Source organism: Zea mays, chromosome 6 (assembly GCF_902167145.1).
Source record: "Zea mays cultivar B73 chromosome 6, Zm-B73-REFERENCE-NAM-5.0, whole genome shotgun sequence".
NCBI classification, from domain to species: domain Eukaryota; kingdom Viridiplantae; phylum Streptophyta; class Magnoliopsida; order Poales; family Poaceae; genus Zea; species Zea mays.
The window spans coordinates 177128013-177200101 of NC_050101.1; the positions used below are offsets into that span (position 1 = coordinate 177128013).

Here is a 72089-nt window from a genome sequence, read left to right on the forward strand (position 1 = left end):
GCGTCTCCCACTATAGAGCATGCTTCTAGCAAATTTAAATTTTTCATTTTCTAAGTCATGCTCATTAATCTTTGCATTAAGTTGGGCTATGTGATCATTTTGTTTCTTAATTAATGCTAGGTGATCATGAATAGCATCAACATTAATATCTCTACATCTAGTACAAATGGAAACATGCTCAATGGTAGATGTAGAGGGTTTGTAAGATTTTAGTTCAATAATCTTAGCATGTAATATGTCATTCTCACTTCTAAGATTGGATATGGTAATATTGCAAACATCTAAATCCTTAGCCTTAGCAATCAAGTTTTCATTTTCATTTCTAAGGCTAGCAAGAGAAACATTTAATTCTTCAATCTTAGCAAGTAATTTAACATTATCATCTCTGAAAGTCGCCTAGAGGGGGGGTGAATAGGGCGAAACTGAAATTCTCAAAAATAATCACAACTACAAGCCGGGTTAGCGTTAGAAATATAATCGAGTCCGCGAGAGAGGGCGCAAAACAAATCGCAAGAGAATAAGGAGTGTGACACGCGGATTTGTTTTACCGAGGTTCGGTTCTCGCAAACCTACTCCCCGTTGAGGAGGCCACAAAGGCCGGGTCTCTTTCAACTCATCCCTCTCTCAAATGGTCCCTCGGACCGAGTGAGCTTCTCTTTCTCAAATCACTTGGGAATCAAACTTCCCGCAAGGACCACCACACGATTGGTGTCTCTTGCCTTAATAACAAGTGAGTGTTTGATCACAAGAAAGAATGCCAAAGAAAAAGAAGCGATCCAAGCGCAAGAGCTCAAATGAACACTACAAATCACTCTCTCTAGTCACTAAGGCTTTGTGTGGAGTTGGGAGAGGATTTGATCTCTTTTGGTGTGCTTTGCAATGAATGCTAGCTCTTGTATAGTGGTTGGAAGCTGGAAAACTTGGATGACTTGAATGTGGGGTGGTTGGGGGTATTTATAGCCCCAACCACCAAACTAGCCGTTGGTGGAGGCTGTCTGTTGTATGGTGCACCGGACAGTCCGGTGCACACCGGACATGTCCGGTGCGCCAGCCACGTCACCAAAGCCGTTGCAATTTGACCGTTGGAGTTCTGACTTCTGGGCCTGCCTGGATGTCCGGTGGCGCACCAGACATGTACTGTAGAGTGTCCGGTGCGCCAGCATGGGCGTGCCTGACGCCTGCGCGCTCTGACGCGCATTAATTGCTGTTGCAGGCGACCGTTGGCGCGAAGTAGCCGTTGCTCCGCAGTTGCACCGGACAGTCCGGTGTACACCGGACATGTCCGGTGAATTATAGCGGAGCAGCCGCTACAGATTCCCGAGGCTGCCAAGTTCCAGAGCCGCGTCCTTTTGGTGCACCGGACACTGTCCGGTGTACACCGGACAGTCCGGTGAATTATAGCGCGCCGGCTTCTGGAAATTCCCGAGGTTGAGGAGTTCAGTGCGCGGTCCCCTGGTGCACCGGACACTGTCCGGTGCGCCACCGGACAGTCCGGTGCGTCAGACCAGGGAGCCTTTCGGGATGCCTTTAGCTCACTAATTTGAACCCAACTTTGGTCTTTTTAATTGGCTTGTTGTGAACCTTTGACACCTGTATAACTTATACACTAGAGCAAACTAGTTAGTCCACTTGTTTGTGTTGGACAATTCAACCACCAAAATTATTTAGGAACTAGGTGTAAGCCTAATTCCCTTTCAATCTCCCCCTTTTTGGTGATTGATGCCAACTCAAACCAAAGCAAATGTAGAAGTGCATAATTGAACTAGTTTGCATAATGTAAGTGCAAAGGTTGCTTGGAATTGAGCCAATGTAAATTCTTACAAGATATGCATGGATTGTTTCTTTGTCTTTATCATTTTGGACCACGCTTGCACCACAAGTTTTGTTTTTGCAAACTCTTTTGTAAATCCTTTACAAGGTTCTTTTGCAAATAGTCAAAGATGAATGAAGAATAAGATTTTGCAAAACATTTTTCAAGATTTGAAATTTTCTCCCCCTGTTTCAAATGCTTTTCCTTTGATTAAACAAAACTCCCCCTAAATGAGATCCTCCTCTTAGTGTTCAAGAGGGTTTTGATATATCATTTTTGAAATACTACTTTCTCCCCCTTTTTAACATAATAAGATATCAATTTGAAATTTACCAATTGAAAATCTCTCCAATTTTAAAATAGGTGGTGGTGCGGTCCTTTAAAATAGGTGGTGGTGCGGTCCTTTTGCTTTAGGCTCATACTTTCTCCCCCTTTGGCATGAATCGCCAAAAACGGATACTTTGAGTGAGATATAAGCCCTTGAATTACTTTCTCCCCCTTTGGTCATAAATAAAACATGTGAGTAAAGATTATACCAAAGATGGAGAGTGATGCAGAGAGACGGCGAAGGATGAGTGGTAGAGTGGAGTGGAAGCCTTTGTCTTCGCCGAAGACTCCAATTCCCTTTTAATATACCTATGACTTGTTTTGAAATACACTTGAAAACACATCAGTCATAGCATATATAAAAGAGACATGATCAAAGGTATATTTATGAGTTATGTGTGCAAATTAGCAAAAGAAGTTCCTAGAATCAAGAATATTGAGCTCATGCCTAAGTTTGGTAAAGGTTTGTTCATCAAGTGGCTTGGTAAAGATATCGGCTAATTGATCTTTAGTGTTAATGTATGAAATCTCGATATCCCCCTTTTGTTGGTGATCCCGAAGAAAATGATACCGAATGGCTATGTGTTTAGTGCGGCTATGCTCAACGGGATTATCCGCCATGCGGATTGCACTCTCATTATCACATAGAAGAGGAACTTTGGTTAGTTTGTAACAGTAGTCCCGCAGGGTTTGCCTCATCCAAAGCAATTGTGCGCAACAGTGGCCTGCGGCAATATACTCGGCTTCGGCGGTGGAAAGAGCGACCGAATTTTGCTTCTTTGAAGCCCAAGACACCAAGGATCTTCCCAAGAACTGGCAAGTCCCCGATGTGCTCTTCCTATTGATTTTGCACCCCGCCCAATCGGCATCCGAATAACCAATCAAATCAAATGTGGATCCCCGAGGGTACCAAAGCCCAAACTTAGGTGTGTAAGCCAAATATCTCAAGATTCGTTTTACGGCCGTAAGATGTGATTCCTTAGGGTCGGCTTGGAATCTTGCACACATGCAAACGGAAAGCATAATGTCCGGTCGAGATGCACATAAATAGAGCAATGAACCAATCATCGACCGGTATACCTTTTGATCAACGGACTTACCACCCGTGTCGAGGTCGAGATGCCCATTGGTTCCCATGGGTGTCTTGATGGGCTTGGCATCCTTCATTCCAAACTTGCTTAGAATGTCTTGAGTATACTTCGTTTGGCTAATGAAGGTGCCCTCTTGGAGTTGCTTGACTTGGAATCCTAGAAAATACTTCAACTCCCCCATCATCGACATCTCAAATTTCTTTGTCATGATCCTACTAAATTCTTCACATGTAGATTCGTTAGTAGACCCAAATATGATATCATCAACATAAATTTGGCATACAAACAAATCATTGTCAAGAGTTTTAGTGAATAAAGTAGGATCGGCCTTGCCGACTTTGAAGCCATTAGCAATAAGGAAATCTCTAAGGCATTCATACCATGCTCTTGGGGCTTGCTTGAGCCCATAAAGCGCCTTAGAGAGCCTATAAACATGGTTAGGGTACTCACTATCTTCAAAGCCGGGAGGTTGCTCAACATAGACCTCCTCCTTGATTGGTCCGTTGAGGAAGGCACTCTTCACGTCCATTTGGTAAAGCTTGAAGCCATGGTAAGTAGCATAGGCCAATAATATACGAATTGACTCAAGCCTAGCTACGGGTGCATAGGTTTCACCAAAATCCAAACCTTCGACTTGTGAATACCCCTTGGCCACGAGTCGAGCTTTGTTCCTTGTCACCACACCATGCTCGTCTTGCTTGTTGCGGAAGACCCACTTGGTTCCTACAACATTTTGATTAGGACGTGGAACCAAATGCCATACCTCGTTCCTCGTGAAGTTGTTGAGCTCCTCTTGCATCGCCATCACCCAATCCGAATCTTGGAGTGCTTCCTCTACCCTGTGTGGCTCAATAGAGGAAACAAAAGAGTAATGCTCACAAAAATGTGCAACACGAGATCGAGTGGTTACCCCCTTATGAATGTCGCCGAGGATGGTGTCGACGGGATGATCTCGTTGTATTGCTTGGTGGACTCTTGGGTGTGGCGGCCTTGGTTGTTTATCATCCTCCTTGTCTTCATTATTTGCATTTCCCCCTTGATCATTGCCATCATCTTGAGGTGGCTCATCATGTTGTTCTTCCTCTTTATCAACTTGAGCCTCATCCTCAATTTGGGTTGGTGGAGATGCTTGCGTGGAGGAAGATGGTTGATCTTGTGCTCTTGGAGGCTCTTTGGATTCCTTAGGACACACATCCCCAATGGACATGTTCCTTAGCGCGATGCACGGAGCCTGTTCTTCACCTATCTCATCAAGATCAACATGCTCTACTTGAGAGCCGTTAGTCTCATCAAACACAACGTCACAAGAAACTTCAACAAGTCCTGAGGACTTGTTAAAGACTCTATATGACCTTGTGTTTGAGTCATATCCTAGTAAAAAGCCTTCTACAGTTTTAGGAGCAAATTTAGATTTTCTACCTCTTTTAACAAGAATAAAGCATTTGCTACCAAAAAACTCTAAAATATGAAATATTGAGCTTTTTACCGGTTAGGAGTTCATAGGATGTCTTCTTGAGGATTCGGTGTAGATATAACCAGTTGATGGCGTAACAAGCGGTGTTGACCGCCTCGGCCCAAAACCGATCCGGTGTCTTGTACTCATCAAGCATGGTTCTTGCCATGTCCAATAGAGTTTGATTCTTCCTCTCCACTACACCATTTTGTTGTGGGGTGTAGGGAGAAGAGAACTCATGCTTGATGCCCTCCTCCTCGAGGAAGCCTTCAATTTGAGAGTTCTTGAACTCCGTCCCGTTGTCGCTTCGAATTTTCTTGATCCTTAAGTCGAACTCATTTTGAGCCCGTCTCAAGAATCCCTTTAAGGTCTCTTGGGTATGAGATTTTTCCTGCAAAAAGAATACCCAAGTGAAGCGAGAATAATCATCCACAATAACTAGACAGTACTTACTCCCGCCGATGCTTATGTAAGCGATCGGGCCGAATAGGTCCATGTGTAGGAGCTCCAGTGGCCTGTCACTAGTCATGATGTTCTTGTGTGGATGATGAGTGCCAACTTGCTTTCCTGCTTGGCATGCGCTACAAATCCTGTCTTTCTCAAAATGAACATTTGTTAGTCCCAAAATGTGCTCTCCCTTTAGAAGCTTATGAAGATTCTTCATTCCAACGTGGGCTAGTCGGCGATGCCAGAGCCAACCCATGTTAGTCTTAGCAATTAAGCATGTGTCGAGTTCAGCTCTATCAAAATCTACCAAGTATAGCTGACCCTCTAACACACCCTTAAATGCTATTGAATCATCACTTCTTCTAAAGACAGTGACACCTACATCAGTAAAGAGACAGTTGTAGCCCATTTGACATAATTGAGATACAGAAAGCAAATTGTAATCTAAAGAATCTACAAGAAAAACATTGGAAATAGTATAGTCAGGTGATATAGCAATTTTACCCAATCCTTTGACCAAACCTTGATTTCCATCCCCGAATGTGATAGCTCGTTGGGGATCTTGGTTTTTCTCATATGAGGAGAACATCTTCTTCTCCCCTGTCATGTGGTTTGTGCACCCACTATCGAGTATCCAACTTGAGCCCCCGGATGCATAAACCTACAAAACAATTTTAGTTCTTGATTTTAGGTACCCAAACGGTTTTGGGTCCTTTGGCATTAGAAACAAGAACTTTGGGTACTCAAACACAAGTCTTGGAACCCTTGTGTTTGCCCCCAACAAACTTGGCAACTACCTTGCCGGATTTGTTAGTAAGCACATAAGATGCATCAAAAGTTTTAAATGAAATACTATGATCATTTGATGCAATAGGAGTTTTCTTCTTAGGCAACTTGGCACGGGTTGGTTGCCTAGATCTAGATGTCTCACCCTTATACATAAAAGCATGGTTAGGGCCAGAGTGAGACTTCCTAGAATGAATTTTCTTAATTTTGCTCTCGGGATAACCGGCAGGGTACAAAATGTAACCCTCGTTATCCTGAGGCATGGGAGCATTGCCCTTAACAAAGTTAGACAAGTTTTTAGGAGGGACATTAAGTTTGACATTGTCTCCCCTTTGGAAGCCAATGCCATCCTTGATGCCAGGGCGTCTCCCATTATAGAGCATACTTCTAGCAAATTTAAACTTTTCATTTTCTAAGTTATGCTCGGCAATTTTAGCATCTAATATTGTTATATGATCATTTTGTTGTTTAATTAAAGCCATGTGATCATGAATAGCATTGATATCAATATCTCTACTTCTAGTACAAATAGAAGTGTGCTCAACGGTAGATGTAGAGGGTTTGCAAGATTTTAATTCTACAACCTTAGCATGCAACATATCATTCTTGGTTCTAAGGTCGGAAATGGTAGTATTGCAAACATCAAAATCTTTAGCCTTAGCAATTAACTTTTCATTTTCAATTCTAAGGCTATCAAGAGAAATATTCAATTCATCAATCTTAGCAAGCAAATCAACATTATCATCTCTAGGATTGGAAATTGAATCAATACAAACATGGGAATCAACCTTAGCAATTAATTTAGCATTTTCATTTCTAAGGTTGTTAATGGTCTCATGGCAAGTGCTTATCTCACTAGATAATTTTTCACATTTTTCAACTTGTAGAGCATAAGCATTTTTAACCTTAACATGCTTTTTATTTTCCTTGATTAGGAAGTCCTCTTGGGAGTCCAAGAGATCATCCTTCTCATGGATGGCACTAATCAATTCATTTAATTTTTCTTTTTGTTGCATGTTTAGGTCGGCAAAAAGGGTACGCAAATTATTTTCCTCATCACTAGCATTATCATCACTAGAGGATTCATATTTAGTGGAGGATTTAGATTTAACCTTCTTCCTTTTGCCGTCCTTTGCCATGAGGCACTTGTGGCCGACGTTGGGGAAGAGGAGTCCCTTGGTGACGGCGATGTTGGCGGCGTCTTCGTCGGATGAGGACTCGGTGGAGCTCTCGTCGGAGTCCCACTCCCGGCAAACATGGCCATCGCCGCCCTTCTTCTTGTAGTACTTCTTCTTTTCTCTCCTCTTTCCCTTCTTGTCGTCGCCCCTGTCACTGTCACTAGATATAGGACATTTTGCAATAAAATGACCGGGCTTACCACACTTGTAGCACACTTTCTTGGAGCGGGGTTTGTAGTCCTTCCCCCTCCGTTGCTTGAGGATTTGGCGAAAGCTTTTGATGATTAAAGCCATCTCCTCATTGTCGAGCTTGGAGGTGTCAATTGGTTGTCTACTCGGTGTAGACTCCTCCTTCTTCTCCTCCGTCGCCTTGAACGCCACTGGTTGAGCTTCGGACGTGGAGGGTTCGTCAAGCTCGTTGATCTTCTTTGAGCCTTTAATCATACATTCAAAGCTCACAAAATTCCCGATAACTTCCTCGGGAGTCATTAGTGTGTATCTAGGATTACCACGAATTAATTGAACTTGAGTGGGGTTAAGGAAAATAAGAGATCTTAGAATAACCTTAACCACCTCGTGGTCGTCCCACTTCTTACTCCCGAGGTTGCGCACTTGGTTCACCAAGGTCTTGAGCCGGTTGTACATATCTTGTGGCTCCTCCCCTTAGCGAAGACGAAAGCGACCAAGCTCCCCCTCGATCGTTTCCCGCTTGGTGATCTTGGTGAGTTCATCACCCTCGTGCGCGGTCTTGAGAAGGTCCCAAATTTCCTTTGCATTCTTCAACCCTTGCACCTTGTTGTATTCCTCCTTGCTTAGAGAGGCGAGGAGTATGGTTGTAGCTTGGGAGTTGAAGTGCTCGATTTGGGCCACTTCGTCTGTATCATAATCCTCATCCCCTATGGATGGTACCTGTGCTCCAAACTCAACAACATTCCATATACTTTTGTGGAGTGAGGTTAGATGAAATTTCATTAAATCACTCTACCTAGCATAATCTTCGCCATCAAAAGTTGGCGGTTTGCCTAATGGAACAGAAAGTAATGGAGTATGTCTAGATGTACGAGGATAGTGTAAGGGGATCTTACTAAACTTCTTGCACTCTTGGCGCTTAGAAGTTACGGACGGCGCATCGGAGTCGGAGGTCGATGTTGATGAAGTGTCGGTCTCGTAGTAGACCACCTTCCTCATCCTCTTGTGCTTGTCGTCTTTCCGATGCGACTTGTGGGAAGAAGATTTTTCCTTCTTCTCTTTGTGGTGAGAAGAAGAAGACCTTTTCTCCTTCCGTTTGGAGGAGTCCTTCTTCTTCTCCTTCCTCTTGGTGCGGGACTCTTCCGATGAAGTGCTCCCTTGGCTCGTAGTGGGCTTGTCGCCGGTCTCCATCTCCCTCTTGGTGTGATCTCCCGACATCACTTCGAGCGGTTAGGCTGTAATGAAGCACCGGACTCTGATACCAATTGAAAGTCGCCTAGAGGGGGGTGAATAGGGCGAAACTGAAATTCTCAAAAATAATCACAACTACAAGCCGGGTTAGCGTTAGAAATATAATCGAGTCCGCGAGAGAGGGCGCAAAACAAATCGCAAGAGAATAAGGAGTGCGACACGCTGATTTGTTTTACCGAGGTTCGGTTCTCGCAAACCTACTCCCCGTTGAGGAGGCCACAAAGGCCGGGTCTCTTTCAACCCTTCCCTCTCTCAAACGGTCCCTCGGACCGAGTGAGCTTCTCTTTCTCAAATCACTTGGGAATCAAACTTCCCGCAAGGACCACCACACGATTGGTGTCTCTTGCCTTAATTACAAGTGAGTGTTTGATCACAAGAAAGAATGCCAAAGAAAAGAAGCGATCCAAGCGCAAGAGCTCAAATGAACACTACAAATCACTCTCTCTAGTCACTAAGGCTTTGTGTGGAGTTGGGAGAGGATTTGATCTCTTTTGGTGTGCTTTGCAATGAATGCTAGCTCTTGTATAGTGGTTGGAAGCTGGAAAACTTGGATGACTTGAATGTGGGGTGGTTGGGGGTATTTATAGCCCCAACCACCAAACTAGCCGTTGGTGGAGGCTGTCTGTCGTATGGTGCACCGGACAGTCCGGTGCACACCGAACATGTCCGGTGCGCCAGCCACGTCACCAAAGCCGTTGCAATTTGACCGTTGGAGTTCTGACTTCTGGGCCTGCCTGGATGTCCGGTGGCGCACCGGACATGTACTGTAGAGTGTCCGGTGCGCCAGCATGGGCGTGCCTGACGCCTGCGCGCTCTGGCGCGCATTAATTGCTGTTGCAGGCGACCGTTGGCGCGAAGTAGCCGTTGCTCCGCAGTTGCACCGGACAGTCCGGTGTACACCGGACATGTCCGGTGAATTATAGCGGAGCAGCCGCTACAGATTCCCGAGGCTGCCAAGTTCCAGAGCCGCGTCCTTTTGGTGCACCGGACACTGTCCGGTGTACACCGGACAGTCCGGTGAATTATAGCGCGCCGGCTTCTGGAAATTCCCGAGGTTGAGGAGTTCAGTGTGCGGTCCCCTGGTGCACCGGACACTGTCCGGTGCGCCACCGGACAGTCCGGTGCGCCAGACCAGGGAGCCTTTCGGGATGCCTTTAGCTCACTAATTTGAACCCAACTTTGGTCTTTTTAATTGGCTTGTTGTGAACCTTTGACACCTGTATAACTTATACACTAGAGCAAACTAGTTAGTCCACTTGTTTGTGTTGGACAATTCAACCACCAAAATTATTTAGGAACTAGGTGTAAGCTTAATTCCCTTTCAATCTCTAAGATTAGGAATTGAAGCATCACAAACATTTGAATCAACCTTAGCAATTAAACTAGCATTCTCATTTCTAAGGTTGGTAATGACATCATGGCAAGTGCTTAGCTCACTAGATAATTTTTCACATTTTTCTACTTCTAGAGCATAAGCATTCTTAACCTTAACATGCTTCTTATTTTCCTTAATTAGGAAGTCCTCTTGGGAGTCCAAGAGTTCATCCCTTTCATGAATAGCACTAATTAATTCATTTAATTTTTCTTTTTGTTGCATGTTTAGGTTGGCAAAAAGGGTACGCAAATTATCCTCCTCATCACTACAATTATCCTCATCACTAGAGGTTTCATATTTAGTGGAGGATCTTGATTTTACCTTCTTCCTTTTGCCGTCCATTGCCATGAGGCACTTGTGGCCGATGTTTGGGAAGAGGAGGCCCTTGGTGACGGCGATGTTGGCGGCGTCCTCATCGGAGGAGGAGTCGGTGGAGCTCTCGTCGGAGTCCCACTCGCAGCACACATGGGCATCGCCACCCCTCTTCTTGTGATACCTCTTCTTTTCTCTCCTCTTGCCCTTCTTGTCGTCGCCCCTGTCACTGTCACTAGATAGTGGATATTTTGCAATAAAATGATTGGGCTTACCACAATTGTAGCAAACTTTCTTGGAGCGGGGCTTGAAATCTTTCCCCCTCCTTTGCTTGAGGATTTGGCGGAAGCTCTTGATGATGAGCGCCATTTCCTCATTGTCGAGCTTAGAGGCGTCGATGGGTTGTCTACTTGATGTAGACTCCTCCTTCTTCTCCTCCGTTGCCTTGAATGCGACCGGTTGTGCTTCGGTCGTGGAGGGGCCATCTAGCTCGATGATTTTCTTTGAGCCTTTGATCATCAACTCAAAGCTCACAAAGTTTCTTATTACTTCCTCGGGAGACATTAGTGTATATCTAGGATTACCACGAATTAATTTGAACTTGCGTAGGGTTAAGAAAAACAAGTGATCTAAGGATAACCTTAACCATTTCATGGTCATCCTATTTTGTGCTCCCGAGGTTGCGCACTTGGTTAACCAAGGTCTTCAAGCGGTTGTACATGGCTTGAGGGTCCTCGCCTTGGTTGAGTCGGAATCGACCGAGCTCCCCCTCGATCGTCTCCCGCTTGGTGATTTTGGTCACCTCATCTCCTTCGTGCGCGGTTTTGAGTACGTCCCAAATCTCCTTAGCACTCTTCAATCCTTGCACCTTGTTATACTCCTCTCGACTTAGAGAGGTGAGGAGTATAGTGGTGGCTTGGGAGTTGAAGTGCACGATTTGGGCCACCTCGTCCTCATCATAATCTTCATCCCCTACGGATGGTACCTGTACACCAAACTCAACAACATCTCATATGCTTTTGTGGAGTGAGGTTAGGTGATATCTCATCATTTCACTCCACCTAGAATAATCTTCACCGTCAAATGTCGGTGGTTTGCCTAATGGGACGGAAAGTAATGGAGTATGCTTAGGAATGCGAGGATAGCGTAGGGGGATATTACTATACTTCTTGCGCTCTTGGCGCTTAGAAGTGACGGACTCGGTGTCGGATCCGGATGTAGAGGGTGAGGAAGAATCAGTCTCGTAGTAGACCACTTTCTTCATTTTCTTCTTCTTCTCGCCACTCTTGTGCGATCGAATGCGTGAAGGGGGTCCATCCTTCTTTTTGTTGGCGGACTCCCTTGATGGAGCCTTCCCGTGGCTTGTAGCGGACTTCTCACCGCCGATCACCATCTTCTTGGCGTAATCTCCCGACATCACTTCGAGCGGTTAAGCTCTAATGAAGCACCGGGCTCTGATACCAATTGAAAGTCGCCTAGAGGGGGGGTGAATAGGGAGAATCTGAAATTTATAAACTTAAGCACAACTACAAGCCGGGGTTAGCGTTAGAAATATAAACGAGTCCGTGAGAGAGGGCGGAAAAACAAATCGCGGGCAAATAAAGAGTGAGACACGATGATTTGTTTTACCGAGGTTCGGTTCTTGCAAACCTACTCCCCGTTGAGGTGGTCACAAAGACCGGGTCTCTTTCAACCCTTTTCCCTCTCTCAAACGGTCACTTAGACCGAGTGAGCTTCTCTTCTCAATCAAACGGGACACAAAGTCCCCGCAAGGACCAACACACAATTGGTGTCTCTTGCCTTGGTTACAATTGAGTTTGATCACAAGAATGAAGAAAGAAAAGAAGCAATCCAAGCGCAAGAGCTCAAATGAACACAAATGTCACTCTCTCTAGTCACTATTTGATTTGGAGTGATTCCGGACTTGGGAGATGATTTGATCTCTTTGGTTGTGTCTAGAATTGAATGTTATAGCTCTTGTAAGGTGTTGAAGGTGGAAAACTTGGATGCAATGAATGGTGCGTGGTTGGGGGTATTTATAGCCCCAACCACCAAACTAGTCGTTTGGTGGAGGCTGCTGTCGCATGGCGCACCGGACAGTCCGGTGCGCCTGCCACGTCACCAAACCGTTGGATTCCGACCGTTGGAGCTTCTGTCTTCTGGGCCACCGGACAGTCTGGTGGTACACCAGACAGTCTGGTGGTACACCGGACAGGCACTGTTCAGTGTCCGGTGCGCCATCTGGCTCTGCTCTGACTCTGGCGCGCACTGTAGCGCATTTAATGCCTTCTGTAGACGACCATTGGCGCGAAGTAGCCATTGCTCCGCTGGCACACCGGACAGTCCGGTGCTACACCGGACAGTCCAGTGCTACACCGGACAGTCCGGTGAATTATAGCGGAGCGGCCTCCAGAATTCCCGAAGGTGAGCAGTTCGGAGTTGGAGTCCCTGGTGCACCGGACACTATCCGGTGGCACACCGGACAGTCCGATGCGCCAAACCAGGGCACACTTCGGTTGACTTTAGCTCTCAATATTTGAATCCTTTCTCGGTCTTTTTATTGGTTTGTTGTGAACCTTTGGCACCTTTAGAACTCATAATCTAGAGCAAACTAGTTAGTCCAATTATTTGTGTTGGGCATTTCAACCACCAAAATCAATTTAGGAAAAGGTGTAAGCCTATTTCCCTTTCAATTATTACACATAAATATAGTATATATATATATATTGTCTACAACTGTGCAAAAACGTCGTTGTCTCGTTGTACGCTGAGAGCCTAAGTGGTTGGGCCTGAAACTATGAAGTACTACTACTAGAATATAGAAATCAAGATTGATAGGGTATGCCTAATTACCCTTGCTTGTTGTTGTCGTGTTGTTGACTTATAATTAGGTCTTTAAAATTTTTATAGAGCTAGTAGACAAGCCTATATATATATATATATATATATATATATATATATATATATATATATATATATATATATATATATATATATATATATATATATATCGAGGTAATGGAAGCCCTGGGCTTCGATTAGTAGGGGAAGCCTCAGTCAGGACACGGATAGGCCACCACCTCGCGTGATTGCGTCAGCATTTATGCTGGTATAACCGAATTATAGAATTTGCATATACCATACAACGAATCTGGAAAGGCAGTTCACCTATGCATGTGTCAGTATTTATACCGGGATAAATAGATTGAATAATGTGCATAAACCATGCAAAAAGAATCTGCTGACGCGCAAATCACATGTGACGACTTTACAAGTTTGTTCAGTGTTTACGACTGCATAAGAACATGAAACGTAACAGCATAAACCATGCAATATCGCTACGTCAAACTATTCATGCTATTGTATATATGTGACCAGTGTGTGCGTAGATCTGGGTTGGTTTGAGATTAGGAAAGTAGTGCTGCAGATTCGCGATAAATGTGGAATGATTACCGCGTAAATCGTCGATCTGTTTCGTAACGACGAATGGGGCGCAAATTACGGCGCGAAAATCACACGCTCCGATCGTGCTAGGGTTCTAGCTCGGGTGGATTTAAGCATAAAACGTGAACCCAAATAGCATAAATGAATACGAAATTTACGTTAATTATCGATCTGTTTTGTAATGGCGAATGTGGCACTTGCTTTTTAGTGGAAGCGTAAAACACAACGAGAAGTATCGTAAATTTTTGTTTGAAAATGTATGAATCACGATGATCATAGAAGGCATTTGTTTTTGTGCATAGTATGCCAAAATATAAAGTACAACATACACAACCACATCAAATTCTAGATATTAATTAATCCTTCCAGTTGAGAAACGTTTAGGAGTTCCTGAAGAGCTAAGCTAAACAGATTGACTCCATTCCAGTTAAAACTTCAAGCTCCTGACCAACAACCTATCACAAGGAAACACATATATACGATAGTACAAAAGGCGGTTTCAGACAGTATGACGAAATAAGCGTAAACTTGTGTACAACAAAGCATAAAAGTCTGTTGACGTCATATTGAATGGATCAGATGGTGCGTCTGAGACATCTTGTGGGCTGGTCGGGTGAGGGTCAGGGCTTTCCCTAGTTTGCTTTATAGTTTGTTACTAGAATTGTTATAGTCTGTTTGATTTATACTTGATACAATTTCTTTTGGAGGTAAGAAGATCAAGGCCATGAAGGAAGATAGGTGTACATAAATTATTTTAGCACAACATCAAACTGTTCCACGACAGGAAAACAAATTAGCAGAAAAATTGGATTGGTAGCAGATGGACACTGTTCCAACTGCCACCTAAATGGTATAATTGATTAGTCTTATAGGCTTGTAGCAGAGAGGGAGCAGGCAAGGTACTCCCTTCTTAGCTTTAGTTATTCAACGATGCTACACAAATTTTCATTCAGAATTACAGGTAATTGAATGATGCCCCCGGAATACCAAATAGATGCAGAAAATCTAGTTTCTGCAATCAGGCAAGAAAAAAACAGTGAACACAATATGAATTACCCGTATTGTTTGTTATGCAACCAACAATGCCATAATCCAATGACATGTGTCCATTAGTTCGTCATACTCATTAATCATTGCCCTATTGGAAAATGAGGCTATGTTCTTCCAGAAACTGCCTTGAAGAGTTCTAGCGCAACAACATACCAGCCTCCAGGCGATGCGCAGCCATCCGATTGTCCCTGGAATAGACCTACTCGCGGGGGGTTGCAAAGCGACGCGAATCCGGGCGCCGCCTGGCCACAGGCGGGGTGCAGTCGCGTGCTCACCAGATCCGGCTACCGCCGTCCTTCTCCTTACCTTCCACTGCAGGCGTCGGAGGAGGGGGCAATAGAGGCCTGGCGGAGAGGCAGGGCAGAGGGATACGACCAAAGGCGGTGGGGAAAGGGTGGTCGACTTCACTAGGGCACTCACGCGTGGCAGCCATAGGGGCAGCAGATGATGTGCGGGTTGCAGAGCGGTATGAGGCGACGGGGGGGGGGGGGGGGGGGGGGGGGGCACGACTGGTAGCGGAGGCCGAGCGGTGCAGGGAGACGACAGCAAGAGGCGTGGGGCGATGGTGATGATGGATTCTGATGGACAAGCACGGTTTAGGTTTTTGCGTGGGGGTGGGTGGTGGATTTGGGGTCCATGCGGTGGTTCGATTGTATAAGATTGGTGCGGCTGGATCGAAGGTTAGACTAGGACTTTCTGTAGTAATTGAGAGCCCAAGGCTCTTAATACATAAACTATATATAGGGTTATATATATTGTTATTTAATACATGTGGTGAGGCCCCACTAATCTAGGGGCACTACTCGACCCCCGCCAGGGCCGGCGCTGTCGAGGATGTGATGCTTGGGGCAGCTCCCCTTCCTGTTTTAGATATGACCAAAAACCGTTCCCACAGTTCATCAATAAGGATTGTTAAAAGAGATTATCATTTTGTCAAACTGGTAAGGTTTTCTGCTCTTTGAAAGTCGCATAGAGGGGGGGTGAATAGTCAAGTCTGAAATTTATAAAGTTTAAACACAACTACAAGCCGAGGTTAGCGTTAGAAATATAAACGAGTCCGAAAGAGATGGCGAAAACAAATCACAAGCGAATGAGAGCGGATGACACGGTGATTTGTTTTACCGAGGTTCAGTTCTTGCAAACCTACTCCCCGTTGAGGTGGTCACAAAGACCGGGTCTCTTTCAACCCTTTCCCTCTCTCAAACGGTCACTTAGACCGAGTGAGCCTTTCTCTTCAATCAAATGGGACACTAAGTCCACTACAAGGACCACCACAACTTGGTGTCTCTTGTTTTGATTACAAGTGAGTTGAACACAAGAAAGAAGGAAGAAGAAAAACAATCCAAGCGCAAGAGCTCAAATGAACACAAATGTCTCTCTCTCTCTAGTCACTAATTTGATTGGAGTGATTCCGGACTTGGGAGAGGATTTGATCTCTTTGATTGTGTCTTTGAATGAAGTCTAGAGCTCTTGTATGTGGTTTGATGGCTGAAAACTTGGATGCCATGAATGGTGGGTGGTTGGGGGTATTTATTGCCCCAACCACCAAAGTGTCCGTTGGTGAGGGCTTGTGTTGCATGGCGCACCGGACAGTCCGGTGCGCCAGGCACGTCACCCGGCCGTTGGGTTCTGACCGTTGGAGCTTCTGACAGGTGGGCCACCGGACAGTCCGGTGGTGCACCGGACAGTCACTATTCACTGTCCGGTGCGCCTTCTGGCGCTGCTCTGACTTCTGCGCGCGCAGGCGCGCACTGTTCACTTTTACTGTTCCATTGCAAACGATCGTTGGCGCTGTGTAGCCGTTACTCCGCTGGCACACCGGACAGTCCGATGCTACACCGGACAGTCCGGTGAATTATAGAGGAGCGGCTCCCAGAATTCCCGAAGGTGGCAAGTTCGGAGTTGGGTTCCCTGGTGCACCGGACACTGTCCGGTGGCACACCGGACAGTCCGGTGCGCCAGACCAGGGCAGCCTTCGGGTGTCTTTTGCTCTCTTTATTTGAACCCTTTTCTTGGTCTTTTTATTGGTTTGTTGTGAACCTTTGACACCTGTAAAACTTATAATCTAGAGCAAACTAGTTAGTACAATTATTTGTGTTGGGTAATTCAACCACCAAAATCCATATAGGAAAAGGTGTAAGCCTATTTCCCTTTCAATCTCCCCATTTTTGGTGATTGATGCCAACACAAACCAAAGCAAATATAAAAGTGCAGAACTGAACTAGTTTGCATAAGGTAAGTGCAAAGGTTGCTTGGAATGAAACCAATAATCATTTCTACTAGATATGCATGGATGGCTTTCTTCTAATTTAAAATTTTGGACCACGCTTGCACCACTTGTTTTGTTTTTGCAAATTCTTTTGTAGATTCTTTTCAAAGTCTTTTTGCAAATAGTCAAAGGTAAATAAATAAGATTTTAAGAAGCATTTTCAAGATTTGAAATTTTCTCCCCCTGTTTCAAATGCTTTTCATTTGACTAAACAAAACTCCCCCTTAATGAAATCCTCCTCTTAGTGTTCAAGATGATTTTATATATTAATTTTGAAGAGGGTATACCAATTTGAAACTATATCAAAAATAAGATACCAATTTGAAATTCTTTAAAAACACTTCTTTAATACAAATTTAAAAACTACAATTTTTTGAAATTGGTGGTGGTGCGGTCCTTTTGCTTTGGGCTAATACTTTCTCCCCCTTTGGCATGAATCGCCAAAAACGGATACTTGTGAGTGAAATATAAGCCCTATGGTTTCTCTCCCTTTGGCAAATAATATATGAGTGAAGATTATACCGAATTGGAGATTGTTGTGGAGCGACGGCGAAGGATGAATAATTCGATGGAGTGGAGTGGAAGCCTTGTCTTCGCCGAAGACTCCATTTCCCCTTTCAATCTATGACTTAGCATAACATGCACTTGAAGAACAGATTAGTAATAGTACATGAAAGAGATGATCAAAGGTATATAAATGAGCTATGTGTGCAAAACATCAATCAAAATTCCTAGAATCAAGAATATTTAGCTCATGCCTAAGTTTGGTAAAAGTTTTCTCATCTAGTGGTTTGGTAAAGATATCGGCTAATTGTTCTTTAGTGTTAATATAAGCAATCTCGATATCCCCCCTTTGTTGGTGATCCCTCAAAAAGTGATACCGAATGGCTATGTGTTTAGTGCGACTGTGCTCAACGGGATTATCCGCCATGTGGATTGCACTCTCATTATCACATAGAAGAGGAACTTTGGTCAATTTGTAACCATAGTCCCTAAGGGTTTGCCTCATCCAAAGCAATTGCACGCAACAGTGACCTGCGGCAATGTACTCGACTTCGGCGGTCGAAAGAGCGACAGAATTTTGCTTCTTTGAAGCCCTAGACACCAGAGATCTTCCCAAGAACTGGCAAGTCCCTGATGTGCTCTTTCTATCAATTTTATACCTTGCCCAATCAGCATCTGAATATCCAATTAAATCAAAAGTGGATCCCCTGGGTTACCAAAGGCCAAACTTAGGAGTATAAACTAAATATCTCAAGATTCGTTTTACGGCCCTAAGGTGAACTTCCTTAGGATCGGCTTGGAATCTTGCACACATGCATACAGAAAGCATAATATCCGGTCGAGATGCACATAAATAAAGTAAAGGACCTATCATCGACCGGTATACCTTTTGATCTACGGATTTACCTCCCATGTCGAGGTCGAGATGCCCATTAGTTCCCAAGGGTGTCTTGATGGGCTTGGCATCCTTCATCCCAAACTTGGTGAGTATGTCTTGAATGTACTTTGTTTGGCTAATGAAGGTGCCCTCTTGGAGTTGCTTTACTTGAAATCCTAAGAAATACTTCAGCTCCCCCATCATAGACATCTCGAATTTTTGAATCATGATCCTACTAAATTCTTCATAAGTAGATTTGTTAGTAGACCCAAATATGATATCATCAACATAAATTTGGCATACAAACAAATCATTTGCAATAGTTTTAGTGAATAGAGTAGGATCGGCTTTTCTGACTTTGAAGTCATTAGAAATGAGAAAATCTCTTAGGCATTCATACCATGCTCTTGGGGCTTGCTTGAGCCCATAAAGCGCCTTAGAGAGTTTGTAGACGTGATTAGGGTACTCACTATCTTCAAAGCCGGGAGGTTGCTCAACATAGGCCTCCTCCTTGATTGGTCCATTGAGGAAGGCACTTTTCACGTCCATTTGATAAAGCTTAAAGCCATGGTAAGTAGCATAGGCAAGTAAAATGCGAATTGACTCAAGCTAGCTACGGGTGCATAGGTTTCACCGAAATCCAAACCTTCGACTTGTGAATATCCTTTGGCCACAAGTCGGGCTTTGTTCCTTGTCACCACACCATGCTCATCTTGCTTGTTGCGGAAGACCCACTTGGTTCCTACAACATTTTGATTAGGACGTGGAACTAAATGCCATACCTCATTCATCGTGAAGTTGTTGAGTTCCTCTTGCATTGCCAACACCTAATCCGAATCCCTTAATGCGTCTTATACCCTGTATGGCTCAATAGAAGACACAAAGGAGTAATGTTCACAAAAATGAGCAACACGAGATCAAGTGGTTACCCCCTTATGAATATCGCCGAGGATGGAGTTCACGGGGTGATCTCGTTGTATTTGCTTGGTGGACTCTTGGGTGTGGCGGTCTTGGACCCTCATCATCTTCTTTGTCTTGATCATTAGCATCTCCCCCTTCATTATTGCCCTCCTCTTGAGGTGGCTCATCTTCTTGATCTTCATTTTCATCCTCTTGAGCTTGATCCTCATCTTGGGTTGGTGGAGATGCTTGTATGGAGGAAGATGGTTGATCTTGTGCTTGTGGAGGCTCTTCGAATTCCTTAGGACACACATCTCCAATGGACATGTTCCTTAGCGCGACGCACGGAGCCTCTTCATCATCTAGCTCATCAAGATCAACTTGCTCTAATTGAGAGCCGTTAGTCTCATCAAACACAATGTCACAAGAAACTTCAACTAGTCCAGTGGACTTGTTAAAGACTCTATATGCCCTTGTGTTTGAATCATATCCTAGTAAAAAGCCTTCTACAGCCTTAGGAGCAAATTTAGATTTTCTACCTCTTTTAACAAGAATAAAGCATTTGCTACCAAAGACTCTAAAATATGAAACATTGGGCTTTTTACCGGTTAGGAGTTCATAAGATGTCTTCTTGAGGATTCTGTGAAGATAGAGGTGGTTGATGGCGTAGCAAGCGGTGTTGATTGCTTCCGCCCAAAACCGGTCCGAAGTCTTGTACTCATCAAGCATGGTCCTCGCCATGTCAAGTAGAGTTCTATTCTTCCTCTCCACTACACCATTTTGTTGTGGCGTGTAGGGAGAAGAGAACTCATGCTTGATGCCCTCATCCTCAAGAAAGCCTTCAATTTGAGAGTTCTTGAACTCCGTCCCGTTGTCGCTTCTAATCTTTTTGATCCTTAAGCCGAACTCATTTTGAGACCATCTCAAGAACCCCTTCAATGTCTCTTGGGTTTGTGATTTTTCCTGCAAAAAGAACATCAAAGTGAAGCGAGAATAATCATCCACAATCACAAGACAATACTTACTCCCGCCGATGCTTATGTAAGCGATCGGGCCGGATAGATCCATGTGGAGTAACTCAAGCGGCCTGTCGGTCGTCATGATGTTCTTGTGTGGATGATGAACACCAACTTGCTTCCCTGCCTGACATGCGCTACAAACCCTATCTTTCTCAAAATGAACATTGGTTAGTCCCAAAATGTGCTCTCTCTTTAGAAACTTATGAAGATTCTTCATCCCAACATGGGCTAGTCGGCGGTGCCAGAGCCAACCCATGTTAGTCTTAGCAATTAAGCAAGTGTTGAGTTCAGCTCTATTAAAATCAACTAAGTATAGCTGACCCTCTAACACTCCCTTAAATGCTACTGAATCATCACTTCTTTTAAAGACAGTAACACCTAAATCTGTAAAAAGACAGTTGTAGCCCATTTTACACAATTGAGAAATAGAAAGCAAATTGTAATCTAAAAAATATACAAGAAAAACATTGGAAATAGAATGGTCAGGTGATATTGCAATTTTACCAAGTCCTTTGACCAAACCTTGATTTCCATCCCCGAATGTGATAGCTCGTTGGGGATCTTGGTTTTTCTCATAGGAGGAGAACATCCTTTTCTCCCCTGTCATGTGGTTTGTGCATCCGCTATCGATGATCCAACTTGAGCCCCCGGATGCATAAACCTACAAAACAAATTTAGGCCTTGTTCTTAGGTACCCAAACGGTCTTGGGTACTTTGACATTAGTGAGAGCACCTAGAGGGGGGGGGGGGGTGAATAGGTGATCCTCTAAAACTTGAAAACTTAAGCCACAAAAACTTGGTTAAGCGTTAGCACAGTAAATGCCAAGTGGCTAGAGAGGAGTCTCAATAAAACACAATAACCACAAGAAATCAATCACAGAGATGGCACGATGGTTATCCCGTGGTTCGGCCAAGACCAACGCTTGCCTACTCCACGTTGTGGCGTCCCAACGGACGAGGGTTACAATCAACCCCTCTCAAGCGGTCCAAAGACCCACTTGAATACCACGGTGTTTTGCTTGCTTTTCTCAATCCCGTTTGCGAGGAATCTCCACAACTTGGAGCCTCTCGCCCTTACCTTGAAGTTCACAAAGAAGCACAGAGCAAGGGAGGATTAGCAACGCACACAAGACACAAGAATCAGAGTGTCAACATGCACACAAGTCACAACAAGAGCTCGCAACACAACTCAATGAGTTCACAACTCCACTAGAGCTCTATATGCTATCACAATGAAACAAATGCGCGGAATCGAGGTCTTGGTGCTTAGGAATGTTGCAGGAATGCTTGGTGTACTCCTCCATGCGCCTAGGGGTCCCTTTTATAGCCCCAAGGCAGCTAGGAGCCGTTGAGAGCATTCTAGGAAGGCTGATCTTGCCTTCTGTCGACTGGCGCACCGGACAGTCTGGTGCACACCGGACACTGTCCGGTGCCCGATTTCCTTCCAAAAATGGCACAGTCGACCGTTGGTAGCCTGAGAGCCGTTGGCGCACCGGACATGTCCGGTGCACACCGGACAGTCCGGTGCCTCCTTCTAGCCGTTGGCTCGGCCACGTGTCCCGCGCAGATTGCGCGGCCGACCGTTGGCCCGGCCGACCGTTGGCTCACCGGACAGTCCGGTGCACACCGGACAGTCCGGTGAATTATAGTCGTACGTCGCCGGTGAATTCCCGAGAGCGGCCACTTCGCTCGAGCCAGCCTGGCGCACCGGACACTGTCCGGTGCACCACCGGACAGTCCGGTGCACCCAGACTCAGCAGAGTCTTGGCTGCTCAAGCCAAGACATTTTCAATTGGTTTTTTCATGTTTCCAGCACTTAGACACAATACATTAGTCCATAAAACAATGTACTAAGTCTGAGAAACATACCTTTATCCTTGATTTGTACTTTGTCCACCTTTTTACACTTAGGCACTTGTTGGGCACTAAATCACCAAAATACTTAGAAATGGCCCAAGGGCACATTTCCCTTTCAATCTCCCCCTTTTTGGTGATTTATGCCAACACAACATAAAGCAAGTAGAACAAGTACAAAATCAATTTAAATAAGAACCCAAAATTGTTTTGATTCAATTTTGACATATATGGATCATCCTTTGCCACCACTTGGTTTGTTTTTGCAAATCAAACTCAAATTCCTATCTCTAAGTCAAATCCACTTGTAGAGACATAAAGAGAGGTGATAGTCGCCTAGAGGGGGGGTGAATAGGGCGAAACTGAAATTTACAAATATAAACACAACTACAAGCCGGGTTAGCGTTAGAAATATAAACGAGTCCGAGAGAGAGGGCGCAAAACAAATCCCAAGCGAATAAGCAAGTGAGACACAGAGATTTGTTTTACCGAGGTTCGGTTCTTGCAAACCTACTCCCCGTTGAGGAGGCCACAAAGGCCGGGTCTCTTTCAACCCTTCCCTCTCTCAAACGGTCCCTCGGACCGAGTGAGCTTCTCTTCTCAAATCAAAGCCGGGAACAAAACTTCCCCGCAAGGGCCACCACACAATTGGTGCCTCTTGCCTTGATTACAATGGAGTTGTGATCTCAAGAATAAGTGAGAAAGAAAAGAAGCAATCCAAGCGCAAGAGCTCAAATGAACACGGCAAATCACTCTCACTCGTCACTAGGGCTTTGTGTGGAATTGGAGAGGATTTGATCTCTTTAGTGTGTCTAGAATTGAATGCTAGAGCTCTTGTAGTAGTTGAGAAGTGGAAAACTTGGATGCAATGAATGGTGGGGTGGTTGGGGTATTTATAGCCCCAACCACCAAATGTGGCCGTTGGGAGGCTGTCTGCTTGATGGCGCACCGGACAGTCCGGTGCACACCGGACAGTCCGGTGCCCCCTACCACGTCATCACTGCCGTTGGATTCTGACCGTTGGAGCTTCTGACTTGTGGGCCCGCCTGGGTGTCCGGTGCACACCGGACAGGTACTGTTGGCTGTCCGGTGTGCCAGCATGGGCGATTCTGACTTCTGCGCGCGCAGAGGGCGCATTAAATGCGCGACAGAGAGCCGTTGGCGCGGAGATGACCGTTGCTTCGGAGACGCACCGGACAGTCCGGTGCACACCGGACAGTCCGGTGAATTTTAGCGGACTAGCCGTTGGCGTTTCCCGAAGCTGGCGAGTTCCTGAGGCCGCTCCTCCTTGGCGCACCGGACACTGTCCGGTGTACACCGGACAGTCCGGTGAATTATAGCGCGAGTGCCTCCGGAAATTCCCGAAGGTGGCAAGTTTGAGTCTGAGTCCCCTGGTGCACCGGACAGGTACTGTTCACTGTCCGGTGGCACACCGGACAGTCCGGTGCGCCAGACCAGGGGTGCCTTCGGTTGCCCCTTTGCTCCTTTGTTGAATCCAAAACTTGGTCTTTTTATTGGCTGAGTGTGAACCTTTTACACTTGTATAAACTATACACTTGGGCAAACTAGTTAGTCCAAAGATTTGTGTTGGGCAATTCAATCACCAAAAATATTTAGGACTTAGGTGTAAGCCTAATTCCCTTTCAATCTCCCCCTTTTTGGTGATTGATGCCAACACAAACCAAAGCAAATATAGAAGTGCATAATTGAACTAGTTTGCATAATGTAAGTGTAAAGGTTGCTTAGAATTGAGCCAATATAACTACTTACAAGATATGCATGGAATGTTTCTTTCTAATTTAACATTTTGGACCACGTTTGCACCACATGTTTTGTTTTTGCAAATTCTTTTTGTAAATCTATTTCAAAGATCTTTTGCAAATAGTCAAAGGTAAATGAATAAGAGTTTGCAAAGCATTTTCAAGATTTGAAATTTTCTCCCCCTGTTTCAAATGCTTTTACTTTGACTAAACAAAATTCCCCCTAAAAGAGATCCACCTCTTAGTGTTCAAGAGGGTTTTGATATACCATTTTTGAAATACTACTTTCTCCCCCTTTTTGAACACAATAGGATACCAAATGATAAATACTTTTGGAAAGCACTAAGTTTTTGAATTTGGTGGTGGTGGTGCGGTCCTTTTGCTTTGGGCTCATTTCTCCCCCTTTTTGGCATGAATCGCCAAAAACGGAATCATTAGAGCCCTCGAAGTAATTTCTTCCCCTTTGGTCATAAGTAAATGAGTTAAGATCATACCAAAGACGAAATCCGGTCCTTTTGCTTTGGGCTTTTACTTTCTCCCCCAAAGACAAGGTCCTTTTCTTGGAGCGATGGCGAAGGATGAGTTACGGAGTGGAAGCCTTTGTCTTCGCCGAAGACTCCAATTCTCTTTCAATATACCTGTGACTTGGTTTGAAATAGACTTGAAAACACATTAGTCATAGCATATAAAAGAGATATGATCAAAGGTATTCAAATGAGCTATGTGTGCAAGCTAGCAAAAGAAGTTTCTAGAATCAAGAATATTGAGCTCATGCCTAAGTCTGGTAAAAGATTGTTCATCAAGTGGCTTGGTAAAGATATCGGCTAATTGATCTTTAGTATTAATGTAAGAAATCTCAATATCCCCCTTTTGTTGGTGATCCCTAAGAAAATGATACCGAATGGCTATGTGCTTAGTGCGGTTGTGCTCGACGGGATTGTCGGCCATTTTGATTGCACTTTCATTATCACATAGCAAAGGGACTTTGGTTAATTTGTAACCGTAGTCCCGCAGGGTTTGCCTCATCCAAAGCAATTGCGCGCAACAATGACCTGCGGCAATGTACTCGGCTTCGGCGGTGGAAAGAGCGACCGAATTTTGCTTCTTTGAAGCCCAAGACACCAAGGATCTTCCCAAGAACTGACAAGTCCCCGATGTGCTCTTCCTATTAATTTTGCACCCCGCCCAATCGGCATCCGAATAACCAATCAAATCAAACGTGGATCCCCGAGGGTACCAAAGCCCAAACTTAGGTGTGTAAGCCAAATATCTCAAGATTCGTTTTACGGCCGTAAGGTGGGATTCCTTAGGGTCGGATTGGAATCTTGCACACATGCAAACGGAAAGCATAATGTCCGGTCGAGATGCACATAAATAAAGCAATGAACCAATCATCGACCGGTATACCTTTTGATCCACGGACTTACCTCCCGTGTCGAGGTCGAGATGCCCATTAGTTCCCATGGGTGTCTTGATGGGTTTGGCATCCTTCATCCCAAACTTGGTTAGAATGTCTTGAGTGTACTTTGTTTGGCTAATGAAGGTGCCCTCTTGGAGTTGCTTGACTTGGAATCCTAGAAAATACTTCAACTCCCCCATCATCGACATCTCGAATTTCTGTGTCATGATCCTACTAAACTCTTCACATGTAGACTCGTTAGTAGACCCAAATATAATATCATCAACATAAATTTGGCATACAAACAGGTCATTTTCAAGAGTTTTAGTAAAGAGTGTAGGATCGGCCTTGCCGACTTTGAAGCCATTAGCAATAAGGAAATCTCTTAGGCATTCATACCATGCTCTTGGAGCTTGCTTGAGCCCATAAAGCGCCTTAGAGAGCCTATAAACATGGTTAGGATACTCACTGTCTTCAAAGCCGGGAGGTTGCTCAACATAGACCTCTTCCTTGATTGGTCCATTGAGGAAGGCACTTTTCACGTCCATTTGATAAAGCTTAAAGCCATGGTAAGTAGCATAGGCCAATAATATGCGAATTGACTCAAGCCTAGCTACGGGTGCATAGGTTTCACCGAAATCCAAACCTTCGACTTGGGAGTATCCCTTGGCCACAAGTCGTGCTTTGTTCCTTGTCACCACACCATGCTCATCTTGCTTGTTGCGGAAGACCCATTTGGTTCCTACAACATTTTGGTTAGGACGTGGAACCAAATGCCATACCTCATTTCTAGTGAAGTTGTTGAGCTCCTCTTGCATCGCCATCACCCAATCCGAATCTTGAAGTGCTTCCTCTACCCTGTGTGGCTCAATAGAGGAAACAAAAGAGTAATGTTCACAAAAATGAGCAACACGAGATCGAGTGGTTACCCCCTTATGAATGTCGCCGAGGATGGTGTCGACAGGGTGATCTCGTTGTATTGCTTGGTGGACTCTTGGGTGTGGCGGTCTTGGTTCTTCCTCATCCTCCTTTTCTTGATTATTTTCATCTCCCCCTTGATCATTGCCATTATCTTGAGGTGGCTCATCTTCTTGATTTTGCCCTTCATCAACTTGAGCCTCATCCTCATTTTGAGTTGGTGGAGATGCTTGCATGGAGGAGGATGGTTGATCTTGTGCATTTGGAGGCTCTTCGGATTCCTTAGGACACACATCCCCAATGGACATGTTCCTTAGCGCGATGCATGGAGCCTCTTCATTACCTATCTCATCAAGATCAACTTGCTCTATTTGAGAGCCGTTAGTTTCATCAAACACAACGTCACATGAGACTTCAACTAGTCCAGTGGACTTGTTAAAGACCCTATATGCCCTTGTGTTTGAGTCATAACCAAGTAAAAAGCCTTCTACAGTTTTAGGAGCAAATTTAGATTTTCTACCTCTTTTAACAAGAATAAAGCATTTGCTACCAAAAACTCTAAAATATGAAATGTTGGGCTTTTTACCGGTTAGGAGTTCATATGATGTCTTCTTGAGGATTCGGTGAAGATATAACCGGTTGATAGCGTAGCAGGCGGTGTTGACCGCTTCGGCCCAAAACCGGTCCGGTGTCTTGTACTCATCAAGCATGGTTCTTGCCATGTCCAATAGAGTTCGATTCTTCCTCTCCACTACACCATTTTGTTGTGGCGTGTAGGGAGAGGAGAACTCATGCTTGATGCCCTCCTCCTCAAGGAAGCCTTCAATTTGAGAGTTCTTGAACTCCGTCCCGTTGTCGCTTCTTATTTTCTTGATCCTTAAGCCGAACTCATTTTGAGCTCGTCTCAAGAATCCCTTTAAGGTCTCTTGGGTTTGAGATTTTTCCTGTAAAAAGAATACCCAAGTGAAGCGAGAATAATCATCCACTATTACAAGACAATACTTACTCCCGCCGATGCTTATGTAAGCAATCGGGCCGAATAGATCCATGTGGAGTAGCTCAAGCGGCCTGTCGGTCGTCATGATGTTCTTGTGTGGATGATGAACTCCAACTTGCTTCCCTGCCTGGCATGCGCTACAAATCCTGTCTTTCTCAAAATGAACATTCGTTAATCCTAAAATGTGCTCTCCCTTTAGAAGCTTATGAAGATTCTTCATTCCAACATGGGCTAGTTGGCGGTGCCAGAGCCAACCCATGTTAGTTTTAGCAATTAAGCAAGTGTTGAGTTCAGCTCTATCAAAATCTACCAGGTATAGCTGACCCTCTAACACTCCCTTAAATGCTATTGAATCATCACTTCTTCTAAAGACAGTGACACCTACATCAGTAAAAAGACAGTTGTAGCCCATTTGACATAATTGTGAAACAGAAAGCAAGTTGTAATCTAAAGAATCTACAAGAAAAACATTGGAAATAGAATGGTCAGGAGATATAGCAATTTTACCCAATCCTTTGACCAAACCTTGATTTCCATCCCCGAATGTGATAGCTCGTTGGGGATCTTGGTTTTTCTCATATGAGGAGAACATCCTTTTCTCCCCTGTCATGTGGTTTGTGCACCCGCTGTCGAGTATCCAACTTGAGCCCCCGGATGCATAAACCTACAAAACAATTTTAGTTCTTGACTTTAGGTACCCAAACGGTTTTGGGTCCTTTGGCATTAGAAACAAGAACTTTGGGTACCCAAACACAAGTCTTGGAGCCCTTGTGTTTGCCCCCAACAAACTTGGCAACTACTTTGCCGGATTTGTTAGTAAGCACATAAGAAGCATCAAAAGTTTTAAATGAAATGGCATGATCATTTGATGCATTAGGAGTTTTCTTTCTAGGCAACTTGGCACGGGTTGGTTGCCTAGAGCTAGATGTCTCACCCTTATACATAAAAGCATGATTAGGGCCAGAGTGAGACTTCCTAGAATGAATTTTCCTAATTTTGCTCTCGGGATAACCGGCAGGGTACAAAATGTAGCCCTCGTTATCCTGAGGCATGGGAGCCTTGCCCTTAACAAAGTTAGACAAGTTCTTGGGAGGGGCATTAAGTTTGACATTGTCTCCCCTTTGGAAGCCAATGCCATCCTTGATGCCAGGGCGTCTCCCATTATAGAGCATACTTCTAGCAAATTTAAATTTTTCATTTTCTAAGTTATGCTTGGCAATTTTAGCATCTAGTTTTGCTATATGATCATTTTGTTGTTTAATTAAAGCCATATGATCATGAATAGCATCAATATCAACATTTCTACATCTAGTACAAATAGTGACATGCTCAATGGTAGATGTAGATGGTTTGCAAGAATTAAGTTCAACAATCTTAGCACGAAGTATATCATTCTTATCTCTAAGATCGGCAATTGTAACTTTGCAAACATCAAAATCTTTAGCCTTAGCAATCAAATTTTCATTCTCTAATCTAAGGCCAGCAAGAGAAATGTTTAATTCTTCAATCCTAGCAAGCAAATCATCATTATTAACTCTAGGATTGGGAATTGAAACATTACAAACATGAGAATCAACCTTAGCACTTAAAATAGCATTTTCATTTCTAAGGTTGTCAATCATCTCACGACAAGTGCTTAGCTCACTAGATAATTTTTCACATTTCTCAATTTCAAGAGCATAAGCCTTTTTAACCTTAACATGTTTTTTGTTTTCTTTAATTAGACAATCCTCTTGGGAATCCAAAAGGTCATCCTTTTCATGAATAGCACTAACCAATTCATTCAATTTTTCCTTTTGAGCTATGTTAAGGTTGGCAAAAAGGGAACGCAAATTTTCTTCCTCATCACTAGCATTGTCATCACTAGAGGATTCATATTTAGTGGAGGATTTAGATTTAACCTTCTTTTTGCCGTCCTTTGCCATGAGGCACTTGTGGCCGACGTTGGGGAAGAGGAGTCCCTTGGTGACGACGATGTTGGCGGCGTCCTCGTCGTCGGAGGAGTCGCTTGAGCTCTCGTCGGAATCCCATTCCCGACAAACATGGGCATCGCCGCCCTTCTTCTTGTAGTACCTCTTCTTCTCCTTTCTTCTCCCCTTCTTGTCGTCGCCTCGGTCACTGTCACTAGATATAGGACATTTAGCAATAAAATGACCGGGCTTACCACATTTGTAGCAAACCTTCTTGGAGCGGGACTTGTAGTCTTTCCCCCTCCTTTGCTTGAGGATTTGGCGGAAGCTCTTGATGACGAGCGCCATTTCCTCATTGTCAAGCTTGGAGGCGTCTATGGGTTGTCGACTTGGTGTAGACTCCTCCTTCTTCTCCTCCGTTGCCTTGAATGCAACGGGTTGAGCTTCGGATGTGGTGGCATCATCAAGCTCGTTGATCTTCCTCGAGCCTTCGATCATGCACTCAAAACTTACAAAATTCCCGATAACTTCCTCGGGGGTCATTTTAGTATATCTAGGATTACCACGAATTAATTGAACTTGAGTAGGGTTAAGGAAAATAAGTGATCTTAGAATAACCTTAACCACCTCGTGGTCATCCCACTTTACGCTCCCGAGGTTGCGCGCTTGGTTCACCAAGGTCTTGAGCCGATTGTACATGTGTTGTGGCTCCTCCCCTTTGCGAAGCCGGAACCGACCGAGCTCCCCCTCAATCGTTTCCCGCTTGGTGATCTTGGTGAGCTCATCACCTTCATGCGCGGTCTTGAGTAAATCCCAAATCTCCTTTGCGTTCTTCAACCCTTGAACTTTGTTATACTCCTCTTTACTCAAAGAGGCTAGGAGTATTGTTGTTGCTTGAGAGTTGAAGTGCTCGATTTGGGCCACCTCATCCTCATCATAGTTCTCATCCCCTACGGATGGTACCTGCGCACCAAACTCAACAACTTCCCATATGCTTTTGTGGAGCGAGGTTAGATGAAATCGCATTAAATCGCTCCACCTAGCGTAATCTTCACCATCAAAAGTTGGTGGTTTGCCTAATGGGACGGAAAGTAAAGGTGTATGTTTGGAAATGCGAGGGTAGCGTAGGGGGATCTTACTATACTTCTTGCGCTCTTGGCGCTTAGAAGTGACGGAGGGCGCATCGGAGTCGGAGGTAGAAGTTGATGAAGTGTCGGTCTCGTAGTAGACCACCTTCCTCATCCTCTTATGCTTGTCGCCTTTCCGATGCGGCTTGTGGGAAGAAGATTTTTCCTTCTTCTCTTGGTGGTGAGAAGAGGAAGCCTTTTTCTCCTTCCGTTTGGAGGAGTCCTTCTTCTTCTCCTTCTTCTTGGTGCGGGACTCTTCCGATGAAGTGCTCCCGTGGCTTGTAGTGGGCTTTTCGCCGGTCTCCATCTCCTTCTTGGCGTGATCTCCCGACATCACTTCGAGCGGTTAGGCTCTAATGAAGCACCGGGCTCCGATACCAATTGATAGTCGCCTAGAGGGGGGGGTGAATAGGGCGAAACTGAAATTTACAAATATAAACACAACTACAAGCCGGGTTAGCGTTAGAAATATAAACGAGTCCGAGAGAGAGGGCGCAAAACAAATCCCAAGCGAATAAGCAAGTGAGACACGGAGATTTGTTTTACCGAGGTTCGGTTCTTGCAAACCTACTCCCCGTTGAGGAGGCCACAAAGGCCGTGTCTCTTTCAACCCTTCCCTCTCTCAAACGGTCCCTCGGACCGAGTGAGCTTCTCTTCTCAAATCAAAGCCGGGAACAAAACTTCCCCGCAAGGGCCACCACACAATTGGTGCCTCTTGCCTTGATTACAATGGAGTTGTGATCTCAAGAATAAGTGAGAAAGAAAAGAAGCAATCCAAGCGCAAGAGCTCAAATGAACACGGCAAATCACTCTCACTCGTCACTAGGGCTTTGTGTGGAATTGGAGAGGATTTGATCTCTTTAGTGTGTCTAGAATTGAATGCTAGAGCTCTTGTAGTAGTTGAGAAGTGGAAAACTTGGATGCAATGAATGGTGGGGTGGTTGGGGTATTTATAGCCCCAACCACCAAATGTGGCCGTTGGGAGGCTGTCTGCTTGATGGCGCACCGGACAGTCCGGTGCACACCGGACAGTCCGGTGCACACCGGACAGTCCGGTGCCCCCTGCCACGTCATCACTGCCGTTGGATTCTGACCGTTGGAGCTTCTGACTTGTGGGCCCGCCTGGGTGTCCGGTGCACACCGGACAGGTACTGTTGGCTGTCCGGTGTGCCAGCATGGGCGATTCTGACTTCTGCGCGCGCAGAGGGCGCATTAAATGCGCGGCAGAGAGCCGTTGGCGCGGAGATGACCGTTGCTTCGGAGACGCACCGGACAGTCCGGTGCACACCGGACAGTCCGGTGAATTTTAGCGGACTAGCCGTTGGCGTTTCCCGAAGCTGGCGAGTTCCTGAGGCCGCTCCTCCTTGGCGCACCGGACACTGTCCGGTGTACACCGGACAGTCCGGTGAATTATAGCGCGAGTGCCTCCGGAAATTCCCGAAGGTGGCAAGTTTGAGTCTGAGTCCCCTGGTGCACCGGACAGGTACTGTTCACTGTCCGGTGGCACACCGGACAGTCTGGTGCGCCAGACCAGGGGTGCCTTCGGTTGCCCCTTTGCTCCTTTGTTGAATCCAAAACTTGGTCTTTTTATTGGCTGAGTGTGAACCTTTTACACCTGTATAAACTATACACTTGGGCAAACTAGTTAGTCCAAAGATTTGTGTTGGGCAATTCAATCACCAAAAATATTTAGGACTTAGGTGTAAGCCTAATTCCCTTTCAAGAGGTATTCCAAAAAAAATTTGATCAAGGATTTCAAAAACTCCCCCTTTTTCCCATAATCAACACTTCTCCCCACAAGAGGCCAACTTTTGACATACGAGACAATAAAAGAGTTTTGACAAACCAAAAGCTCTAATCTACTATTTTCAAAATTTCTCAAGTGGTAGCTGATCCATCTATTGCTTTGGCCTTTATTTCCCCCCCTTTGGCATCAAGCACCAAAACGGGATCAATCTTGGCCCTTAAACCCCATTGCCTCACCAAAATCTTCAAATAAGAACACAAAGGCAATAAGAGTACATGAGATGAACTTGGAATAAGTTACCCTCTCATCGGAGTGCATGTCTTTCATGGTCCCAATCCACCTTTTCCCTTTCAAACCTCCTTTGAGACTAAATCAAGCAAACTCAAGCAAACGGTTAGTCTCAAAGGGTCAAGTTGTAGCACAGCTCCCCCTAAATAAGTGCATCACTTGCAAAAAGGACTTGTGATGGTCCAGGGAGTGTTTGTACAACTTGAGCACCACAAGTAAGCAACAAAATGCATAAGGAACATGATCAAAGGCATAAATACATGTATGCTATAAATCAATCCAAGTTCCGCGAATCTAGGACATTTAGCTCACTTCGCAGCCTGCAAAAGGTCTTTTCATCTAAAGGCTTAGTGAAGATATCAGCTAGCTGGTTCTCGGTGCTAACATGAAACACTTCGATATCTCCCTTTTGCTGGTGGTCTCTCAAAAAGTGATGCCGGATGTCAATGTGCTTTGTGCAGCTGTGCTCAACAGGATTTTCTGCTATTCGGATAGCACTCTCATTGTCACATAGGAGTGGGACTTTGCTCAGATTGTAGCCAAAGTCCCGGAGGGTTTGCCTCATCCAAAGTAGTTGCGCACAACACTGTCCTGCGGCAACGTACTCGGCCTCAGCGGTGGATAGGGCAACAGAAGTTTGTTTCTTAGAGTTCCACGACACCAGGGACCTTCCTAAGAATTGGCACGTCCCCGATGTACTCTTCCTATCGACCTTACATCCAGCATAGTCGGAATCTGAGTATCCAATCAAGTCAAAGTTAGACCCATTTGGATACCAGATCCCGAAGCAAGGCGTAGCGACTAAATATCGAAGAATTCGCTTCACAGCCACTAAGTGACACTCCTTAGGATCGGATTGAAATCTAGCACACATGCATACGCTAAGCATAATATCCGGTCTACTAGCACATAAATAAAGCAAAGAACCTATCATGGACCAGTATGCTTTTTGATCAACGGACTTACCTCCTTTGTTGAGGTCGGTGTGTCCGTCAGTTCCCATCGGCGTCTTTGCGGGCTTGGCATCCTTCATCCCAAACCGCTTTAGCAAGTCTTGCGTGTACTTCGTTTGGGAGATGAAAGTGCCGTCCTTGAGTTGCTTCACTTGGAACCCAAGGAAGTAGTTCAACTCGCCCATCATCGACATCTCGAATTTCTGTCTCATCACCCTGCTAAACTCTTCACAAGACTTTTGGTTAGTAGAACCAAATATTATGTCATCGACATAAATTTGGCACACAAAAAGATCGCCATCACAAGTCTTAGTGAAAAGAGTTGGATCGGCTTTCCCAACTTTGAAAGCATAGCAATTAAAAAGTCTCTAAGGCATTCATACCATGCTCTTGGGGCTTGCTTAAGTCCATAGAGCGCCTTAGAGAGCTTACACACGTGGTCGGGGTACCGTTCATCCTCGAAGCCAGGGGGTTGCTCTACATACACCTCCTCCTTGATCGGCCCGTTGAGGAAAGCGCTCTTCACATCCATTTGGTACAACCTGAAAGAATGGTGAGCGGCATATGCTAGCAAAATACGAATTGATTCTAGCCTAGCCACAGGAGCAAAAGTCTCCTCAAAGTCCAAATCTGTGACTTGGGCATAACCTTTTGCCACAAGTCGAGCCTTGTTCCTTGTCACCACCCCGTGCTCATCCTGTTTGTTGCGGAACACCCACTTGGTTCCCACAACATTTTGCTTGGGACGAGGCACCAGTGTCCAAACTTCATTGCGCTTGAAATTGTTGAGTTCCTCCTGCATGGCCAACACCCAGTCCGGATCTAGCAAGGCCTCTTCTACCCTGAAAGGCTCAATAGAAGAGACAAAAGAGTAATGCTCACAAAAATTAACTAATCTTGAACGAGTAGTTACTCCCTTGCTAATATCACCCAATATTTGGTCGACGGGATGATCCCTTTGGATCGTCGCTCGAACTTGGGTTGGAGGTGCCTGAGGTGCTTCTTCCTCTTCAACTTGATCATCCTGTGCTCCCCCTTGATCATGCGCCTCCACTTGAGGTACCTGTTCGTCATCTTGGGTTGGGGGATGCACCATAGTTGAGGAAGACGGTTGATCTTGCTCCAATTGTTCTTGAGGCCGTACATCTCCAATCGCCATGGTGCGTATCGCGGTCGTTGGAACGTCTTCTTCATCTACATCATCAAGATCAACAACTTGCTCTCTTGGAGAGCCATTAGTCTCATCAAATACAACGTCGCTAGAGACTTCAACCAAACCCGATGATTTGTTGAAGACCCTATACGCCTTTGTATTTGAATCATAACCTAATAAAAACCCTTCTACAGCTTTGGGAGCAAATTTAGAGGTTCTACCTTTCTTCACAAGAATATAACACTTGCTCCCAAATACACGAAAATAAGATACATTGGGTTTGTTACCAGTCAGCAGCTCATATGAAGTCTTCTTGAGGAGACGGTGAAGGTAGACCGTGTTGATGACGTGGCAAGCCGTGTTCACGGCTTCCGACCAAAAGCGCTTGGGGGTCTTGAACTCTCCAAGCATAGTCCTCACCATATCTATGAGTGTCCTGTTCTTCCTCTCTACCACACCATTTTGCTGAGGTGTGTAGGGAGCGGAGAACTCGTGCTTGATCCCCTCCTCAAGGAACTCCTCCACTTGAAGATTCTTGAATTCGGACCCATTGTCGCTTCTTATCTTCTTCACCTTGAGCTCAAACTCATTTTGAGCTCTCCTTAGGAAGCGCTTGAGGGTCCCTTGGGTTTCAGACTTATCCTGCAAAAAGAACGCCCAAGTGAAGCGGGAAAAGTCATCAACAATAACTAGACCATACTTACTTCCTCCTATGCTCAGATAGGCGACAGGTCCGAAGAGGTCCATATGCAGCAGCTCCAGAGGTCTTGAAGTGGTCATTACATTCTTGCTGTGATGTGCTCCTCCCACTTGTTTACCTGCTTGACAAGCTGCACAAGGTCTATCTTTTTCGAAATGTACATTGGTTAGACCTATCACATGTTCTCCCTTTAGAAGCTTGTGGAGGTTCTTCATCCCCACATGTGCTAAGCGGTGATGCCACAACCAGCCCATGCAAGTCTTAGCCATTAAGCATGCATCTAGACCGGCCTCTTCTTTTGCAAAATTAACTAAATAAAGTTTGTCGTCTAGTACACCCTTAAAAGCTAGTGAACCATCACATCTTCTAAAGACAGACACATCTACATTTGTAAATAGACAATTATATCCCATATTACATAATTGACTGACAGATAGTAAGTTATATCCAAGAGACTCAACTAAAAACACATTAGAGATAGAGTGCTCATTAGATATTGCAATCTTGCCTAAACCTTTCACCTTGCCTTGGTTCCTGAAAGGGAATTAGGCTTACACCTAGTCCCTAATTAATTTTGGTGGTTGAATTGCCCAACACAAATATTTGGACTAACTAGTTTGCTCTAGTGTATAAGTTATACAGGTGCCAAAGGATCACACTTAGCAAATAAAAAGACCAAGTATTGGGTTCAAACAAAGGAGCATGGGATAACCGAAGGCACCTCTGGTCTGGCGCACCGGACTGTCCGGTGCACCAGAGGACTCCAACTCCAAACTCGTCACCTTCGGGAATTTCCAGAGGCGACTCCGCTATAATTCACCGGACTGTCCGGTGTACACCGGACATGTCCGGTGCTCCAAGGAAGAACGACCTCCAGAACTCGCCAGCCTCGGGAATTCAGAACGGCTGCTCCGCTATAATTCACCGGACTGTCCGGTGTAACAGCGGGGCAACGGCTATTTCGGCGCCAACGGCTACCTGCGACGCATTAAATGCGCGCGCTGCGCGCGCAGAGGTCAGGCACGCCCATGCCGGCGCACCGGACAATCTACAGTGCATGTCCAGTGCGTCACCGGACATCCAGGCGGGCCCAGAAGACAGAGCTCCAACGGTCGAACCCAACGGCTTTTGGTGACGTGGTTGTCGCACCGGACATGTCTGGTGTGCACCGGACTGTCCGGTGCGCCATCGAACAGACAGCCTCACCAAACGGCTAGTTTGGTGGTTGGGGCTATAAATACCCCCAACCACCCACCATTCATTGCATCCAAGTTTTCCACTTCTCAACTACTTACAAGAGCTCTAGCATTCAATTCTAGACACACCAAAGAGATCAAATCCTCTCCAAATTCCACACAACGCCTTAGTGATTAGAGAGAGAGATTTGCTTGTGTTCTTTCGAGCTCTTGCGCTTGGATTGCTTTCTTCTTTCTTGATTTCTTCTTGCGATCAAGCTCACTTGTAATTGAGGCAAGAGACACCAATCTTGTGGTGGTCCTTGTGGGAACTTTGTGTTCCAAGTGATTGAGAAGAGAAAGCTCACTCGGTCCGAGGGACCGTTTGAGAGAGGGTAAGGGTTGAAAGAGACCCGGCCTTTGTGGCCTCCTCAATGGGGAGTAGGTATGAGAGAACCGAACCTCGGTAAAACAAATCTGCGTGTCTCACTTCATTATTCGCTTGCGATTTGTTTTGCACCCTCTCTTTCGCGGACTCTATTATATTTCTAACGCTAACCCGGCTTGTAGTTGTGATTATTTTTGAGAATTTCAGTTTCGCCCTATTCACCCCCCCTCTAGGCGACTTTCAATTGGTATCGGAGCCCGGTGCTTCATTAGAGCCTAACCGCTCGAAGTGATGTCGGGAGATCACGCCAAGAGGGAGATGGAGACCGGCGACAAGCCCACTACGAGCCACGGGAGTACTTCATCGGAAGAGTCCCGCACCAAGAGGAAGGAGAAGAAGAAGGACTCATCCAAAGGGAAGAAGTCTTCTTCACACTCCAAAGGGAAGGAGAAGAAATCCTCTTCTCACCACAAAGAGAAGAAGGAAAATTCTTCTTCCCACAAGCCGCATCGGAGTGGGGACAAGAAGAAGAGGATGAGGAAGGTGGTCTACTACGAGACCGATTCTTCATCAACATCCACCTCCGGCTCCGACGCGGCGTCCGTCACTTCTAAGCGCCAAGAGCGTAAGAAGTATAGTAAGATTCCCCTACGCTACCCTCGCATTTCTAAACATACACCTTTACTTTCCGTCCCATTAGGAAAACCACCAACTTTTGATGGTGACGATTACGCTAGGTGGAGTGATTTAATGCGATTTCATCTAACCTCGCTCCACAAAAGTATATGGGATGTTGTTGAGTTCGGTGCACAGGTACCATCCGTAGGGGATGAAAATTATGATGAGGACGAGGTGGCCCAAATCGAGCACTTCAACTCTCAAGCTACAACCATACTTCTCGCCTCTTTAAGCAAGGAGGAGTACAACAAAGTGCAAGGGTTGAAGAATGCAAAGGAGATTTGGGACTTACTCAAGACCGCGCACGAAGGTGATGAACTCACCAAGATCACCAAGCGGGAAACGATCGAGGGGGAGCTCGGTCGCTTCCGTCTTCGCCAAGGAGAGGAGCCACAAGATATGTACAACCGGCTCAAAACCTTGGTGAACCAAGTGCGCAACCTCGGGAGCAAGAAATGGGATGATCACGAGGTGGTTAAGGTTATTTTAAGATCGCTTATTTTCCTTAACCCTACTCAAGTACAATTAATTCGTGGCAACCCAAGATATACACTAATGACTCCCGAGGAAGTTATCGGGAATTTTGTGAGCTTTGAATGTATGATTAAAGGCTCAAAGAAGATCAACGAGCTTGACGAACCCTCCACGTCCGAAGCGCAACCGGTGGCATTTAAGGCGACGGAGGAGAAGAAGGAGGAGTCTACACCGAGTAGACAACCAATTGACGCCTCCAAGCTCGACAATGAGGAGATGGCTTTAATCATCAAAAGCTTTCGCCAAATCCTCAAGCAACGGAAGGGGAAGGATTACAAATCCCGTTCCAAGAAGGTTTGCTACAAGTATGGTAAGCCCGGTCATTTCATTGCAAAATGTCCTATATCTAGTGACAGTGACAGGGGCGACGACAAGAAGGGAAAGAGGAGAGAAAAGAAGAAGTACTACAAGAAGAAGGGCGGCGATGCCCATGTTTGCCGGGAGTGGGACTCCGACGAGAGCTCCACCGAGTCCTCCTCCGACGAGGACGCCGCCAACATCGCCGTCACCAAGGGACTCCTCTTCCCCAACGTCGGCCACAAGTACCTCATGGCCAAGGACGGCAAAAAGAAGAAGGTTAAATCTAAATCCTCCACTAAATATGAGTCTTCTAGTGATGATAATGCTAGTGATGAGGAGAATAACTTGCGTACCCTTTTTGCCAACCTTAACATAGAACAAAAAGAAAAATTAAACGAATTGATTAGTGCTATTCATGAGAAGGATGATCTCTTGGACTCTCAAGAGGACTTCCTTATTAAGGAAAACAAAAAGCATGTTAAGGTTAAAAATTCTTATGCTCTACAAGTTGAAAAATGTGAAAAATTGTCTAGTGAGCTAAGCACTTGCCATGAGACCATTGACAACCTTAGGAATGAAAATGCTAAATTAATTGCTAAGGTTGATTCCCATGTTTGTATTGATTCAATTTCCAATCCTAGAGATGATAATGTTGATTTGCTTGCTAGGATTGATGAATTGAATATTTCTCTTAATAGCCTTAGGATTGAAAATGAAAAGTTAATTGCTAAGGCTAAAGATTTTGATGTTTGCAACACTACTATTTCCGACCTTAGAACTAAGAATGATATGTTGCATGCTAAGGTTATAGAATTAAAATCTTGCAAACCCTCTACATCTACCGTTGAGCACACCTCTATTTGTACTAGATGTAGAGATGTTGATATCAATGCTATTCATGATCACATGGCTTTAATTAAACAACAAAATGATCATATAGCAATATTAGATGCTAAAATTGCCGAGCATAACTTAGAAAATGAAAAGTTTAAATTTGCTAGAAGTATGCTCTATAATGGGAGACGCCCTGGCATCAAGGATGGCATTGGCTTCCAAAGGGGAGACAATGTCAAACTTAATGCCCCTCCTAAAAATTTGTCTAACTTTGTTAAGGGCAAGGCTCCCATGCCTCAGGATAACGAGGGTTACATTTTATACCCTGTCGGTTATCCCGAGAGCAAAATTAGGAGAGTTCATTCTAGGAAGTCTCACTCTGGCCCTAACTATGCTTTTTTGTATAAGGGTGAGACATCTAGCTCTAGGCAACCAACCCGTGCCAAGTTGCCTAGAAAGAAAACTCCTAATGCATCAAATGATCATAGCATTTCATTTAAGACTTTTGATGCATCTTACGTTTTGACTAACAAATCCGGCAAGGTAGTTGCCAAGTTTGTTGGGGGCAAACACAAGGGCTCCAAAACTTGCGTTTGGGTACCCAAAGTTCTTGTTTCTAATGCCAAAGGACCCAAAACCGTTTGGGTACCTAAAGTCAAGAACTAAAATTGTTTTGTAGGTTTATGCATCCGGGGGCTCAAGTTGGATACTCGACAGCGGGTGCACAAACCACATGACAGGGGAGAAGAAGATGTTCTCCTCATATGAGAAAAACCAGGATCCCCAACGAGCTATCACATTCGGGGATGGAAATCAAGGTTTGGTCAAAGGTTTGGGTAAAATTGCTATATCACCTGACCATACTATTTCCAATGTTTTTCTTGTAGACTCTTTAGATTACAGTTTGCTTTCTGTATCTCAATTATGTCAAATGGGCTACAACTGTCTCTTTACTGATGTAGGTGTCACTGTCTTTAGAAGAAGTGATGATTCAATAGCATTTAAGCGTGTGTTAGAGGGTCAGCTATACTTGGTAGATTTTGATAGAGCTGAACTCGACACATGCTTAATTGCTAAGACTAACATGGGTTGGCTCTGGCATCGCCGACTAGCCCACGTTGGGATGAAGAATCTTCATAAGCTTCTAAAGGGAGAGCACATTTTAGGACTAACAAATGTTCATTTTGAGAAAGACAGGATTTGTAGCGCATGCCAAGCAGGAAAGCAAGTTGGGTCTCATCATCCACACAAGAACATCATGACAAGTGACAGGCCACTGGAGCTCCTTCACATGGATTTATTCGGCCCGATCGCTTACATAAGCATCGGCGGGAGTAAGTACTGTCTAGTTATTGTGGATGATTATTCTCGCTTCACTTGGGTGTTCTTTTTGCAGGAAAAATCTCATACCCAAGAGACCTTAAAGGGATTCTTGAGACGGGCTCAAAATGAGTTCGGCTTAAGGATCAAGAAAATTAGAAGCGACAACGGGACGGAGTTCAAGAACTCACAAATAGAAGGATTTTTTGAGGAGGAGGGCATCAAGCATGAGTTCTCTTCTCCCTACACCCCACAACAAAATGGTGTAGTGGAGAGGAAGAATCGAACTCTATTGGACATGACAAGAACCATGCTTGATGAGTACAAGACACCGGATCGGTTTTGGGCCGAAGCGGTCAACACCGCCTGCTACGCCATCAACCGGTTATATCTACACCGAATCCTCAAGAAGACATCCTATGAACTCCTAACCGGTAAAAAGCCAAATATTTCATATTTTAGAGTTTTTGGTAGCAAATGTTTTATTCTTGTCAAAAGAGGAAGAAAATCTAAATTTGCTCCTAAAACTGTAGAAGGCTTTTTACTAGGATATGACTCAAACACAAGGGCATATAGAGTCTTTAACAAGTCCTCAGGACTTGTTGAAGTTTCTTGTGACGTTGTGTTTGATGAGACTAACGGCTCTCAAGTAGAGCAAGTTGATCTTGATGAGATAGGTGAAGAACAGGCTCCATGCATCGCGCTAAGGAACATGTCCATTGGGGATGTGTGTCCTAAGGAATCCGAAGAGCCTCCAAATGCACAAGATCAACCATCCTCCTCCACTCAAGCATCTCCACCAACCCAAAATGAGGACGAGGCTCAAGATGAAACCTATGCACCCGTAGCTTGGCTCGAGTCCATTCGTATATTATTAGCCTATGCTACTTACCATGGCTTCAAGCTTTACCAAATGGACGTGAAGAGTGCCTTCCTCAATGGACCAATCAAGGAAGAGGTCTATGTTGAGCAACCTCCCGGCTTTGAAGACAGTGAGTATCCTAACCATGTTTATAGGCTCTCTAAGGCGCTTTATGGGCTCAAGCAAGCCCCAAGAGCATGGTATGAATGCCTAAGAGATTTCCTTATTGCAAATGGCTTCAAAGTCGGCAAGGCCGATCCTACTTTATTCACTAAAACTCTTGACAATGATTTGTTTGTATGCCAAATTTATGTTGATGATATTATATTTGGGTCTACTAACGAATCTACTTGTGAAGAATTTAGTAGGATCATGACACAGAAATTCGAGATGTCTATGATGGGGGAGTTGAAGTATTTTCTAGGATTCCAAGTCAAGCAACTCCAAGAAGGCACCTTCATTAGCCAAACGAAGTATACTCAAGACATTCTAACCAAGTTTGGAATGAAGGATGCCAAGCCCATCAAGACACCCATGGGAACCAATGGGCATCTCGACCTCGACACGGGAGGTAAATCCGTCGATCAAAAGGTATACCGGTCGATGATAGGTTCATTACTCTATTTATGTGCATCTCGACCGGACATTATGCTTTCCGTATGCATGTGTGCAAGATTCCAATCCGACCCTAAGGAATCTCACCTTACGGCCGTAAAACGAATCTTGAGATATTTGGCTTATACTCCTAAGTTTGGGCTTTGGTACCCTCGGGGATCCATATTTGATTTGATTGGTTATTCGGATGCCGATTGGGCGGGGTGTAAGATTAATAGAAAGAGCACATCGGGGACTTGCCAGTTCTTGGGAAGATCCTTGGTGTCTTGGGCTTCAAAGAAGCAAAATTCGGTCGCTCTTTCTACTGCCGAAGACGAGTATATTGCCGCAGGTCATTGTTGTGCGCAATTGCTTTGGATGAGGCAAACCCTGTGGGACTATGGTTACAAATTAACCAAAGTTCCTCTTCTATGTGATAATGAGAGTGCAATCCGCATGGCGGATAATCCCGTTGAGCATAGCCGCACTAAACACATAGCCATTCGGTATCATTTTCTTAGGGATCACCAACAAAAGGGGGATATCGAGATTTCATACATTAACACTAAAGATCAATTAGCTGATATCTTTACCAAGCCACTTGATGAACAATCTTTTACCAAACTTAGGCATGAGCTCAATATTCTTGATTCGAGGAATTTCTTTTGCTAATTTGCACACATAGCTTATAAATATACCTTTGATCATGTCTCCTTTATATATGCTATGACTAATGTGTTTCTCAAGTGTATTTCAAACCAAGTCATAGGCATATTGAAAGGGAATTGGAGTCTTCGGCGAAGACAAAGGCTTCCACTCCACTCTACTACTCATCCTTCGTCGTCGCTCCGCATCTCTCTCCATCTTTGGTATAATCTTCACTCATATGTTTTATTTGCCAAAGGGGAGATAGTAGTCAAGCAAAGGGCCTATATTTCATTCCAAGTATCTGTTTTTGGCGATTCATGCCAAAGGGGGAGAAAGTATTGGCCCAAAGCAAAAGGACCGCACCAACACCCTAATTTTTAAAATTAATGATTTTCAATTGGTAAATTTCAAATTGGTATCTCTTTGTGTTCTAAAGGGGGAGCAAGTAGTATTTTCAAAACTTGATATCTCAAAACCCTCTTGAACACTAAGAGGAGAATTTATTTGAGGGGGAGTTTTGTTTAGTCAAAGGAAAAGCATTTGAAACAAGGGGAGAAAATTTCAAATCTTGAAAATGCTTCGCAAAATCTTATTCATTTACCTTTGACTATGTTGCAAAAGGACTTTGAAAAGGATTTACAAAAAGAATTTGCAAAAACAAAACATGTGGTGCAAGCGTGGTCCAAAATGTTAAAAATAAAGAAACAATCCATGCACATCTAGTAAGTAACATTTATTGGCTCAATTCCAAGCAACCTTTGCACTTACATTATGCAAACTAGCTCAATTATGCACTTTTATATTTGCTTTGGTTTGTGTTGGCATCAATCACCAAAAAGGGGGAGATTGAAAGGGAATTAGTCTTACACCTAGTCCCTAATTAATTTTGGTGGTTGAATTGCCCAACACAAATATTTGGACTAACTAGTTTGCTCTAGTGTATAAGTTATACAGGTGCCAAAGGATCACACTTAGCAAATAAAAAGACCAAGTATTGGGTTCAAACAAAGGAGCATGGGACAACCGAAGGAACATCTTCTCTGGCGCACCGGACTGTCCGGTGTGCCACCGGACATGTCCGGTGCACCAGAGGACTCCAACTCCAAACTCGTCACCTTCGGGAATTTCCAGAGGCGACTCCGCTATAATTCACCGGACTGTTCGGTGTACACCGGACATGTCCGGTGCTCCAAGGAAGAACGACCTCCAGAACTCGCCAGCCTCGGGAATTCAGAACGGCTGCTCCGCTATAATTCACCGGACTGTCCGGTGTAACAGCGGGGCAACGGCTATTTCGGCGCCAACGGCTACCTGCGACGCATTAAATGCGCGCGCTGCGCGCGCAGAGGTCAGACACGCCCATGCTGGCGCACCGGACAATCTACAGAGCATGTCCGGTGTGCCACCGGACATCCAGGCGGGCCCAGAAGACAGAGCTCCAACGGTCGAACCCAACGACTTTTGGTGACGTGGCTGTCGCACCGGACATGTCCGGTGTGCACCGGACTGTCCGGTGCGCCATCGAACAGACAGCCTCACCAAACGGCTAGTTTGGTGGTTGGGGCTATAAATACCCCCAACCACCCACCATTCATTGCATCCAAGTTTTCCACTTCTCAACTACTTACAAGAGCTCTAGCATTCAATTCTAGACACACCAAAGAGATCAAATCCTCTCCAAATTCCACACAACGCCTTAGTGATTAGAGAGAGAGATTTGCTTGTGTTCTTTCGAGCTCTTGCGCTTGGATTGCTTTCTTCTTTCTTGATTTCTTCTTGCGATCAAGCTCACTTGTAATTGAGGCAAGAGACACCAATCTTGTGGTGGTCCTTGTGGGAACTTTGTGTTCCAAGTGATTGAGAAGAGAAAGCTCACTCGGTCCGAGGGACCGTTTGAGAGAGGGTAAGGGTTGAAAGAGACCCGGCCTTTGTGGCCTCCTCAACGGGGAGTATGTTTGAGAGAACCGAACCTCGGTAAAACAAATCCGCGTGTCTCACTTCATTATTCGCTTGCGATTTGTTTTGCACCCTCTCTTTCGCGGACTCTATTATATTTCTAACGCTAACCCGGCTTGCAGTTGTGATTATTTTTGAGAATTTCAGTTTCGCCCTATTCACCCCCCCCCCCTCTAGGCGACTTTCAGTTCCCATCACCGAATATGATTGAATCTTGGGAATCCTTATTCTTGACGTAGGAGGTGAACATCTTCTTTTCCCCCGTCATATGGTTCGTGCATCCGCTGTCGATAATCCAGCTTGAACCCCCGGATGCATAAACCTGCAAGGCAAATTTAGGCTTGGGTCTTAGGTACCCAACTCTTGTTGGGTCCTACAAGGTTAGTCACAATTGTATTAGGGACCCAAATGCAAGTTTTATCACCCTTGCATTTTGCCCCTAATTTCCTAGCAACTATCTTCCTATCCTTTCTACAAATAGCAAAGGAAGCATTTAAAGCATGATAAATTATAGAGGGTCCATTCATAACTTTTCTAGGAACATGAACAATATTCTTTCTAGGCACATGATGAATATTTTTCCTAGGCATATCTCTACCATGCATATAGGAAGAACTGGGAGCAAACATAGCATAAGAATCATAGCCATGTGAATCAAAAGCATTACAACTCCTATGAGACTGTCTTCTATCATTGTACATAAACGCATGGTTCTTTTTAGTACTACTTGCCATAGGGGCCTTCCCTTTCTCCTTGGCGGAGATGAGAGCCTTATGGCTTGTTAAGTTCTTGGCTTCCCTCTTGAAGCCAAGCTCATCCTTAATTGAGGGGTGTCTACCAACCGTGTAGGCATCCCTAGCAAATTTTAGTTTATCAAAATCACTTTTGCTAGCCTTAAGTTGGGCATTAAGACTAGCCATTTCATCATTTAACTTTGCAATAGAAGCTATGTGTTCACTACAAGCATCAATATCAAAATCTTTACATCTATTGCAAATAACAACATTTTCTACACAAGTTGTTGATTTACTAGCTATTTCTAACTTAGCATTCAAATCATCATTAATGCTTCTTAAGCTAGAAATTGTCTCATGGCAAGAAGATAATTCACAAGAAAGCATTTCATTTCTCTTATCTTCTAAGGCATGAGATTTTTGTGCTTCTACAAATTTGTCATGTTCTTCATACAACAAGTCCTCTTGTTTTTCTAAAAGCCTATTCTTATCATTCAAGGCATCAATCAATTAATTAATTTTATCTACCTTGGTTCTATCTAGGCCCTTAAATAAACATGAATAATCTATTTCATCCTCATCACTAGATTCGTCCTCACTTGAAGAAGCATAAGTAGAGTTTCGAGTACATACCTTCTTCTCCCTTGCCATAAGGCATGTGTGACGCTCGTTGGGGAAGAGGGATGACTTGTTGAAGGCGGTGGCGGTGAGTCCTTCATTGTCGGAGTTGGACGAGGAGCAATCCGAATCCCACTCCTTGCCAAGATGTGCCTCGCCCTTTGCCTTCTTATAGTTCTTCTTCTTCTCCCTCTTGTTCCCTTGATCCTGATCACTATCATTATCGGGACAGTTAGCAATAAAATGACCAAGCTTACCACATTTGAAGCATGAGCGCTTCCCCTTTGTCTTGGTCTTGCTTGGCTGTCCCTTGCGACCCTTAAGCATCGTCTTGAAGCGCTTGATGATGAGGGCCAATTCTTCATCATTTAGCCCTGCCGCCTCAACTTGCGCTACCTTGCTAGGTAACGCCTCCTTGCTCCTTGTTGCCTTGAGAGCAATGGGTTGAGGCTCATGGATTGGACCGTTCAACGTGTCGTCCACGTACCTCTCCTCCTTGATCATCATTCGCCCGCTTACGAATTTTCCAAGGACTTCTTCGGGCGACATTTTGGTGTACCTGGGATTCTCACGAATATTATTCACCAAATGAGGATCAAGAACGGTAAAGGACCTTAGCATCAGTCGGACGACGTCGTGGTCCGTCCATCGCGTGCTTCCGTAGCTCCTTATTTTGTTGATAAGGGTCTTGAGCCGGTTGTATGTTTGGGTTGGCTCCTCGCCCCTTATCATCGCGAATCGTCCAAGCTCGCCCTCCACCAACTCCATCTTGGTGAGCAAGGTGACGTCATTCCCCTCATGAGAAATCTTGAGGGTGTCCCAGATCTGCTTGGCATTGTCCAAGCCGCTCACTTTATGGTACTCGTCCCTGCACAAGGAGGCTAACAACATAGTAGTGGCTTGTGCATTTCTATGAATTTGTTCATTAATGAAAATAGGACTATCCGAGCTATCGAACTTCATTCCACTTTTCACAATCTCCCATATGCTCGGATGGAGAGAGAACAGGTGACTACGCATTTTGTGGCTCCAAAATCCGTAGTCCTCTCCATCAAAGTGAGGAGGTTTGCCAAGTGGAATGGAGAGCAAATGAGTATTTGTACTTTGCGGAATACGAGAGTAGTCAAAAGAAAAGTTCGAATTAACCGGTTTCCTTCTCTCGTAGTCGTTGTGGTCGTCGTCCTTTTGGGAAGAAGATGACTCGTCGCTGTCGTCGTAGTAGACAATCTCCTTGATGTGCCTTGTCTTCTTCTTCTTCCCATCTTTCCGTCTATGGCCCGAGCCCGAGTCGGTAAGCTTGTCATCCTTCGGCTCGTTGACGAAAGATTCCTTCTCTTTATCGTTGATCATGATACCCTTCCCCTTAGGATCCATCTCTTCGGGCGGTTAGTCCCTTTGTGAAGAGAACGGCTCCGATACCAATTGAGAGCACCTAGAGGGGGGTGAATAGGTGATCCTGTAAAACTTGAAAACTTAAGCCACAAAAACTTGGTTAAGCGTTAGCACAGTAAATGCCAAGTGGCTAGAGAGGAGTCTCAACAAAACACAATAACCACAAGAAATCAATCACAGAGATGGCACGGTGGTTATCCCGTGGTTCGGCCAAGACCAACGCTTGCCTACTCCACGTTGTGGCGTCCCAACGGACGAGGGTTGCAATCAACCCCTCTCAAGCGGTCCAAAGACCCACTTGAATACCACGGTGTTTTGCTTGCTTTTCTCAATCCCGTTTGCGAGGAATCTCCACAACTTGGAGCCTCTCGCCCTTACACTTGAAGTTCACAAAGAAGCACAAAGCAAGGGAGGATTAGCAATGCACACAAGACACAAGAATCAGAGTGTCAACATGCACACAAGTCGCAACAAGAGCTCGCAACATAACTCAATGAGTTCACAACTCCACTAGAGCTCTATATGCTATCACAATGAAACAAATGCGCGGAATCGAGGTCTTGGTGCTTAGGAATGTTGCAGGAATGCTTGGTGTACTCCTCCATGCGCCTAGGGGTCCCTTTTATAGCCCCAAGGCAGCTAGGAGCCGTTGAGAGCATTCTAGGAAGGCTGATCTTGCCTTCTGTCGACTGGCGCACCGGACAGTCCGGTGCACACTGGACACTGTCTGTTGCCCGATTTCCTTCCAAAAATGGCGCAGTCGACCGTTGGTAGCCTGAGAGCCGTTGGCGCACCGGACATGTCCGGTGCACACCGGACAGTCCGATGCCTCCTTCTAGCCGTTGGCTCGGCCACGTGTCCCGCGCAGATTGCGCGGCCGACCGTTGGCCCGGCCGACCGTTGGCTCACCGGACAGTCCGGTGCACACCGGACAGTCCGGTGAATTATAGCCGTACGTCGCCGGTGAATTCCCAAGAGCGGCCACTTCGCTCGAGCCAGCCTGGCGCACCGGACACTGTCCGGTGCACCACCGGACAGTCCGGTGCTCCCAGACTCAGCAGAGTCTTGGCTGCTCAAGCCAAGACATTTTCAATTGGTTTTTTCCTGTTTCCAGCACTTAGACACAATACATTAGTCCACAAAACAATGTACTAAGTCTGAGAAACATACCTTTATCCTTGATTTGTACTTTGTCCACCTTTTTACACTTAGGCACTTGTTGGGCACTAAATCACCAAAATACTTAGAAATGGCCCAAGGGCACATTTCCCTTTCAATTAGAAACAAGCACCTTGGGTACCCAAACACAAGTCTTTGACCTCTTGTGTTTGCCCCCAACATATTTGGCAACTACTTTGCCTGATTTGTTAGTGAGCACATAAGAATCATCAAAAGTTTTAAATGAAATATTAGGTTCATTTGATGCAATAGGAGTTTTCTTCTTAGGCAATTTATCATGAGTTGATCGCCTAGAATTAGATGCCTCACTCTTATACATGAAAGCGTGATGAGAGCCAGAGTGAGACTTCCTAGAGTGAATTCTCCTTATTTTGTGATCGGGATAACCGGCAGGGTATAAAATGTAACCCTCGTTATCCTGAACCATGGGAGCCTTGCCCTTAACAAAGTTGGACAATTTCTTAGGGGCATTGAGTTTGACATTGCCTCCCTGTTGGAAGCCAATGCCATCCTTAATGCCAGGACGTCTCCCACTATAGAGCATGCTTCTAGCAAATTTAAAATTTTCATTTTCTAAGTCATGCTCATTAATTTTGGCACTAAGTTGAGCTATGTGATCATTTTGTTGTTTAATTAAAGCTAGGTGATCATGAATAGCATCAACATTAATGTCTCTACATCTAGTGCAGATAGTAACATGCTCAACGGTAGATGTAGAGGGTTTGCAAGTATCTAATTCAACAATCTTAGCCTGTAAAATAGCATTCTCATCTCTAAGTTTGGAAATAGAAGCATTGCAAACATTTAAATCTTTAGCCTTAGCAATTAATTTTGCATTTTCATTTCTAAGGCTAGAAATAGAGTCATGGCAAGTGCTTAGCTCACTCGTTAATTTTTCACATTTTTCTACCTCTAGAGCATAAGCATTTTTAGTCTTAACATGCTTTTTGTTTTCCTTAATAAGTCCTCTTGGCTATCCAAGAGTTCATCCTTCTCATGAATAGCACTAATCAATTCATTCAATTTCTCTTTTTGTTGCATGTTAAGATTGGCAAAAAGAGTAAGCAAGTTATCCTCATCATCACTAGAACTATCCTCATCACTGGAGGTTGCATACTTAGTGGAGGATCTTGATTTTACCTTCTTCTTCTTGTCGTCCTTTGCCATAAGGCACTTGTGGCCGACGTTGGGGAAGAGAAGCCCTTTGGTGACGGCGATGTTTGTGGCGTCCTCGTCGAAGGAGGAGTCGGTGGAGCACTCGTCGGAATCCCACTCCCGGCAAACATGAGCATCGCCGCCCTTCTTCTTGTAATATCTCTTCTTTTCCTTCTTCCTTCCCCTCTTGTCATCACCCCTGTCACTGTCACTAGAAATAGGACATTTTGCTATAAAGTGACCGGGCTTACCACATTTGTAGCAAACCTTCTTGGAGCGGGGCTTGTAGTCCTTCCCCCTCCTTTGCTTGAGGATTTGGCGAAAGCTCTTGATGATGAGCGTCATCTCCTCATTGTCGAGCTTGGAGGCGTCGATGGGAATCCTACTTGGTATAGAATCCTTGTTTTCTTCTTCCGTCGCCTTGAATGCGATGGGTTGCACCTCGGGTGTTGAGGTGGTGCCTTGCTCGATGATTTTCTTGGAGCCTTTGATCATCAATTCAAAGTTCACAAATTTTCCTATCACTTCCTCGGGAGACATTAGTTTATACCTTGAATCACCACGAATTAATTGAACTTGTGTAGGGTTAAGAAAAACGAGTGATCTAAGAATAACCTTGACCATCTCATGGTCATCCCATTTGGTGCTCCCGAGGTTGCGCACTTGGTTCACCAAGGTCTTGAGCCGGTTGTACATCGCTTGTGGCTCCTCCCCTTGGTGAAGCATGAATCGACCGAGCTCCCCCTCGATCGTCTCCGTCTTGGTGATCTTGGTCACCTCGTCTCCTTTGTGCGCAGTCTTGAGCACGTCCCAAATCTCCTTTGCACTCTTCAACCCTTGCACCTTATTGTACTCCTCTCGACTTAGAGAGGCGAGGAGTATAGTAGTGGCTTGGGAGTTGAAGTGTTGGATTTGTTCGACCTCCTCCGAATCATAATTCGTGTCCCCTTCCTTTGGTACCTGCGCTCCATACTCAACAATATCTCATATGCTTTTGTGGAGTGAGGTTAGGTGATGCCTCATTTTATCACTCCACATAGAATAATCTTCACCATCAAACATAGGTGGTTTGCCTAATGGGACGAAAAGTAATGGAGTGCATTTTGAAATACGAGGATAGCAAAGGGACATCTTACTATACTTCTTGCGCTCATGGCGCTTAGAAGTGGCGGATGCCGATTTCAATCTGGAGGTGGAGGATGACGAAGAGTCAGTCTCGTAGTAGACCACCTTCTTCATTTTCTTCTTCTTGTCACCCTTCCGTTGGGACTTGATGGAGGAAGAGGATTCCTCCTTGTGCTTGTGGGCGGACTCCCTTGAGTGTGTTCTCCTCGATCTTGCGGACTTGTCGCCGGTCTCGATGTCCCTCATGGCGGATGCTCCCGACATTACTTCGAGCGGTTAGGCTCTAATGAAGTGCCGAGCTCTGATATCAATTGAAAGTCGCCTAGAGGGGGGTGAATAGGCAAGTCTGAAATTTATGAAGTTTAAGCACAACTACAAACTGAGGTTAGCGTTAGAAATATAAACGAGTCCGAAAGAGAGGGCGAAAACAAATCACAAGCGAATAAGAGCGGATGACATGGTGATTTGTTTTACCGAGGTTCGGTTCTTGCAAACCTACTCCCCGTTGAGGTGGTCACAAAGACCGGGTCTCTTTCAACCCTTTTCCTCTCTCAAACGGTCACTTAGACCGAGTGAGCCTTTCTCTTCAATCAAATGGGACACTAAGTCCACTACAAGGACCACCACAACTTGGTGTCTCTTGTTTTGATTACAAGTGAGTTGAACACAAGAAAGAAGAAAGAAGAAAAACAATACAAGCGCAAGAGCTCAAATGAACACAAATGTCTCTCTCTCTAGTCACTAATTTGGTTGGAGTGATTCCGGACATGGGAGAGGATTTGATCTCTTTGATTGTGTCTTTGAATGAAGTCTAGAGCTCTTGTATGTGGTTTGATGGCTGAAAACTTGGATGCCATGAATGATGGGTGGTTGGAGGTATTTATAGCCCCAACCACCAAAGTGACCGTTGGTGAGGGCTTGTGTCGCATGGCGCACCGGACAGTCCGGTGCGCCACCGGACACTGTCCGGTATGCCAGCCACGTCACCCGGCCATTGGGTTCTGACTGTTGGAGCTTCTGACAGGTGGGCCACCGGACAGTTCGGTGGTACACCGGACAATCACTATTCACTGTCCGGTGCGCCTTCTGGCGCTGCTCTGACTTCTGCGCACGCAGGCGCGCACTGTTCACTTTTATTGTTTCGTTGCAGACGACCGTTGGCGCTGTGTAGCCGTTACTCCGGTGCTACACCGAACAGTCCAGTGAATTATAGAGGAGCGGCTCCCAGAATTCCCGAAGGTGGCAAGTTCGGAGTTGGGTTCCCTGGTGCGTCGGATACTGTCCGGTGGCACACCGGACAGTCCGGTGCGCCAGACCAGGGCAGCCTTCGGGTGTCTTTTGCTCTCTTTATTTGAACCCTTTTCTTGGTATTTTTATTGGTTTGTTGTGAACCTTTGGCACCTGTAAAACTTATAATCTAGAGCAAACTAGTTAGTACAATTATTTGTGTTGGGTAATTCAACCACCAAAATTCATATAGGAAAAGGTGTAAGCCTATTTCTCTTTCACTCTTCCCATTATACTATTTCAGCACTTGTACTCCGCTAAGAAATTCTCTCAAATATTATAAATATTTTTTATCAGAGACTAGGCATTGGAGGAACTACGGAGAGGATCATATGTGCATTGCACACTATTCTTAGTGAACAAGCAGATGAGGATGATGACCTGGAAAAAAATGCAAGACTACTATGTGTCATGTTGGAAAGATGGAGAAGGACGTTGACAGTGCCTGTAGCAAAGGTAATGTTTGTTGTCGGTCTGTCCGAAGTCCTGCATTTTTGCTACTTAGTAGACGTTCTAATGATGTCCCTTGTATGCAGCCGAATATCCTCGTTGCGAGGTTCTTTGCACAAAACTAAAAGGCGAAGAAACTAACATTTTTCTTTTTTGTTCCTTGTGATATAGGGCCGGAAAGATTGCAAGGGATTTGATGAGTTATATGCAAAAAAAATAGATGGTGCCCTTGATCTGCCGTCTCAGGTATGCATGTTTTGCTACTCCTGTTACTACGATTGAGCTCTTGTTAGTTGTTGTTATTGGATAACTTTTTCTGTAATATTTGCATCCATTTATGACTACAACTTTTTTGTATTATTTTTTTGCCATTTATAACTACAACTAATGCTTGTTCGTAAATAGTTTGATTTGATTAGCCCATGTCAGCAATAAGAATATCCCAAAAAGCGATAGAAATCTGAGGTGTTTAATTTTTAAGGGCTCGTTTGGCAACCTCATTTACCCAAGAGATTTTCATTTTTCCAATATAAATTAGTTTATTTTTCCATGAGGAAATAGAAATCCTTTGGGAAAACGGGTTTGACGGGTTCCCAAAGTAGCCCTAAGAAGGTGCTCGATTCATCGAGTAGCTCGGGTCCTGTGTAATTGTATCGGGTCCCCTTGAGCTGATTTTGACCAGGGGATGAAACAAAAATGGATAGCTCACTTATTTTTTTGGGGGAATTTCTACTTCTGGTATAAATACACCAGCATCCTGTGTTGTTTGTTTACACAGCACCACACATACTACTACCAGCTTTGTTTTCTGATTGCCGTTTTTACTCTATTTACACAAAAGGTCCCATTTACTACCACTCTTACATTTAGTACAATGGGCCAGTCTGTAATTTGTAGCTTTGTGCTTTTTGCCATGGATGGTGAACCACTGCCATAATTATTGGGGCCTGCTTTATTGATGTGTACTAAAAATCCATACAAATACACTTCACATACATCATACTAGCCCGTAATATTTCTTTATATGAATAGTCTGGGAAAGTCTTAACAATATTAATGCAGCAGAACTGTAAATTCATAGTGCTCTGAAGATGTATGTACTACTGAAGAGTATGACCTCAAACTGTACCATGGCATGGAAATAATATCTTCTCATTGTGATCTCATATTCCCGATAAGCTTTACTTTGGCACTTTGTCAGTTTATATATCTTTAGAGCATCTCCAAGAGCTCTCTAAAAAATAACTCCTCAAAATCAGTTTTAAGAAGCATCTAAAAAATTAGTGGGGTAGATTTTAATCTTTTTTTCCAACAAATCTCTTAAAACGACAGATTGTTTCTAGAGAGAGAAAAACTCTCATTTATAACTACAAATAAAGGAGTTTTAAAGGCTATGAAAAAGTTATGAGCGTTTTAGGGACTGTTGGAGACATGTTTTTGTGTTTTCCAAAAAAACTTGATTTAGAAAAGACTTATAAGAAGCTTTTGGAGATGCTCTTAGATCCCTCAGGAACCATCATTATATTTGTTTTCATGCTATAGAGTCAGACAAAGCAGAGCAATCTCAAGAACAGAAGAATAAGAATGATGCCATCGCGAATATGGAGAAAGCCACTCAGGAGAAGTCAAAAGCTATTACATCTATGGAGCACGATTGCTTTCCTCTAGGTATGCAATTTAAAAAGCTAACCGTGATAGTGATGACGGGAAGGACGAGAGGATTTGTTGTGTTGTAGCAACACATTGACATTGTACTCTGTATTACTCCTTGGATTTTATATTTCTACCATCTAAGGGCTAGTTTGGGAACCCTAATTTCCCAAGGGATTTCTATTTTCCCAAGGGAAATTAGTTCATTTTCCCATAAGAAAATAGAAATCTCATGGGAAATTGAGGTTCCCAAACTAGCCCTAAAACACATTTCCCTGTCTGGGAGAAGAATCTTGCTCCATGTGGTCGGGATACTGAGTGAACTCAATCCTCTAAACCGCTGACCATAAAAATACACCTGGAACGTGCCTAAAAAAGGTAGAAGCATTTCTACATTGAACAGCTGAGAAATAGAAGATTATATCAGCACTAAGAGGATTGCCACAACAAAGTTTATCATCAAACAGAGTTACAAAGCAATGTATAAAGTAGCCAGCAAATTCATGGCGAGGAGTACCATCCATTTCCACACTCAAAAGATGCAACACATCCAAGGAGAAAAAGATGATCCAGACAATGAGAACTCAAGAGTTCACCCTAGAACAACTTAAAACACGCAAGGCACAACTCCTGCTCAAGTTCAAGACTCATGATCCTTTCTACTCAATCAGATCATCATCGTCATCAGGAAGAGGTTGTGCAGCTGCTGCAGCAAGCTCAGCTTCATGCCTGAGCAAATGAAAAGTGAATCAGTTCCCGCAATATTTCAAATTGAGGAGACACATTAAAAGGATAGTAGGACCATAATGATTATAAGTTGGATGAAGACAAAAGGTGACACTCACTGCTGCTGCATAGCCATGTCGATGGTAACTTCCGGAGGCTTAAGAGCAACAGCTTCAACAAAGTGAAGGTTCGGATCACTGTTAAAAACAAAGACATTGTCAAGAACAAACATAGAGTGGTAATTGGTTGTGACTACTAAATGCAATGCACAGAAGAAGGGTAGTCAATTACCCAGCCAGCTTCCTTGCGAGGTACAGGAAAGGTTTCTCAAAGTTGTAGTTGCTCTTGGCAGAAATTTCATAGTACTGCAGATTCTTCTTCCTGTGGAAAGTAACCTGCTTGGCTTTGACCTGCCTGTTCTTCACATCAACCTTATTACCGCAGAGGACAATGGGGATGTTTTCACAGACCCTGCATGAATTCATAACTGGACATCAAAATTTTCCAACAAAATTATACATCAGTACAAGTTTACGACAAAGAAAGACATCAACATACCTGCACAGGTCCCTATGCCACGTAGGAACATTCTTGTAAGTAAGCCTTGAGGTTACATCAAACATGATGATCGCACACTGGCCATGGATACTGAATGGGAACAAAAAACAGAAAGAGCATCAGAGAATGTAACAAAAATAGTTAAGTACTAAAAGTATACATTGATTTTACAGCATATGTACACACATTATTTCAGACATCACGAATAATACTTACTAGTATCCATCCCTGAGGCCACCAAACTTCTCTTGCCCTGCGGTATCCCAGCAGTAGAACCTGATCTTACCACAGTTAGTGGTGAAATCCAACGGATGAACTTCCACACCAATGGTTGCTGAAACAACAAAATGCATTAGAGAACCTGGAAGTATTAATGATGATAACTAAATGAAGAAAATCCCAATCAATGTGGTACTTACGTTCATATTTCTTCTCAAACTCTCCAGTGAGATGCCTCTTCACAAATGTAGTTTTACCTGCAACAAGAAAACATCAGTGATAAAAGTCATACAGGTCAACAGATGAGAATATAATAGGACAGGTGTGATGTAGAGAATATAAATATTATTGAATCTAAAGCCTACAAGGGCGCCATAACAACTGAAATTCAAACCATCTAGCTTATGAAGGTTGCAGATAAATGTAACTGACATCCTAACAGACAAAAGAGTATTCAACAAACAACCATGTTATTTCCATTCAAGAGTCGTGCGACGACAGAATTTCTATGCTATAAGGATTCAAAATATTTGAAACACGAAATGAAGAACCTCCGCCTCAAGTTTAGTTTCATTGCATCACATTTGAGGCCTTACATTGAATAGCAAACGGATTTGATACAACACAGAATATGATAATAAAAGCGAAATACAAATACAAGTTCTTACAATTTTTTTGAAGTGTTAATACGACATTAGGTAGAGGGTAAGGAGACTCTATGATCCTAAGGTACAATATATTTCTATAGATTACTATATGCGAATATGAATTCTATTGAGTGGAAACAACTACGGCATAAACGTGATTAGGAATCAGTACTAGTGGAACTGTGTAATATTCCAGTCACGTCACGGAGGTCGTGAGGACACTATGGGAGGCAGCCACTATAATTCTAAGAGGCATAATATCAACAGATTGCACACAGCGCCCAAGTCCAATCTGCCAGATCTCGTAGAAACATCAGCAGCTTCTACCATTTCTAACAACCAATGGAGACACGGAGCCATTCGGAAACTCACCAGTTCCACCATCGCCGACGATGACGAGCTTGAAGCTGGGGTAATCAACGGTCCCCTGATTCGGCAGCGCCTGCAAAAAAAAACAACAAAACATATCGGGTCAGAAACACGCAGCCGCAGATCCGGGGATCAAACACGGCGGAGATCGGATCCGTGCGGGGGCGGGGCGCTCACCATCTCGGTCACACGCGAGGGGGGCCGCGCCTGATGCTGCGGCCTTCGGAGCTCGGGGTCGGAGAGCAGCAAAACCCTAGAATTCGAAACGGAGTTTGGCGAGCCGCCGGTGGAGGCGGAGGGTTTTATAGCAGCGGTGGCCTGCTGTTGTTCTTTACTCGCGACTGCGGGGCTTGATAGCTTTGAATGGACGCAGGAGTTGTGGCCGACGGATGGTAGCCGGCTAGCTTTCGTCCCACGCGAGATTTCTGACCGTCCGATCCGAACGGTGATGTGGTTGGGGTGTGGGCCGCGTGGGCTATATCTTGTGTTCGCTAATGGCCAACACGAGGAGACGGCCCAACTCATCCTTCGTTTCCTTTCGCAATCGGTCTCGGTGGGTTAGTGTTTGCTCAATGGCCGGATTCTAATATACTTGTGTTCAGTTTTTTTTAAAGGTTGTTCTTCAAAGGAGGACAAATACGTGCTTGTGATCGGTAGAGTGTGTCTGTCAGTGACATTATTGGATCGTGATCCGAGGCAATAAATTTCACAAGTTTTTTTAGGCGACTCCTTCGCTACACTTGTTTGGTTTCATCAAAATACATGCGAATTGGATGGAATTGGATGGGTGTATATCCATAGCATGTCAAAATTCTTCATATATTTTTTCAACCCATTTCGATCCATGAGGCATAGGTGTTGGGGACTGACATTGTCAGGTGGTTCTAAACACTTAGTGACAAAACGCAGAGCACGAGAGGGCAACAAGACGGTTGGTGAGAACTGTATCTTATCGTTATATGTGTCTCATCGGGCTACAGGACACGCGTGTTTATAGGATCGTCTCGGGGTAGGTGGTCCAAAGTACGATACTACCTCCGACTATCAACTTATCCAAGTAATGTTCCATATAACGGGGTACTTACAGCGTCATTCGTACAACAGACGACACACTCTAGATCACACACCCGCGCGTTCCGCTGACAGGTGGGCCTCCGAGCGCGTCCCCTGAAGGACAGTGTCGAGCAGTACGAAGCATAACTTGTTGGTGTCCTCAAGAGTCTTCGTGCTAACTTTTCCTCAATCAACGGCTGGACGGGAGTGTAGCGAAGGAGTCACCTCAAGAGCATAGCGAAGTCCTAAGCTGCCCCTTCGATCGGCTGGGCCGATGGAGGTTGAGCGAGGGCTCCGCAACGCGGGGTAACAAGGACTTCGCACCCCGGGTGCAGCAAAAGTCATGGTCATCCAACCGTCGTCCGGTGCGGCCCGTCAATGTTGGGCCCGCTTGTAACACCCTGAATTTGGGGGTATAAAATTTCTTTTCTAATATCCACCAAATTCAGGTGTTACTCTCTCAGTTCTTCGCTTTCCTTTCTCTTTTCCCTAAAAATGGAGAATTATTTTGTTTTATATTAGCGTAAACCTAGTGGAATGAGCCATAGAGGCACTTTGGTTGTTGCATTCATGCCGTTGCATGGTGTTTCTAAGTGCAAAATATATTTGAAACATGTTAACATATCTTATAGAAGCGCTCGATAAATTTTCATATTTTTCGGAATATTTTTCTATTTTCTGGAAACCAAAATCTATTTATTTGAGGACCTTAAAAATGTTTTTAGAAATTCTAACTATGTTTTTTGAGTTCATTAGGTGCCAAAACATTTATAGGAATTTTTCTAGAATTTTTTAAAGCATATATAATATTCTGAGCGTAAAATATGGATTTCTAGGCTTTTTCGAATTTTAAAAATAGTAAAATCCGAATTTTAACCGAATTTTCATCTCATCCAAACCCTAGATATATATACATGTCCGGCTTCATCTCGTCGAGCCCGTTCCAGAACACAAAGCGTTTTCCCCAAATCCAATCCCTAGCTCCCGGTATTGCTCGCCGAAGTTCGGGGCGGTTCCAACTCCGGCGACAACTCCGGCGAGCAATTACTCCCAATCCGTGCATCGTTTGCCGAATCCGAGGGTACCGCTGCGTTCGTCTCGTCGAGGGCTTCGTCGCAGCGTGTTCGGTTTGTCGATTGGATCCCCGAATCTCCGGCAATCGACGGATTTGGCTTCGGCTCCGGCGAGGGTCTTCTTCCCCGGTGAGAAACCTCCATTGTTGCACCTAGGGTTTCTTCGTTTCTTCGTTTTCCCGTCCGTGCAGAGCCTCTCCCACTCTCCCCTCACCTTCCCCGGCGGCGGCGCCCCTCCCCCCTCCGTTTCCCCTCCCATGGCGCCCCTTTCTCCCTCCCGGCGGCGGCGGCTCCCATGCCCCGCGCCCGCGCTCCCTCCCTCCTAGGCGCGGCCCCCGCCCGCGGGCGCGCGTGCCCTGTGCGGCGTGGCCGACCTCTTGGCGGAGGTCGAGCTCCTCCCTCCCCGTGCGTAGCCCCCTCTCCTTCCCCTCCTCTCTCTTTCATGGATGGGAGAAGTAAGATGAGAGGAAGAAGACGATGACAATTCTGTAAATTTAGTCCGCGCGAATTACAGTATGGTTTAAAACATTCATAACTTTTGCGTTTTAAACCCGATTCGATCCATTCAAGTTGCGTTAGATTCGTATTAAAATTATCTTAATTTAGAAATATTTATCCTAATTTTTGCACATTTTATTTAATTTAGTTAAACATTTGTTTAACCAGTGGCTACTAGAACGATGTTTTAATTTAAAAACCTAATTTAGGAATTCGATTTGCGCATTTATAATTAGTCACCAATATGATTAACCTTAACTGAAATGTTACTTATTAATAATTGTTTAGTGTAATCACGTTGTCATTTATTTATTAGTTTCGCATGTCGGTCCGCGCGTACCGTGCGCGTGCGCATGTCGTAGTGTTGTTTCGCGCATGTCGTAGCGTGTCGTTCGCAAGTGTCACGCGTGTTGTTCGTACGCGTTGTCGCGTGACGTTCGCGTGTGTCGCGCGCCTTGTCGCGTGCCGTTCGCGCGTATCGCGCGTTGTCCGCGTGCTAAGTCGTTTGTGTCCGCGCGTTGCGCACATCGTGTTTACACGTCGTGCGTCGTTAATTCGTCTCGCTTAGAATCGCTCATATTCATTAAGTTACTCGCTTAACTGTCAACTATTAAAATAGTAAGTTGGTCAAAACTAAGTAGTAGTATTAATTTACATTTGATTAATATCAATTAATATAATTATGTTGAATTGGATGTTCTAATTAGTACTTGTTTAACGTAAACGTGCTAACCCCTCGACCATAGCTTCATCTATCATGGTTCCTTTTCTCGTGTAACCGTAGAAGCGCTCTCTATTTTTATTGCTCGCTTTTATAACATTTTATCTTGTATGGTGTAATGTTCTTATGCATATATATGTTTGTTTGCTTGTGTTTGTTTGTCTTCGCTTCGCGTTGCGATTGGATCGCGATTCGTTTCCGAACTTCGAGGAATCGACGGTCAAGCTTCGGCGACCAAGTGATCTAGCTCTTTGGGTTCCACGAAGTTGAAGACTCTGAGCATCTGTTTTGGTGAAGGCAAGTGTCCTCTGACCCATTATGTCCCATTTACTTTATAATACACTGTCCCGCATACTATGAACAACCTAAGGATTTACTAGCTTTCTATTTACCTTGTCCTTGATTTACCTTTTGGGTTACTATGGTTAGCTACATGCTAGCGCTTTACTTTAATCAATGAACATGATGAGATACAATGATGATACTATGATTTTATTCTGGATATGATGATATACTTGTGGCATTTAGGGGACTCGGGCTGTTTCCCGAGTACCTCTCCGTAAGGACCTGTTCGTTGAGAGACCACCCGGGATAACAGTGCAACCATGAGGGTGGAATGGGGTGCCCTTAGCTAATTAATTAGAGGAACTAGAAGTGTAGTTGCTTCGCCGTCGTGCCGTCAATGGGGTCCAGGCACAGTGCTTGCTCTGCCGAGGCTGGGTGCCGAGGTTCTTTCGTTTTGCTTTTTAGTCGCCCTCCTGCGGGGAGAGGTACTGTGTTTATCAAACTGGAGAAACCTAACGGGCAGCTATGACCTCTAGGGAATCTTTGTAAAGGCTTCGTAGTGAATCCCTGGCCATTCACCTTGGGAGTGAATAAGGGTCTTGCAAGCCCGGGCTAGAGAGGGAATCACGGCTCATGGGTAAAGTGTGCGACCTCTGCAGAGGGTAGTGAAACTGGTATATCAGCCGTGCTCACGGTTAAGAGCAGCCTTGGGATCCTCTTTGATTAGAGATACAAATGATCTGAGATACAATGGTTCTATTTATTATTTTGGTTCGATGACAATAATGATGTTCCTCGATGAGGAAATGATTCACGGGTTGGTTATATGATAAAACTTGGCTTCCACTAATAATAAATACCTGACCAACTAAAAGCAACTGCTTGAGCTTAACCCCACATAAAGCTAGTCCACCTCAGCCAAACGGGACATTTGCTGAGTACGTTGATGTGTACTCACCCTTGCTTTCACAAAACACCAGGTTGCCTTTGGTGCAATCTATGCTCAGGTAAAGAAGAAGGCGTCGAGGTGGATCTCCAGGAGTTCTAGGACGTTGATGAGTTCGAGGATTAGGCTAGCGATCTCCCCCAGTCAGCTGCCTGTGGTGGGTTGTTTACGTTGGCTACGTTTCGATTCTGTGTACTTTGATTTATATTATGTAAATGGCTCTAGTCTGTAATATTATTACTTACTCTTTATTGTAATTCGAAGCATTGTGCTATGATGAGTCATTTATGTAATCGCTGTGTACGTGAATTTCTGATCCTGGCACGTACATGGTTCGCATTCGGTTTACCTTCAAAACCGGGTGTGACACCGCTCGATCGGAGGCCTCTTTGGCCGGAGTCCCTACACCATTGAACCTGCGAAGGCAATTGATGGCGGAGTGGGGTTTTCGTTAGTTTAAAATGCGGGTGTGTTTAGTCTCCGCCTAAAATGGTCTTCGCTCACCATCTCCTCCCCAACAATAGGAATTATCGAACAAGGGCTTACTGAGTTAGTGATTCGATAGACAGTTATAAAATACAAAGGGATTCACTGATTATGTGTTTGGTTGCTTAGACACAGGCACGCAGGGCGACCCCAGCCTGCCCAACTGGATATTGGGTCTAGCCCCATCTCTGCGGATGCAGCCAATGTCCTCTAAAATATCTTGCACCCATGGCTACCGTCCTTATCCCATCACACAGGCGACCAAGTATGTACAATTATTCGGTCTACGCACGTGTGCTGTCCTAGACCGCTGGACGCATATATCTAGGCAACCAAACACGCGATGAGTAACGCTCAATTATTCGACTGGACAGAAACATGTGTCCAAGCATAAGAGTCTCCATGAAAATTGGATTTCGTAACCAAGGAAAAGGCCATCGATATGGCATATTCATCCGTATTTGATTGTCCATAGACATCAAAACTTGCGATTGAATTGAATTCACTACTTTCTACCACGACACAACTATGTATTACCTTTTATTAAAACCCGGTGGAGTTTGAGCTTCTCCCTGCGCTTCACGGGTCGTCCGCCACAGCGCGAACGACGTGTGGCTTAAGTACGGCGTCGTCGGACAGGAACCAGCTCCCGGACCCGAGTTTTTTATGCAATCGAGTTATGAGTGGTTCCTCTCCCTTCCTACCTCTCCCGTCGCACCTCGCCCTCGCCCTTGCCCTGTCCCAGATCTCGGCCTCCAGTCCTCGCTGTCGCTGCCACTTGCTCGCCCCGTCTCCCTCTCCCTCCGACCCGCCTCATCGCGGTCGTGGTGGCCAAGGAACATGAGCTTATTGGAAACACTCTTAAATAAAGCTTCCAATGAACAAGACAGGATCTCGACTTCGCCTGGCTCCAAACAAGCGGTCGACGAGGCGGAGGTCTCGCGTCCTGCGTGCGTTGCGTCGTTGCCTGGCTCCATCCTCGTCGTTCCTCCGTCACAACCGCCGTCCTTTCGCTGGGAGTCGTCGAATGTAAATTTGTTTCATGTTCAGAGCTCGTCGTCCATAGATCTGTTTACCATCGTCCTGTTTCTTGTTCGGAGTTTGATTTCCCCTAGATCTGTTTGCCACTGTGCCTATCCGTGTGCTTTGCCCTCATCTCGTCGCGTCGGCCTTGGGAACAGCTACCCTGCGAGACGGGTGCGAACGACCCCCCTCGCCATACCCTGTCGTACCGTAATTGTGGCACCTTCTACCAGTTCGCCCATGCTGTCCACTGCTCCCGCCCATCGCATTGCCTATCACCCCACATCCGGAAGTGCCTCTAGCCTTTCCTCCGCCAGTTTTTGCTACCGGGACGACGACACGGCAGGTGGCCTAACCTTGTGTTGCACGAAAGCTTCAAAGATACCTCCTGCAGTGATGTTTGTTTCGTTTTGCTACATTGATGTTTGTTTCCCTTCTTCTGGTTACCTTCCTGCAAGCTATTCGAGTGGACGTTTCCCTACGTTTGTGGTTCTTTGCGTGTAACCCGACATGACCTACGTGATACGCTTCGGGTCCCTGGGTTCTTTTATATAGATAATAGTCGCTTGTGAGCTACGGTGCTAACAGCTATGTATTACTTTTACATTGCTTTTGAAAAAAGAAGGCAATTGATTCTTTTGTTTCTGGACAAATGGCTTAGATCCTTTGCTTCCTGAGTTCAAAGCACATACTGTGGCTAAATCTTATATGCACTCCATATTGATTTGATACTAATTGAATGTAATTTAAACAACAATTTGAAGATTTCCCTTTCCAATTAATGCAACCGTTGTTTTTTTCTTGAATACTGAGTTCACAATTATGGATGTTTTGATGAATCGTCCCTTTTTTACGGGGGACAACAAAAGCTCTCTGTGTTTTTATTAGATGAAGAATGAAACAACCCTTGCAGAAGCTAAAGATAGAAGATAAAGCTACTCTGTTTTTTAAGATGTTGTAGTCAGGAAGAAGGTTATGCTATCTTGTTCATTGGAAGCACTCTTCCACATTGCTCGGTTCCACGCTGATAACATTTGTCTATTACAGATGTCATGTGCATTAATAAGCAGATATCATGCGCATTAACAAGCATCAATTGTTGTCCCTTGAATAAGTTATCGCGACATATTTTATAATAACTTGATTAAGTTTTCACTCTTTAATCCACAGGCCATGAAACAGAAGCAGCAATAGTTGTCCCTTGAAGCACATGATTGCGTGAATGCAATTCCTGATCTGAGCAATATGATCAGAGCAGTTCAGGGCCTAGGTAACATTTGAATGTCTGAAGTGTAATTTTGCAGCCTTGCAACTCTAAAACAAATAGTGTATGGTTTAATTATTGCAGTTGCACAGTGTGAAGATTTAAAATTGAAGTGATATGAAGAGATGGATAAGAGGAAGAAACTTTATAATATTGTTCAAGAGACAAAAGGTATCTATTATCCTGTGTGCATCCAGTTCTTTGCGCTTACTCTTAACATTTACCTCAGAGAATGTATTTTGTATTCTCATTCTATTTGTCTTCTCAACTATTTCAGGAAATTATCAGGGTTTTTTTGTCGATGTCGACCCTTAAGCAAAAATGAGGTGTCATCAGACCAGAATGCAAATGGCGGAACAACTAAAAAGACATTTAAGTTTGATAGAGTATTCACGCCGAAGGATGATCAAGGTATATTAGTGATAACTTGATGTTTGAATGAACCTGTAGTTTATTTTACAATTGTAATCCACTGTGTTAGACACAATAGTCTACAAATTTAGTTATTTGAGTTTAACATTATAAAAACAAAATTGCTAGCTGGGTACTTGTACATGTTTGGCTAAAAAACCTTATGATCATTATGCTGTCAGTTGTCACCGTGTCAGACACAATAGTCTACACATTCAATTATTTGAGTTTAACATTATAAGGAGAAGATTGCTAGCTAATTACTTGTGCATGTTTTTCAAAAACAGCAAAAGTGCTAAACTATTATGTTCAAACAACTTACCTTATATGACTTCAGTTGTCCAATGTGCAACTTGAATTAATGAGCAAATATTGTGTATGTGGATGTGTCTCCACTGGTCACATCTGTCTTAGATGGTTACAATGTATGCATCTTTGCTTACGGACAGACAGGAATAGGAAAGACTTTTACCATAGAAGTGAATGAGAGTAATTGGGGTGTTAACTATAGAACTCTGGAAGAACTGTTCAATATTGAAGAGGAGAGGAAAGGAAGTGTCACATATGAATTATCTGTTAGTGTTCTTGAGATTTACAATGAACAAATCGGATACCTTCTATTTTCTTGGTCCGTTTGTGTGGTGTTATATGTTGTTCAATTTAACCATTTAAGTTACTTCTTCGTTCAAGAGATACATTTTAGTTGTTATTGTTTGACGTGTGTTGTAATGATTGCTTGCACTTTGCTCTGTAGGTCTACTCAGTTGAGGACAGTGATCTGTGTCTCATAGGCACTGCTGAAATTCCTGTTGGTGGATTTTAATGAAGCTAATCTGCTGATGTAGCTACTGGTGCACTTTTCTGCTTTAATAGGAGATTGTTCCTGTCACCCCAAAATTGTTCCCATTCTACTTTCGGTCAGGTGAATTGCAAAGAAATGGTCTGTTCGCAACTGGTGCTCTCGGGCGACTCCATCACTGAGCAGCCCTTCGCCCGGTGGCTACGGTGCACTAGCTGACACCTGCTCGCATTTGCATTACAAGTTTTATTGACTATGTATTTTCAGGTTTATTCAATTTCGGTTGCAATGCTTCTGACAACAGTTGTATCAGTCCTCTTGTTCAGCTTCCATGTATCCCTCGCATTCTTCCTTGGATCCACATAAGTGTTAATGATAATTTTGTTGCATCTCCTCTGCTGATCAGAGCTTTCAAACTCATGACAGAATAATGTACTAAACTTCAGTGTGGTGTCTATCTCAGTGTACCTACACTTAGTTGGAAAACTTCAACCACACTGTAACAAGGTTTATAAAAGGTATTGTTACTATTGTTAAAATTAGTCATTTTAGCTATCCGCTTCTATTTCACCGTGCTTGCAGGTTTGCTATGAGGGAAAACAAATTTATGGGCTCAAACAAATGGTGATGGTGAAAGTCATTTTGCTTCCAGCAGCTTAAGGTCAGTTAATCTTGTTTCAGTACTTTGTCTGCTGATTTACTTGCCCCACACAATTGTTGAATCACATTGGTTATGCATTTTGGACTGTGCTACATATATTTATGAGAGAATTCCATGTGTGTTGTAAAAAATTGCTCACATATTTATACCACAGAAATAGTGTGTTACCCTATGATATCACAATTCGAGTTTTAGTCTACCACTGCTGTCTGTTTTTGCTAACTTCGACATTAACTATAAAGAACATTATGAATTATTGATTAGGTTGAACAGAATGTTGTTATGAGAACAAACACAGATTATCTCACTGAATTGTTGATTACTTGTCTTGAGAATACTGTTATTGTAGGAAGCTTGTGCATTGCGTGTATATGAAAAAAGAATCTTACATAGGTATCGATCTTCTCGGAGATGTTTATTTATTGGTGTTTGAGAATATATATATATATATATATATTTGAATTATTGCCTACATAGTTCGAAGGATCGAGATAACTGTAGTTGTGTTGCCTTTCCTTTTTCCATTCAGTGCGTAGTTGATGGCTAACTTCATGACTACCATGAGTGACTTAACTGATTTTGTCAAAGAATTCAATTAGTAACACGTCTGATGAATCGTAATCCTCTGTGCTACCTGTACCCACCATAGTAAAATAAAATTTTATGGTCTGTTAGCCTCCTTGCTTTGTTAGTTTAGAGAGTACTCTGTAATTTGCTTGGTTGCCTTGTAATACTAGGTTAATATAGCTGTTTGCATCGAGACTGTTTTGTGTATTGAACTAAGAAAAAACTCTCAATGGTTTGTAGAACCAAGCCAAGAAAACAGATATCAATTGTGATGCCACACTCAAAAGCTTGTTTGGTGAGAGGGACAAGGTTGGGATGCTGGAGATCTCCAAGCTTTCGAGTCGTGACTTGCCGAAGATCTCCAGACTTTTGTGGTCCATGGAGCCAGGATGGCTCTTTGGTAAAAGACTTCGTTGTGGATGGCCTCTTTGAGAGCACCTAGAGGGGGGGGTGAATAGGTGATCCTGTAAAAACTTGAAACTTAATCCGCAAAACTTGATTAGGAGTTAGCACGAATAAGCCAAGTGGCTAGAGAGGAGAGCTTGCACAACACGATAACCACAAAGAGATCAACACAGAGATGGCACAGTGGTTTATCCCATAGTTCGACCAAGTCCAACACTTGCCTACTCCACGTTGTGGCGTCCCAACGGACGAGGGTTGCAATCAACCCCTCTCAAGCGGTCCAAAGACCCACTTGAATACCACGATGTTTTGCTTTGTTTACTATGGGCATGTTTGGTTCTCTGCCTAACTTGCCACATTTTGCCTAACTTTTCTGGCTAAGGTTAATTCTTCAATTTGAACGACTAACCTTAGGCAAAGTATGACGTAGTTAGCCACGAACCAAACAGGCCTTATATCCCGTTTGCGAGGAATCTCCACAACTTGGAGCCTCTCGCCCTTACACTTGATGTTCACAAAGAAGCACGGAGTAAGGGAGGGATGAGCAACGCACACAAGACACGAAATCAGAGTATCAACACGCACACAAGTCGCAACAAGAGCTCACAACACAACCCGGCGAGTTCACAACTCAAATGAAGCTCTAGTTGCTATCACAAAGAATCAAATGCGTGGAATCAAAGTCTTGGTGCTTAGGAATGCTTAGAGAATGCTTGATGTGTTCCTCCATGCGCCTAGGGGTCCCTTTTATAGCCCCAAGGCAGCTAGGAGCCGTTGAGTGCATTCCAGGAAGGCAATTCCTGCCTTCTGTCGCCTGGCGCACCGGACAGTCCGGTGCGGATCTCTTTCCTTATTTGGCGAAGTAGACTGTTGCAGTCTTGGAGCCGTTGGCGCACCGGACACTGTCCGGTGCACACCGGACACTGTCCGGTGCACACCGGACAGTCCGGTGCCCCATCCGACCGTTGGCACTTGCCACGCGTCGCGCGCGGATTCCGCGGCCGACCGTTGGCCCGGCTGACTGTTGGCTCACCGGACAGTCCGGTGCACACCGGACAGTCCGATGAATTATAGTCGTACGTCGTTAATCACTTCCCGAGAGCAGCAAGTTCGCCTGAGCCAGCCTGGCGCACCGGACACTGTCCGGTGCACCACCGGACAGTCCGGTGCACCCAGACAGAGCTGACTTTGGCTGAACAAAGCCATCTTTAATTTCAACTTGATTTTTTCCTGTTTCCAGCACTTAGATACAATACATTAGTCTCTTAAACAATGTACTAAGTCTGAGAAACATACCTTTATACTTGATTTGTACTTTGTCCACCATTTAACACTTAGGCACTTGTGTTGGACACTAAATCACCAAAATACTTAGAAATGGCCCAAGGCAGCACAACACAAAGCAAGTAGAACAAGTGCAAAATCAATTCAAATAAGAACTCAAGATTGTTTTGATTCAAATTTGGCATATATGGATCATTCTTTGCCACCACTTGGTTTGTTTTTGCAAATCAACTTCAATTTCCTATCTCTAAATTAAACACACTTGTTGAGACATAAGAGAGTTGTTCCCATAGAAATTGATCAAAGATTCACAAACTCCCCCTTTTCCCATAATCAAGCCTTCTCCCCTCAAGAGACCAATTTTTGACAAAAAGATCCAATAAGAGTATTTTGACAAAACAAAAGCTCTATTCTACTATTTTCAAAATTCTCAAGTGGTAGCTGATCCATTTATTGCTTTGGCCTTATTTTCTCCCCCTTTGGCATCAAGCACCAAAACGGGATCAATCTTGGCCCTTTAACCCCATTGCCTCACCAAAATCTTCAACTAAGAGTAAAAAGGCAACAAGAGTACAAAGATGAACTTGGAATTAATTACTCTTTCATTGGAGTGCAGTGGAAGTCTTGCATGGTCCAAGTCCACCTTTTCCCTTTCACACCTCCTTTGAGACTGAATTGAGCAGACTCAAGCAAACAGTTAGTCTCAAAGGGTCAAGTTGTAGCACATCTCCCCCTAGATGTGTGCATCACTTGCAAAGGACTTGTGAGGTCCGGGGAGTGCTTGTACAACTTGAGCACCATAACTAAACAACAAAATGTATTAAGGAACATGATCAAAGGCATAACCACATGTATGCTATAAGTCAATCCAAGTTCCGCGAATCTAAGACATTTAGCTCACTACGCAGCCTGCAAAAGGTCTTATCATCTAGAGGCTTGGTAAAGATATCGGCTAGCTGGTTCTCGGTGCTAACATGAAACACTTCGATATCCCCCTTTTGCTGGTGGTCTCTCAAAAAGTGATGTCGGATGTCTATGTGCTTTGTGCGGCTATGTTCAACAGGATTATCCGCCATGCGGATAGCACTCTCATTATCACATAGGAGTGGGACTTTGCTCAAATTGTAGCCAAAGTCCCTGAGGGTTTGCCTCATCCAAAGTAGTTGCGCGCAACACTGTCCTGCGGCAACATACTCGGCCTCAGCGGTGGATAGGGCAACAGAAGTTTGTTTCTTAAAACTCCATGACACCAGGGACCTTCCTAAGAATTGGCACGTCCCCGATATACTCTTCCTATCGACCTTACATCCAGCATAGTCAGAGTCTAAATATCCAATCAAGTCAAAGGTAGACCCCTTTGGATACCAGATCCCGAAACAGGGCGTAGCGACTAAATATCTAAAAATTCTCTTTACTGTCACTAAGTGACATTCCCTTGGATCAGATTGAAATCTAGCACACATGCATACGCTAAGCATAATATCCGGTCTACTAGCACATAAATAAAGTAAAGACCCTATCATGGACCGGTATGCCTTTTGATCAACGAACTTACCTCCTTTGTTGAGGTCGGTGTGTCCGTCGGTTCCCATTGGAGTCTTTGCGGGCTTGGCGTCCTTCATCCCAAACCGCTTGATCAAGTCTTGTGTATACTTTGTTTGGGAGATGAAGGTCCCATCCTTGAGTTGTCTCACTTGGAACCCAAGGAAATAGCTTAACTCACCCATCATCGACATCTCGAATTTTTGAGTCATCACCCTGCTAAACTCTTCACAAGACTTTTGGTTAGTAGAACCAAATATTATGTCATCGACATAAATTTGGCATACAAAAAGATCACCATCACAAGTCTTAGTAAATAGAGTTGGATCGACTTTCCCAACCTTAAAAGCATCAGCAATTAAAAAGTCTCTACGACATTCATGCCATGCTCTTGGGGCTTGCTTAAGTCCATAGAGCGCCTTAGAGAGCTTACACACGTGGTCGGGGTACCGTTCATCCTCGAAGCCAGGGGGTTGCTCCACATACACCTCCTCCTTGATTGGCCCGTTGAGGAAAGCGCTCTTCACATCCATTTGGAACAACCTGAAGGAATGGTGAGCGGCATATGCTAGCAAAATACGAATGGACTCTAGCCTAGCCACAGGAGCAAAAGTCTCCTCAAAGTCCAAACCTGCGACTTGGGCATAACCTTTTGTCACAAGTCGTGCCTTGTTCCTTGTCACCACCCCGTGCTTGTCTTGTTTGTTGCGGAACACCCACTTGGTTCCCACAACATTTTGCTTGGGACGAGGCACCAATGTCCAAACTTCATTTCTCTTGAAGTTATTGAGCTCCTCTTGCATGGCCAACACCCAGTCCGGATCTAGCAAGGCCTCCTCTACCCTGAAAGGCTCAATAGAAGAGACAAAGGAGTAATGCTCACAAAAATTAACTAATCGAGATCGAGTAGTTACTCCCTTGCTAATGTCACCCAAAATTTGGTCGACAGGATGATCCCTTTGAATCATCGCTCGGACTTGAGTTGGAGGTGCCGGTTGTGCTTCTTCCTCCATTACTTGATCATCTTGTGCTCCCCCTTGATCATACGCCTCCTCTTGATGAACCTGTTCATCGTCTTGAGTTGGGGGATGCACCATTGTTGAGGAAGAAGGTTGATCTTGCTCCTTTTGTTCCATTGGCCTCACATCTCCAATCGCCATGGTGCGTATTGCGGTCGTTGGAACGTCTTCTTCATCTATATCATCAAGATCAACAACTTGCTCTTTTGGAGAGCTATTAGTCTCATCAAATACAACGTCGCTAGAGACTTCAACCAAACCCGATGATTTGTTGAAGACCCTATACGCCTTTGTATTTGAGTCATAACCTAACAAAAACCCTTCTACGGCTTTGGGAGCAAATTTGGAATTCCTACCCTTCTTCACTAGAATGTAGCATTTACTCCCAAAGACTCGAAAATACGAAACATTGGGTTTGTTAATGGTTAGTAGCTCATACGAAGTCTTCTTGAGGAGGCGATGAAGGTAGACCCGGTTGATGGCGTGGCAAGCCGTGTTCACGGCTTCTGACCAGAAACACTCGGGGGTCTTGAACTCTCCAAGCATCATCCTCGCCATGTCTATAAGCGTCCTGTTCTTCCTCTCTACCACACTGTGTAGGGAGCGGAGAACTCGTGCTTGATTCCTTCCTCCTCAAGATACTCCTCTACTTGAAGGTTCTTGAACTCGGACCCATTGTCGCTCCTTATCTTCTTCACCTTGAGCTCAAACTCGTTTTGAGCTCTCCTTAGGAAGCGCTTGAGGGTCCCTTGGGTTTCAGATTTATCCTACAAAAAGAATACCCAAGTGAAGCAGGAAAAATCATCAACTATAACAAGACCATACTTACTTCCTCCTATGCTTAGATAGGCGACGGGTCCGAAGAGATCCATATGAAGTAACTCCAGGGGTCTTGATGTTGTCATCACATTTTTGGCATGATGAGAGCTTCCCACATGTTTCCCTGCTTGACAAGCTGCACAAGGTCTATCTTTTTCGAAAGTAACATTAGTTAGACCTATCACGTGTTCTCCCTTTAGAAGCTTGTGAAGGTTCTTCATCCCCACATGTGCCAAACGGCGATGCCACAGCCAGCCCATGCTAGTCTTAGCGATTAAGCATGCATCTAGACTGGCCTCCTCTTTTGCAAAATCAACTAAATAGAGTTTGTCGTCTAATACACCCTTAAAAGCTAATGAACCATCACTTCTTCTAAAGACAGACACATCTACATTTGTGAATAGACAATTATATCCCATATTACATAATTGACTTACGGATAACAAATTATATCCAAGCGACTCAACTAAGAATACATTAGAAATAGAGTGCTCATTCGAGATTGCAATTTTGCCTAAGCCTTTAACCTTGCCTTGATTCCCGTCACCGAATATGATTGAATCTTGGGAATCTTTATTCTTGATGTAGGAGGTGAACATCTTCTTCTCCCCCGTCATGTGGTTTGTGCATCCGCTGTCGATAATCCAGCTTGATCCCCCGGATGCATAAACCTGCAAGGCAAATTTAGGCTTGGGTCTTAGGTACCCAACTCTTGTTGGGTCCTACAAGGTTAGTGACAATATCCTT

The 72089-nt window shown here is 44.5% G+C and overlaps 1 protein-coding gene and 1 long non-coding RNA gene across 2 annotated transcripts; both read right to left on the reverse strand.

The window, feature by feature from the left end:
* Positions 1-13896: 13896 nt before the first annotated feature.
* On the reverse strand, positions 13897-15235 carry LOC109940238 (uncharacterized). The gene is made up of 2 exons (XR_002262928.2): positions 14867-15235; positions 13897-14118 (listed from the first exon to the last, which is right to left on the reverse strand). It is a non-coding gene; the product is annotated as an uncharacterized lncRNA (long non-coding RNA).
* Positions 15236-54371: 39136 nt separating this feature from the next.
* LOC103630761 (GTP-binding nuclear protein Ran-2) lies at positions 54372-57016 on the reverse strand. Its single transcript, XM_008651825.2, has 8 exons — positions 56664-57016; positions 56490-56559; positions 55671-55727; positions 55468-55585; positions 55252-55341; positions 54985-55164; positions 54813-54890; positions 54372-54696 (listed from the first exon to the last, which is right to left on the reverse strand). The coding sequence occupies exons 1-8, from the start codon at positions 57009-57011 to the stop codon at positions 54627-54629; spliced, it is 1011 nt and encodes a 336-aa protein (XP_008650047.2). The 5' UTR covers positions 57012-57016; the 3' UTR covers positions 54372-54626.
* Between the last annotated feature and the right edge of the window lie 15073 nt (positions 57017-72089).

Bases quoted from the DNA above. Each gene is read 5' to 3' on its own strand.
- LOC103630761 (XM_008651825.2), bottom strand. From the start codon at position 57,011: ATGAGTTGGGCCGTCTCCTCGTGTTGGCCATTAGCGAACACAAGATAT. The intron at 56,560-56,663 runs GTGAGCGCCCCG...TTTTTTTTGCAG, and splicing joins CCTCGCGTGTGACCGAGATG to GCGCTGCCGAATCAGGGGAC. The intron at 55,728-56,489 runs GTGAGTTTCCGA...TTCTTGTTGCAG, and splicing joins CGTCGGCGATGGTGGAACTG to GTAAAACTACATTTGTGAAG.